Raw genomic sequence first — 72,089 nt, 5'->3', positions numbered from 1 at the left:
GGGGTACATGTCGTGTGGACATTTGCTCCGTCGCCTAAAGAAGTTGATGGAAGAAGTGATGCAGATTTTTCCCACTGCCAAGGTAGTTTTCTCAAGCATACCACCAAGAGGAGCAATGGATTATGCCGGTGTAATTTGTCCCCCAGCCAGAGGTCAGAAGGTGTTTCATTAACAGAAGCATGTGTCAATTTATGTCCACTGCTGGGATGTTCTCCACCAACTATGACATCATTAATGAGCGAAATTTGCATTGGTTCTATGCAAGTGGCATTTTTTTTACCAACATTGGCAATGCTGTTTTGTTTTACACTGTGCAAAAAGTGTTGAAGACAATCCTGTAACAATGTAAGGAGGCAAACAAAGGAGAAACTCAGATAAAGAGCAAAAACAAAAAAAGGTTCTTTGTAAGCAGGTATAAAAAACACACAAAAAGAAAAAAACATCTTTTCCAAGGTACCAATAAAGTCCCAAACCCTTAACCTGTTTCACACTTCTTCCCCCCACTCCCCTCCTTCCTAGCACGATAACTCTGCGAATTCCGCGGTAGTTTCAGGATTAAACGTGCCACATCCGTCCCTTTTCATGATGGTAGACATGGAAATGGAACTGTGGAGGCAAAGGGATTGCACAATAAGGTTTCTGGTTGTGGTGTGTACGGAAAAACTGTTGCAGAAGAAATGCAGAAGACCACGGTGGAAGTGGGCAAGCTAAGGGCCATACATCCTGTTTATATGCATGCACTGTATGTATTTGTGAAGTAGCTAAAATACACTTAGTGTTGCTTTTTAACAATCATTTTTAATAAGTTTGCAGTAAGTGGGGTGCTGTGGAATTTTTCTTGGTGAAGTACACAAGGTAAGTGGCAGGCATCTTGTGTTATGCATGCTATGTGTGTATAGTATCATATGATGTGATATTGCATGATATGCCATTTATACTGCGCATAAACACAGGTTTTTCAAGGCGCGCTGAAGCAAGGGAGGGGGAACAGAGGGGAGAAAGAGACAATGAACCTACTAGGCCAGGTGTCACTCAGATCGCCCAACTGCATAGGGAGGGGGAGGAGAAAGTGCAGTACATGGGAAGAAGAAACAATGACAGTAAGTAAAAATACGGCCCAATGGTGGCAAGTGCAACGATAAGTGCAGACAGCAGGTGGTGGTGGAACTGTTAGGGATACAGAAAACAGTCCACAATTTTAGGGTTTGCCAGAAAGGCTCTGCAGGGGTGCGACTGGTGGGGGGAGGTTGCCTGGGCCCGAGATTAGAGGGTGGCCAGGTAACCAGTGCAGAATCAGTTTCAGCCAGGAAGTCAGCAGGGGATAGGAGGAGAAAAAGCAGAGGCAAAGAAAAAGGTTTTGAGGTGCTTCTAGAACCGGCGATGGTTCTCCTCAAGTTTCAGGGAGACAGGGAGGCTGTTGCAGAGGGAGACCCGAGCCAAAGAAAGAGATCTACCACCAACTGGTTGTTTGCTGAAGCAAGTGACTCTGAGGGAGTTGGAGGTAGATGAGGGAAGAGCTCGAGCACAGAGATATTTAGGAAGTGAGAGTTGCAGGTATTGAGGCCCCAGGGCCCAGAGGGCCTTGTGCATAATGCAGAGGGTTTTGACCTTAATCTTCGCAGCAACTGGGACCCAATGCAGACATTTCAGTCCCGGAGAGATATGATTCCTGGGCTTGAGGCCAATCACAAGGGACGCAGTGTTCCTCTGCATGAGCTGCAGAGGGCAGAGAGTACAAGCAGGCATTTTTAGAACACGGCTGTTGCAATAGTCTAGCCTAGAGAGATCCACAGCTGTGAAGACAGTTAGCTTTTGGACATTGCTTTAGGTTGGTAACATACTGTTCTGTTTGGATGGTTCAGGTGTACCTTCCCGTGACCCCTCCTAACCTCTTTCTTAAGATGAATCTTTCAGAGTATCGGATGAGGAGTTGTGTTGTATTTTATGTGGCTCCTTGACCTTCTTGGTCTTTGTTTCTTGGCATGATGGTAAGGTCTAGCTCCCCTGGGGGCCACCTTGGTAGGATCTGAGGTTCTAGCCCAAAGGGAACCCCAGGGAGCCAACTCCAAATGCAGGGAAAAAGCTTGCTAGCACCAAAGCCCCTGCTGATTGTACAATCCTTAACTCTTGGGTTGAACTGCTCGTTGAGATTCCTCTCTGTGAAAAATAAGGATACTAGATAGGTAGTAATAGAACTGCTGATGGTTGTCTGTATTCTGGGAGAGACCACCGAAGGAAGACAGAACAAAGCAGAAAGATCACAGACGGAGCACAGTAAAAAAAACAGAAAGAATACCAGAATGGTTATAGGGTGTACAGGGTTATAGGGTTATAGAAGCAGAATGGAACAAAGATGAGGTGGCAAAGCCGGATACGACGGAAAAAGTACTGAAAACACAGCTGCAGCACCAGCCTTGATAATGATCAAGGAAAAAGGGAGCTGAGCGGAATGTCAGAAGAAAGTCGGAGGAGCAGGCTGAGGAGTATAGGGCAAGGAGAGAAGACATGGGATGTAGGAATAGATGCAAGAGCAGGAAGTCTGGAAATTGCGGTACACAGCAGCGGATACCCGGAAGGAAGACGGATAAAACGCACTACATGAACCACGTAGTATGTTGTTATAGTGACGTTGGACGACCATCTTGAATGAGGACTAGTCCGTCACTATGGCTTCTAGGGCTAAGTCCAGCACATCGAACTGTTCTGTACTGATTCTTCCACTGTTGCCAAAGACGCCACTGCGGGAGCATGACAGTATGCCCTCTTTCTCTATGCACCCCCCCCCCCGGCTTAGCTAGATACATGGGATGGTATCTTTGTAATAGTCAGGGGCATGGACATGATTCTTAGGTTCCCGGGTTTGGTCTGATGTCGAATATCCTTTCCAGTGGATTAGGTACTGTAAGACTCCTCTTCGGTACCTTGAGTCAACAATCTGGGAAACTTTGTATTCCTTAGGTTCTTCAGGGGCCCTGGTCTTAAAGGTCTTCCTCCTTCTTTGGTAAGGGTCAGATATATATTCCTTTAGAAGGGAAGTATGGAAGCCTGGGTGAACTTTCTGGAGACACTTGGGTAGTTTGAGTTTATAGGCCACCGGGTTGATTCTCGCAGTGAAGGGGTAAGGACCTAGGTATCTGGGAGAAAACTTTCCGGGAATGCACCCATCTGGGCAGATATTTGGTTGACAACCATACCAGTGTGCCTAGACCCAATCTGGATTGGCCCTTCTCCTTAGATCTGCAAGTTTCTTATATCCCTTTCTGCTCCCCTCCAAAGATCTTCTGGCATCCTTATGATCTTCTTGGATGCTGTGAAGCAGTTGATCTACCGATGGTGTGTTTCTGGTGGTAAATCCTTCCAATGGGAGCTGTTGAGGATTATAGCCAAAGGTGCGAAGGGCTGTGTGGTAGGCATTGTTGTATGACAATTCTGCTAATGGTAGCAAAGTTGACCAGTTGTCCTGTTCGCGATTGCAAAAACAGCGTAAATACTGCTCGACTGTAGCATTGAGACGTTCGGTCTGGCCGTTGCTTTGAGGATGGAATCTTGAGGATAGGGCACGTTTGATTCCCAATTGATTACACAAAGCAGACCAAACCTTTGAGGTGAATTGAGATCCTCTATCAGAGACCAGAGTTTTGGGGATACCATGTAAACAAACTACTTCTCTGAGGCAGACAGATGCCATTTCTGGTGCTGATGGTAAACCGGGTAAGGCAGAGAAATGAGCCAGTTTGCTGTACGAATCTACGGTTACCATAATAGCCCGATGTTCATCGGAGTAAGGAAGGTCCACAATGAAGTCAGTTGAAACATGTTCACAGGGGCGAGATGGTAAAAGGGGCTGTTGTAGCTGACCACTAGGACGACCTGTGGCTACCTTACTAGAGACACAGATAGGACATGAAGAGACATGTTGTGTAACATCCCTAGTTACAGTGGGCCACCAGAAAGTTCTCCTTACCAGATCTAATGTACCCTCTTTCCCCATGTGTCCTGCTGTCATGTCCGACATACCCAATGCTAGGGCTCCCGATGGTTCCCTGACCTCACCTTCCCCCTTGTCATTAAAGCAGTCCGCTATCCCCGTAAGTATTTCCCCATCAAGTACTAAAGGCAACTCACCTATGTTGCGAGGGTTGCGTGATCGGCTTCTGCAGCAGAACAAACGCTTTCTGCAGCCTTCATCTCACTTTCGGCGTTGGCTGCCGCCTTGGAGACTAAAGTCGGACAGACTCAGGCGGTTCCGCCACCTTCTGGGTCATATGACAACATCCCATTCACGTGGTCCCATCCTTGCTCCCTGATTGGGAGTCAAGCCGGCTAAAAGCAGCGACAGCACAAGCGGTCGTTGCTTCACAGCTGTTCCAGTGACACTGTTCGGCATCTCCATTCTGCGCAAAATCAACTTGTTTCCATGGCTTTACGGACCACGGCTTACGAACACGGACTTCTTTCTGGACACTCTTTGGCTTAAATTTACCTCGATCCTACGGCTCTATGAACCACGGCTTATGAACACGGACTTCTTTCTGGACATTCTCTGGCTTAAAACTTACCTTGATCCTACGGCTCTACGGACCACGGCTTACGCATATGGACTTCCCTTTTGGACACTCCCTATCTCATTCTCGTCTTCTTGGCCTCATCTGACTACGGCCTGTTTCAAGGACAGCCTCTGCTAATCTTCATTGACTGTGCCTGAGCCACATATGTTGCACTCAGGTGTGTTCTGTTGGCAATCCTTCGATCTGGCTGCAGTTGCTGTTCATGCTCCCTCCTTGCAAGTATCCCAGGGCTAAGTTACAGTATTAAATCATCCTCTTCTCGGTAAGACAATTTCCTTTTCCTTCTGCCTTTTGATATTAACTGTGCTTGCCTGTGCTAATACCTAGTTTTGTTACACCGGCCTTGGGGATATCGGTGCAGCGTGGTTCCAGCTCTTCATCCACAACTGTGGCCTCCAGGACCACACAGAGAGTATACTCATATATCTCTCTCTGTGGGGAACTTGGGGACGGAGGTCCCCATACTCTTCACGACGAGACCAAGTCTAACACCTGCTAAGGGAGACTCATGACACCAGGAGAGAACAGTCTCTTGTAACGGTTTGGTTGGGAGGTATAAGGCTGAATCATGAAACAGTAATCCATCTCTCTGGATTAGCTGGAGTGAGGAAGTGTCTGAGGTACGGATACCTTCTCTGACTGCTTGAAGAAAGGTTCCCACATGGGTTATGAAAATCTTATCTGTAAGAGCAGCTCTTCACCCTGAGTCTTCTCGATAGGCAGCCTCTGGCTTCTGGAAAGGGCATGTGCTACCTTGTTTTGGGACTTTGGAATGTAGGTGATCTGAAAGTCATATTGAGAAAAATAATAGGCCCACCTAGCATGTCTCGCATTGGTACACTCCATCTGTTGAAGCACCTTTAAATTGCGATGGTCGGTCCTGATTAAAAAAAAGGCTTGGTAGTGCCCTGCAATAAATGTCTCCACTCTTCACAGGCTTGCTTGATAGCAAGCAGCTCCTTCTCAAGTACAGAGTAATTCTTCTCACTGGCTGTGAGGGTTCTCGAGTAATAAGAGATGGGCTGTTCTTGCTCATCCGCTGTCTTCTGGAGTAGCACTGCTCCCAGAGCACCGTCGGAAGCATCTGTCTCCAGGATACACTGGCGGGACTGATTCACTTGGACTACAACTGGTGCAGTAGAAAACAGGTCTTTAGTTTTTGAAAAGCTTCTACGGAATTAGGATCCATGTGAAACACCACTCCCTTCTTGAGTAAGGCTGGAATAGGCAAGACAATCTCTGAAAAATGAGGAATGAACCATCTATAGAAGTTAGCTAGGCCTAGAAACCTTTGCACTACCTTAACATTCTGGGCTACCGGCCATCGGAGTATGGCATCAACCTTACATGGATCCATATGTACACCTTCCTTGGACAGGATATATCCCAGGTACGACACTGATGGTACATGAAAATTGACACTTCTCAGGTTTGGCATAGAGATTGTTGTGGAGAAGATGCTGTAAAACCTCTGTGACATGACCGTAGTGTTCCTTCTCAGAGGATGAGACGATCAGTATGTCGTCCAGATATACCACTTCCGATCTAAACAAGAGGTCTGAGAAGATTTTGTCTATAAATCTCTGAAATACTGCAGGGGCGTTTACGAGTCAAAAAGGCATTACTCTGTATTCAAAGAGGCCCAGGGGAGTGCGAAAGGCAGTCTTCCATTCGCCCCTTCCTTTATCCTTAGGAGATGGTAGGCTCCCTTGAGGTCCAGCTTGGTAAAGATTACGGAACCTTGTACTGCCTTTAATATGTCCCATATGAGTGGCATAGGGTAACAGTCCCGCTTGGTTATGCTGTTGAGACCCCTGTAGTCTATACAGGGTCGTAGTTCTGTAGTACCCCTCTTAGAAAGGAAAAAGAGAGATGCTCCTCCTGAAGACCTAGATTCAGTGATTAGACAATTCTGTAAATTGTCGTCTAGGTAATCACAGAGTGCCTTCTTCTCTGGAAGGGAAAGGGCGTACATATGCCCAAAAGGTACAGTTGAGTTTTCCTGTAGATCTATCGAGAAATCCTCTGGTCTGTGCGGGGGCAACAGTCTAGGCTTTTTATCCTCAAAGACCTCTGAAAACTGGAGGTAATGTGGAAGAAATGCTGATACCACAGGATGTGTCAAAGGAAGAGCTTGTCCTTGCTACGTATCTTCGTTCTCTGAGTGGGGTAGACAGTTATGAAAGCAATAAGTGGAGACAAAACTTAGGACGTTCTGCTTCTAGTCAATCCTGGGATTGTGCTTACGAAGCCATGGAATCCCCAAAATCAATTGAAAGTGTGCAGCACGGATGATGTCGTACTTTAGTTCCTCCTGATGTCTTCCCATCCACAGCTGGAGGGCTTTGGTCTCCATGACTATGGGACAGGCGGAAAGTGGAGTACCGTCAACACCTTCTACCGGAATCGGTCTTTGCTTAGCTGTCAGGGGTATACCCTGGTCCTTTACCCAGGTCACATCTATAAAGTTCCTGGCTGCTCCACAGTCCAGCATGGCTAACACCTCGATAGCTCTCCTGGGGGTGATCTGTAAGCGTACTGAAAAAACCATCTTGCGTCTTCCTCAGGTCTTAGTGCTTGGGTGTGGTTGCAGGGATTGCAGTGGTTCCCCCGATATCTCCCCTTCATAGGATCGATGGTTGTAGTTTACCTTCCTTCTGGGTGGTACTTCTGGGCAGTTTCTTAGTAGGTGTTTGGCAGATCCGCAATACATGCAGAGTCCCAAGTCTCTTCTCCGCTGATGTTCTTCAGGAGTCAAGGGACCCCGTGTGATTCTTATCTGCATGGGTTCTTTGGAAGGTCGATCTGGAGGGCTGATTGGAGGAGGAAGGGTGGTCATAGGAGAGTAGTTATGACCTCTTCTTTTTTCTTGTCGACGCTCAGTTAGGCGGTATTCAATCTGTAAAGTTAGAGTCACTAGGTCATGAAAAGTTTCTGGCCTAGCCACCCTGGCTAATTCATCCTTTAAATCCTCATGGAGACCCCTCCAGAACAATGTCTGTTGGGCAGAGTCCGGCCAACCAGCCTACGCTGCAAGCTTCTGGAAGCGTGAAACATAGGTGAGGACATCGGTCGTACCTTATCGGAGGTCGATCATTGCTTCATAAGAAGAAAATTTAACCGCTGGTCTCTCGAATCTGGCACGGAATAGTTGTAGAAACTGAGTGTAAACTTGTAGAGCTGGGTCATCTCCAGTAACCCCAGGGGTTGCCCAAACCAGGGCGTTTCCTGAGAGGTTTGAAACGATAAAACCTACTCGGGACCAGGCCGTCTCATAGGTCTTGGGTCAGAAAGTAAAATACACTTGACAGGCGTCTATGAACTCCTTCAGAGCCCGAGGGTTACCATCATACTTTCCGAATGGTAAAGGAATATGAGGCAAGTCTCCTCTGGCCTCATCCCAATTGGCAACCTGCTGTCTCAGGACCACGTTCTTGGCACGTACATTCTGGACTTCAGCAGTCAGTCCTTGGATAGCTGCTACCAATTCCTAGTACTGCTCCAGGAAAGCCATCCTTGTTGTTTGGCGTTGTATACTGTCCAGTTTGGATGGTTCAGGTGTACCCTCCCGTGACCCCTCCTCACCGCTTTCTTCAAATGAGTTGTTCAGAGTCGCGGATGAGGATTTGTGTGATATTTTTCATGGCTCCTGGACCTTCTTGGTCTTTTTTTCCTTCTTGGCGTAAAGGTACGGTCTGGCTCCCCCAGAGGCCACCTTGGGAGGATCTGAAGTCTGTTTGTGCCCTCCCCGTCTTACACATGCAAAAGAATAAAACAGACACACCCCGGATGGGGAATAAGGCAAAGAAAGGAGGCTGCAAGAGTTCAAGGCAAGGTTTATCTAATGAATGGCATTCAAAAGATCTCTGAGAGCGCGCTGACAAAATTAACGTTACAATGCATTTTTATAAGTGTAGTGACGCAACTAACATAGGATACTACGTTGGTCCCGGATTGGTCAGTTCGTCTGGTGCCTTAGGTGTGGGTGTTATCTCCTCCTCTGGGTTGGTTGCTTGGTTGGTGGGAGGATGGACATCAGACATCTGTGCTCCGAATGGGTGAAGGTCAGGTCTCTGTGAAGCAGGGTGGTCACTATCTAAGCTAACATAATATATTCTCAAAAATGCATGCACTAAATAACAATTGTTCAAAGCCTTTCAGTAGTTTATCATGTCTCTATAAAATTCACACATATATCTATACTATCAATAACATTGGATTATATAGGCCTAAGGTTAAGGGTCTTGACCACTATAATACACTGGTTGAAGTGTGGGTCTGTACTCGGAAGAATATCTGGTATGTGGCATTTGTTAGTGGTAGGCAACGATATACTGCAGCAGGGGTCTAATGTTAGTTGGGGATCTGCTGGGTGGGCATCATGGCGTGGTCAGTGGTCTGGCACATGAAAGGAATATCTTGCAGGGACACAGGGTCACAATGGCAGTTTCTACTGGTGAGGGTGCGGGGGCAAGGACATGTTTGTGGAGATGAACGACCTATGTGCTTAGTTCATGCTGGTTCACATGCAGGACAGTGATCTCAGAGGAAGAGTGATGTGTTACATTTATTATTTGTTGCAAGCACCTCCTGCTTCAGTGTGAGAATGGAATCGTGGAGTTTTCCAGTCAGAGTGAGAACGAGGGTGGGGGCCATGTGCCCTGCGCGCCTTGCCGCTGCGAGAAAGGGAGGAGAAGCGTTTTTGTACTATCGCAGTGAGGCCTAGTCACCAAGATGGAGTCAAAAGGGGGTACAAAAATGGATGCCCCGTGTCCTGCTCAGTGGTCCCATCTACGCAAAAGTCAACCAAAGTTAACATTGCATAAGGACAAGGGGCGAACCCACTACTGGAGGCACTTGCTCCGAGTTTTGTACTGAGAAGTAGAGAATGTGAGGGGCCTGAAGGCCCCCCGCTCCCACACATTCCCCCCTTTCGTTACATATAAAGTAACAAATTATGACACTTTATTCTTTTCATTCTCCCTTCGGTAGAACTCAGCTTCAGCAACTGCTTCTTCCCAGGCTGGGGTACCCTTTATTGGCATCCATGCTCTACATACACTTCTCAAGCTATTCCCTCTTCTTGCATATTCATCTGCAGTGCATGTTAAGTATATCCCACCATCCCCGTCCAGGTCTACCCATAACACGTTATACCATTGCAATTCTGTTGGTTCCTTGATTGTGGTGTGGTATAAATTATCAACCCTGTCCCCATATTGCCTGTAGATGGCAGTCATCCTGTACTTTGGAGTGTTATGTTCCCCTGTTTGTATTTGTGCATCTATCATAGTTGCTACCGTTGTCGGTCGGCCCATTGTTACCATCATCATAGTTGAAGTAGGCATGCTTTTTGCACAACACCGGAGTCCTAATTGGCACACGCAGGATAATAGTAACGCAAAGACGCTGATAGGGACGAGTATTTTCATCATCACATTTACCCATGATGGTATCCAGCTGAACACGTTGTCAAACCATGTGCTTTCTTCTGCTCCGCCCTCTATTCTCATCTTTTCCCCTAGATTGTGGACTGCTGCTATCACATGTGAGAGTGTCCGTATCTGCATCTTCGGATGGCATGAATGTGCAACAGGCCCCCCCAATTTTTCGGCAAACACCACCGTCCATCGCCGTGAGGAGATCTAGAACATATCCGTTTTGCATTGTCATTAGGCGCAAGGTGCGGAGCTCTATTTTTATAACGTTGAATCCTTCTTCAGTGTCGTTGGCCAGTTGGATGAGCTCCCAGCGTGCTATTTGTAACCATTTGGCATTTGCTCGTGCTTGGAGCCCCGGTGCTAGGAGCAATGCGAAAATGTCTCTGGAGATGAGAACAGCTTGTGTTTTTGTGGGATCTCAGGAAGGAGTTTTGACGATTCAGGCGAAATATAGTTTGCGCGGTATTTCTTTTTGTGTTTTTATAGGCTTTTCCAGTGCTGTAATCCATGTTAGCTTAGTGATGTGCTGTGACCAGATGGGGTTGCACACTCCCTTTATCCATTGGAATGTGTCCTCAGCTAGTCCCAGAGTGCTTCTGCTTTGCATACAATAGTTTCATCGTGCCATTTGTTTTCTGCATACCTCATCCCTCTTATGACAAGAAATGGCTCTCTGAGGCATATTACTCCTTGACGCCGGCTTGTGCATGTTCTCTCACTCTCCAGTCTTTCTAGGCTGACGGTGTGTGCCTGGAAGGTGCTTTTTATCCTACATAGAACTAAGTGAATCAAGCATTGAGACTCTGACAAGGGCACTTCCTGGAGTACCAACATTTTGGGTGTCCCTGATGCATGAGGAATGAGCGAACAGACATAGCAGCTTTCATGTGTTGCTTGCTTTGCCGTAGCACTCATGTACGAGTACCATTTGTTAGATTGATCAGAGTGGCGGGGGTCTTCTATTTCATCTAACCCCAGGTCATGATAAATGTTGTATCTTTTCCCTCTCGCCCCCCTTTTTATTCTCCTTCTCCTGCCCTCCTTGTAGCTTCTCACTTTTTGGTAATGTATTGGGAACATTCCAGCCCAGGCAGTGTCATTGCTGTTGAATATGGCATGTGTATACTCATTAGTAGCAGCAGCGTAATGTGAGGTAGGTTCTATAGCTGTCTGTGCATGCGTACTTGTGTTGGCTAGGTTGCTCGGCCAATAATAGTCGCCATCATATTCATTCGATTCATAATCATCACTCATATTTATGCCAGGATGTGACAAGGAGACAATTGTTGGACCTGCAGCGGCGTGTTCTGAAAGTTGTGTTACATTTGTACCGTTAATACCAATGTTATATGTTTCTCCCCACATTGTCTTTACTCCAGTACATATTAGGTTGGAAACTTCTTGTATCATATTAGCCCCGCTCCCCCCTTTGTGCATGTCATTAATCAGAGATAAGAGAGTATATTACCAGGCCATGAAAAACAAAATCACTGAAAACAAAACTGCAGCACATTTCAAAACGCAATCAACATTGCTAAACCTTTTAGCCCTAACGCGTCCCTATCACTATCTAACATTGATGTATTCTCTGTGATTGCGCTTCGTTGGGCCATTTCTCACCTGGAGGGGCGATACAAATTTGTTAAGTCACCAGAATATGTACATGTATATATATTTACATTTCATGTTTACTCATTACTTCCGTTTACTATTGCTTGTTTTTAAAAAAAAAATGTTTATACATTTGTTTCAATTATGTCCACTGTTTTAGGCATTTTATGGCAGGAGAGAGAGATATAGTGACAAAAAGAGAATGAAAGGAAGAAGGATACGGACATAGGGCAAAATCAGACGGCGCATCATTACTTTCGCGCTTACAGTTTTTTTCCTTTACATTAAATCACATTGTCATTGTTTCTCAGCCTCATTTGTAGTACCACTTGCACATTCTTGTTCGCTCTGAGGGAGTGCACTCCTCACATCTGAGAGGTGCACCCAATTTTTCAGTCCCTTAACTTTCACTGCAGTGGGCGTACTATAAATAACTTTGTAGGGGCCATGAAACCTCAGTGAATTCCATCTCCTCACGAAACTTCTCACGTATACCTGTGCCCCTGGCAACAGTGGCCCACTTGGGCTGTCTGCAGCCGGTGTGGTAGTGTCAGTTGCCACATTTTCAGTAAAAGGCAGTGCTATTTGTCTCGCTATGCTGCGTACTGCGCACGTCAGCTGAGTTAAGTATTCCTTAAATTCTTCCCCCAGCACTGTGGCAGCCCTGTGTGCGTCAGATGCTCTCCTAATTGGGGAGAGTGGCATGTGTATTCGCCTCCGAGTCACAATTTCATAGGGGCTCAGATGGTGGTCCTTGTGATGATGATTGTGTTCTGAGTTGGAACAGGGCTAGGGGCAGGCAATATACCCAGTTTTTCTTTAATGTATTATACAACGCCGTTGCTCTTTTCTACCATTCCATTAGCCATCGGATGATAAATGGAACACAGTTTGTGCTTTACTCCCAATAGTGATGTCACTTCCTTGAAGAGGTTGTTCACAAAGTGTGTGCCGTTGTCTGACGGTATCACATCACATATTCCCCACCAGGAGAACACTTCTCGCACTAGAAATTTAGCCGCACACTTTGCATCTGGGTGGGGACATGGGCCTACCTCCTCCCACCTTCAAAAGGGACAAACCACCACAACATGTTGTACATTCTATGACAAATTTTGACAAGTGTTCCTGTAGGTTGGGGACAAACCAATGTTCCTGAATGTCTGCGGCGATGTGTTGTTTCGCTACATGGGCTGGGAAGTGCAGCTGTTGGAATGCTACTTCTAGTAATTCTACCGGCATCACTACCTTTCCTGTTGTCTCCTGTCTCCAAATGAGGTCTGTGGCTGATTGTTTGCACCCCCGCTTGCTCCACAACTCTTGCTCCTCCGGTGGTGCTCTCCTCTGTAGCTCTATTAACTGTGCTATGGGTGTGTTACTATAAGCTACTCCTAGTGGCTCTGTAGTGGCTGCCTTTACAATGCATTTGGATGCTGGTGTTATATTGAAATACGAGGCCTGCTTCGCTTCCATGTCGGCTGCCGCGTTTCCCAATGAGATCGCATCTGTGTTGTTGGTATGGGCTTGGCATTTCACCACTGCCACTACCGATGGCTCCGCTAATGTATCTATCAATTCATTCAATAGCGCGGCGTGCTATACTGGGGAGCCATCTGCTCTTCTGAACCCCCTTCTATGCCAGCGGGATAGTCCTGAATGGACTGCGGTAGTTGCATATGCTGAATCTGAATATATAGTCACTGTGCATCCTTTGGCTGTGCGTAATGCTTCAATCAATGCAGTTAGTTCAGCCGCTTGTGCGGAGTAATGGGACGGGATGCGCTTTTGGACAATTGTTTCATAGCTATCTTCCTCCATACGTATTACTGCCATCCCTACATGCTTCTCCCCTGTTTCTGGGTTTATTGAAGCTGACCCATCTATGAAATATACTTTTCCTTCCTTCAGGGCGTTTTCACTTTCTTTGGGAATATCGTCGCCCTCCCCCTCATAGGTTGCACAGTCGTGTTCCTGCATGTCCTACATTGAACATGGCTCTATAATGAATGTTGCTGGGTTTACTGTTTTACATCTGACCACATGCACATTGGGGCTTGAAATTATTATCTCGTATGCGATTGCTCTCTGTGTTGTTAATATTGATTTTGACGGCTCAAGAATCACAAATAATGAATGCTCTGCATATAATGTTACTGAACATCCCATCACAATTGTGGCACTCTTTTCAATGGTGAAGGCCGCAGCTGTGAGGGCGTGTTCACACGCGAATTGACCTTGCATCACTGCATCTAGTGTTCCGCTGTAATATGCGAATGGTTTGTGGCCTAATGATGTTTTTTGTGTCAGCACTGCTGTCATCAGTGTTCTATTGCAGTGCGAGAACAAGAAAAATTCCCTCTCATAATCTGGGTTCGCGAGGACTGGGGCATCTGCAATAAGGTCCATTAGTCGGAAGTACTGAGTCATCATGTCATGTGTCCATTTTATCTGGGCTCTACTCCTCTGTGCTTCTTTTAATGCTTGCAGTAATGGACGTGTGTATGCTGCGTAATCAAGGATCCATGCTCAGCAATAATTACATATGCCAAGAAAATGTTGCATGTCCTTCACTGTTTTTGGTATGATTATGTTACGTATAGCAGCTGCCCTGTCTGGGAGTATTGGTTTTCCATCTTTTGATATTAACTGTCCGAGGTATACAACTTCGGCAAGGCAGTATTGTAGTTTCCCTTTATCCACCTTTTACCTCTTGGTAGCCAACACGTTTAATAGGGTTATGGAGTCTTCTCTGCACTTTTCTTCTGTTTTGCTGCAGACAAGTAAATCGTCTACGTATTGTATAATGGTGCTCTCTACATCCATGTTTCCAATATCTTCACGTAGTACTCGGTTAAGAATGCTGGAGCTTTCGCAATACCCCTGTGGGAGTCTGCGATGCTCATATCTGTTGTTTCCCAGTGTGAATGCTTTAAGGTACTGCAATACTGGGTCAAGTGGTATGGAGAGGAAAGCATTCTTCAAGTCAACCACAGTAAAACATGTAGATTCTTTGGGTATACTGCACAGTATTGATGCCGGGTTAGGCACTTAAGGGAACTCTTTTTGAATGACATCATTGAGTGGGTGGAGATCTTGGATCATCCTCCACGCCCCTCCTTTCGCTTTTTTGATCGGGAAGGTAGCTGTGTTACACGAGGAGTTTGATGGCACTATTATACCTTGGTTCAGGAGTGCATTTATGGTCTCCCTAATCCCTTTCTCTGCTTCTCCGGATATCGGGTATTGTTTCACTCTTGGTGGTATGGCACCTGGTTTGAGTTTTATCCTTATTGGTGTCACTTCATGTAGTAACCCTACATCATGGGGGCCTGTAGTCCAAATTTCTGGTGCCACTTTTGCCATGTCTTCCTCAAATATTGTCGGTGGGGCATTAACACTAGCCATAAGTGGGTTGTGGACCTCCCTGTACTGGATCATGATGTCACACGGTATGCTTATTTCCATTATTATCTCTCCATCGTCTTCGTTATCAGTGAATAATTCTTCGTCAGTTATGTCTCTTTGCATTATATTCGGATCTATGCATAACACAGTTCTCCACTCGCACCCATGCGTGTCCAAGCCTATGACCACAATACGTTTACTCGATACCTGAACTGTCTCGATGTCTATGGACATTATTGTGCCTGGCACGACATCTGTGTTTGCAATTGGGCGGAATATAAAGTCTGATGGTGTCCTCCATTCTTTTCTCATTATCTCAGGTACCACTCGGGCTAACACTGTGATGCCATAGATAAACATGTCTATGTCAATGGGTATCCCTCGCACTACAACTTCATTCATCATTGTACTAATCATCAACATTGCTCGTACTGGGCATACTCCGGGGTTGGAACACACTATTCCCCGCTCTGTAAATGAAATGGTCATGTTCAATTTACTTAGCAAATCTCTACCCAGCAAGTTGATTGGCGCGTCTTCGTGGTACAGTAAGGGTCCGCGCACTGTTTCCCCCCCCCACCGTTATATCAAGATCTTTGGTGTAAGGAACTTTTAAAATTGCCCCAGAGAACCCCTGCGTTTCCAAATTCCTGCCTGAGAGCGGAAACCGCCCTTCCATAAGACATGATTTTTCCGCTCCTGAGTCTACCATCAAGATAAACTGCTTGTTTCCTATCTCTGCCTGCACTAGTGCTTCCTCTTCTGCACGTAGGGTGAAGGATAGGATAGGACTGGACACGCAAGTGCTCCCTCTGGGCTGTCCTAATCTGCATACATTTCTTGTCCTGGCACTGAAAAGAGATTATCTCCAACTACTGTTACACCACGGAATGGTACAGGTGCACCGTTTGCAGCTGTTGCAAAACTGTTATTGCTGGCGTTGCCTACAGTGTTTTGTCTTGCCATGGGCTGTGATGTACTCTGATGTGGTTGTGGGGGTGGCTGTCTTTGTTGCATTTGGAGTTCGTTATAGCACTGGTCCTGTGGTCTTCCCCCTCCCATTGGTAATCCATAAGGGCTACCTCGGTGTGGGCATCCCCATACCTGTTCGTTGTCCATGGGTGGTTGCCCTTGAAAATACCCTGAAGGCCGCATTCTGCAATCTCTTGAATAATGTCCCCATCTCCCACAATTCCAACATGACCCTTGCTGTCCCCCTCTCATCCCTTGCCCACCAAATCCTCTATTCCCCATACCTCGGGGAAGCTCGGCTGCCTGTGCCGGCGTCTCCTCTACTCAGGCTGAATCTCTCCTGAAATAAAACAATCTCAAAAGCAATTCTGCTACCTACATTTGTCCGTTTCTACTGCCCTACTCCTGGGGTCCCTCCGGCTGCGACTTTGGCCGGAATCGGACCCGATTTCAGCTGCTACTGCTTCGGCTTCTAGAGAGGCCTGCTCCTGCTCTATCTTCTACCTGAGTCGGCGGTGATCCTTCCCGCCCCTCCTGCGTTGCGGTAGACCAGGACGGCGCTGTCCACAGTTCGCCTCCGGGTGCCACCGAGCGCCCGCAGCAGCACTGGACCTGCAACATCACCCATCCTGAGATTCCGGACTTCGGCCGACATCGGCCCCGCTTTCAGCTAATACTGCTTCGGCTACTGGAGAGGCCTGCTCCTGCTCTTTCTTCTGCCTGGCTCGGCGGTAAGTCTTCCGGCGCCTCCCGCGTTGCGGTCGACCAAGACAGCGCTGTCCGCAGTTCGCCTCCGGGTGCCACACAGCACCTGCAGCAGCCCTGGACCTGCAATATCACCCATTCTGAGACTCGGCTGGCTAACGGCTGGCTAGATCCCTCCTCGTCATCTCTGGCCATCTCCATTCCAGGTCCCATCTGGGCTGTGGCTGTCCGCCACTATCTTGGTTCCCCTACACCCTACGATCCACCTGATCCGCGCAGTGAACTGCTTACATCTGGGTGTCTCCAAGCGCCTGCGGCGGCCCTGGGACTGCAACATCACCCATCCTCCTGTCATCTCCAGGCTGTCTCCATCCCGGATCTTGGGGCCCCGACTGGGTTTTGGCAGTCCACCACCATCTTGATTCCCCAGCACCTCCGACGACCCCGCCCAGTTGGGTGCGGACTCCTCGGCTTGCACCCGCCGGTGTCTGCCTGACTCCTCCGGCACTCAGTGGGCCTGTGGCGAGTCTGTCCTAGCGCTCTAACTCTGACCTGGACCCTGCCTGAAACAGGGTTGCATATGCTTGGGGGTCCTCCATCTTGGCATTGGTCGTCTCCTACCACCATCAGCTGACATCACCCACCAGCGGCAACCTATCTCCTCCGGCACTCTGAGGCCCTGCAGACTGCCTATACACGAGACTACACCAGCTATGCTCTAACCATCGGCCTACACCAGCCACCTTCACCTGACATCACCCACCAGCGGCAGCCTGACTCCCCCAGTGCTCTGGGGACCCACAGTGAGCTATAACTGATGCCTGCATTCTACCCTGGTATCATCAGGTTACGTATGCTGTTGAGTCCACACTCTTAGCTTTGCAGTCATCAATCGTCTTTCGGCTGACATCTACCCAGCTCCTATGACCACCAGTTGCGCCCCCCAACGCCTGAGCTCAACCTTGCACCAACCTCAACTCTGAGTTGTGTCCATCCAGGGTGCCACCATCTCGACTCCACCCCACTGCCTGCAGTCTACATCCAATTTGGTGCGTCCTCAACCACTTATCCGTCTCTGTGTACCTATTCCACCCTTGGTACCCCTAGCTGTCCTCATCCGTCGGAAGCAAGCGTAACTATCCTGGGTCTGTGGAGTGGACTGTCAAGTCTCCCCCCGTTCTATCCCCGATCCATCCTTGGTACCCACTGGCGGTCCTCATCCGTCGGAAACAAACGTGACTGTTCCGGGTCTCCGTGGAGTGGACTGTCTAGACTCTCCCCACTCTAGTCCGTTCCTCCTACAGATAACTGCGGATTCCCCTTTGGCACCTCTCCGCCTTTGCTGCTGAATTCCTGCCAGTGTACCTGCACAAGATCCTAGCTGCAGCCCCTCCCCACAGACTGCAACCCTCTCCTTTGGCTCCGGTCCTGCCTCAGGACACTGTGGACTCAGCCAGCTACCTACGGTCGTCCCACGGTAAACTGCGGACTCAACTCATGCTTCTTGTCTGTCCTTGTTCCTCACCTTGTGCCCACATTTCTTGGTTAATTTACTTTATTGTCTCAATTCCTCTACTGTCACCTCCCCGCTGCATCTGTAATCACCTGCCCCTGCATCCCACAATCCTATGATCCCCTCCTCCCAACTAAGTAAGTAACTGTCCAAGATTACCGTTCCTGACCACTTTCCATAATCACCCTCATCCTTCCTCTTCAACCTCTACACTGCCCCTGATACCTCTGCCCAGCCCTCTATTTACTGTCCCATCTTATTACTACTTCACTGGTCTCTGTCCTCTCCATAACAAGTCTCCACAGCCACGCCCCCTCCTAACTTGTCCTACTTCTTAGTCCTGTTATGCAACCTACCAAACCTCCTTTTTTCGCTGCCCTTTCTCCCCCCTTTCACCACTCCCACCTTCTCCTTTCCCTCCTTCTCACCTTTTCCCTCCTAATGCCCAGTCCTCTCCCTTATGCCCCTCACCACTCCTCTTGCCGCATTCCTTCCCTCTCTCTGCGCCCTAATCTTCTTTACCCTCCTACCGCCCATCACTCCAGCCACATGAACATGGCACTCTGGAACGCCAGATCCATCTGCAACAAAACCGCAGCAGTTCTTGACCTATTCTTTCACCTCAACCTCCACTTTCTATGCTTAACTGAAACCTGGATCCCCCCTCACAACACTTCTGTCCCCGCCTCCTTAACTACCTCCTCCTCCTCCTTTTCTCATACCCCCCGCACTACTGGCCGTGGTGGAGGAGTCGGCCTCCTCCACCACCCCAAGTTCATCTCCTCCCCCTCCTCCCCATCTCTCCCTTCTTTCCTTTCCTTTGAATTCCTCTTCAAATCTTTCTCCTCTCCCTACCCTATCTCTCTCCTGATTATCTACCGTCCCCCTGGCCCTCTTTCCCCCTTCTACGATGACCTGGATCATCTCCTCTCGCTCATCTCTCCCTCCCCCTCTCCTCTGTCTGTGTTTGGTGATTTTAATCTATATCTTCCTTTTCCCCCTCAATCCTCTCCCCTCTTCTCTATCCTTGATTCCTACCTCCTTTCCCCTCTCCCTTCCTCTCCTACGCACTCCTCTGGCTCCACCCTTGACCTCATCTTCAACTCTTCCTACTCCCCTTCCTCTGTCTCTACCCTTCCTGTCTATCTCTCTGATCACGCATTACTCTCCTTTTCCCTTTCTCCTCTCCTGCACTCCTTCCCTCCTAACTCCTCCCCTCCAATCTACTCATGGCGTGACTTCCGCAACTACGACCCCCTCGTCTTTACTGACTCTTGATCTTCTCTCCTCCCATCTCTCTATGACTTTTCCTCATTATCGGCGAATGAGGCTCTTTCCTCCCTTTCCTCTGCTATTTCATCCTCCCTTGATCAACTCCACCCCCTTACTTTCTTCCACCCAACCCGGAAACTCTCTCAACCTTGGCTCACTCCTCAACTCCTCTCTATGAGGCGCCTACTCAGACGTATTGAGAGACTATGGCTCAAAACTCCCTCCCTTTCTAACAAAACCTCCTACTTCTCTTACCACTCCATCTACGACTCTTGTTTGACCTCTGCTAAATCCTCCTACTACTCCAATCTACTCCAATCTCAAGCCACTAATCCCCGCCGTATCTTCCAAACTCTCTCTCAACTCCTCTCTCCCCCTACTCCTAATCCCTCCTCCAATTCCTCTCTCTCTCCCTCTCACTTTGCTAACTTCTTATCTTCTAAGATTGTTTCCCTTCGGCAAAATATACACACCCCTCCCTCTGATTTCCCTTCTTCTCCTCCCCCCGACCCCCCTTCCTGCTTGACCATCTTCTCTCCCGTCTCCCCATCTGAAGTTTCCACCCTCTTATCTAAAGCCCACCCCACGTCTGCCCCTACTGACCCTCTCCCTTCCCTTCTCATCCCTAAGATTTATCCTCTCCTTATCCCCTACCTCACCTCCTTCTTCAACATCTGTCTCTCTTCAGCTACCTTTCCCACTGCCTTTAAACATGCCACTATCATCCCCATTTTAAAGAAACCTTCTGCTGACCCACGTCCACCTCCAATTTCAGACCTATCTCTCTTCTCCCATTCCTCTCCAAGCTTCTCGAACGCCTTGCCTACTCTCAACTTTCATCCTTTGTCACTAATTCCTCTCTCTTACCACCCTTCCAATCAGGCTTTCGTCCCAAACACTCAACTGAAACTGCTTTCACCTCTATTCTTAACTCCCTTCTTACTGCTTGCCATGCCAAACAATCCTCTATCCTCATTCTCCTTGATCTCTCTGCAGCCTTTGACACTGTTGATCACCCCCTTCTCCTTCATACTCTCTCCTCCTTTGGCTTCAAAGGCTCCGTTCTCAACTGGTTATCCTCCTCTCTTCCCGCTCCTTTACAATCTCCTGGGGTGGCCGGTCCTCTCCCAACTATCCTCTTGAATATGGCGTACCCCAACGCTCTGTACTAGGCCCTTTCCTCTTCTCTCTCTACACCTCCCTCATTGCTCCTGTTATCTCCTCGTTTGGCATCTCCCACCACTTCTACGCCGACGACACTCAACTCTTCCTCTCTTTATCCTCCTTCTCTACTGACCTCCACCTACAACTCTCTTCCTGCCTTACTGCCATTAAGAACTGGATGTCTTCCCGCTTTCTCTCTCTCAATACAGACAAGACAGAAGTGCTATTCTTTCCCTCTAACTCTCTTCCCCCTCCCTCTCCTCCTCCTTTCATTCACTTCCCTCCCTCCAACCTTTCTATCTCTCTTCAAGCTCGTAACTTAGGCGTCCTCTTTGACTCCTCCCTCTCCTTCTCCCAGCACATCTCCCTCACTTCTCGCACCTGTCACTTCCACCTCTTCAACATTCGCAAAATCCGTCCCTCTCTCACTTTCCACGCCACTAAACTCTTAATCTCCTACCTTATCTTCTCCCGCCTTTTCTACTGCTCTTCCTTACTCTTTGGACTTCCTACTTCTCACCGTGCCCCTCTTAAATCCATCTACCACTCTGCTGTTCGCACCCTCTGTCTCCTCACCCCCCATGACTCCATCTCTACCTCTCTTTCCTACCTTGGATGGCTTCCCTTTCACTCCCAACTTAAATTCCAATTTCTATGTCTAGTCTTCAAATCTCTCCATGGTCTTGCCCCCCCGTATCTCTCCTCCCTTCTCTCCTTCTACTCCCCCTCCCGTTCCCTTCGTTTCGCTGACCATTTCCTCCTCACTTCACCCCCACGCCCCTGTGCCTCCTCCCGTTTTCGCTCCTTCCAACTCTTAGCACCCCTACATTGGAATTCCCTTCCTCTTGATATCCGTTCTTCCCCCACCTTCACCTCATTCCGCACTTCCCTTAAATCTCTCCTTCTCTATTCCCCGCTTTGAAATCCCTCCCCCTTCCACCTCCCCCCTTCCCACTCTTATCCCCAGCTTTCCCCCCACCCTTCTCCCACCTCCCTTCTCCACCCTCCCCCTTCCTCCTCCTTCCCTCTTCTTCCACTCCCCCCTATCCTTTCCCTCTCCCCCCTCCCTATCCCACACAGTTAATTGCTCTTCACACTGTTTTATTGCTTGATCGATTCATATTGTAATTGCTTCACTGTTATATCGTTCATGTTTTATGTATTGTTGCTCCATGTACAGCGCTTTGGCTTAAGGCGCTTTATAAATAAACAAATACCTCCGAACCCCCCTCTCTGATCACGGTACCCACCTCTTCCTCTCGCAGGTCTTTCTTGCCACTGTGGTCCTCTGTGTGGCTCTTCTCCATTCCACGGTCCTTGTTCTCCTGCTGCCACAGCGCTGCTATCCCAACTGGTCTGTTTCCCGCACTTTCATCCCTCTCCTTCTCTCTATCAGCGGTTACGCTGGCGTTTATGGTGGCGACCTTCACCAATTTGTTTTGCACCAGTTTTGCTACGTCTACCAACCTTTTTTTGTGCTATTTCCTTTTCTCTCTCTTTGAGCCTCCTACAGTGGTGCACAATTATACTCTGAATTTCAGGCCAACCTTTGGCTTCTATCCCAGCTATTTTGTCCAATGCCTTCTGTACCTCCTTCCGGAGCTCTCTCTTGATGATAAAATAGAACAAGGCGGTGGATTGCTTCCACGCCGTACCAGTTTCGCTTCTCCACAAGTCTTGCACCCGCAGTCTGAATTGCGTAGGATCCTCGTTCTCCTCCATTGTACATTGCATTACTAAATGTAAATCTGGAATGTCTGGAAATGTGCGGTGCAATGCGTCCCATACTTGTGCTTGAACATTGTTGAAGGGCAATCCATCGTGGCGGTCACAGCTCATTGTCACTCCTGGGAACCCCGCCTTCTCCCACACTGGGTCTGCCTGATCACCAACAGCAGACACTAGCTAGATTTTCACATCACCTTTCGCTAGTGGTACTCCTGCCGTGTTCTTCTCGAACACATGTATCCATTTACCCACCCCTCCCGCTAGTGGGGGGAGGAGTTTCAACAGGTTGTTTTTGTCCATTTGGGCCCACGGAATATAGTGCAGCCTACCTGCTCCCTTATGTATCAACGGCATCTGCAACTTGTGTTTCTTTCCTGTTTTACTTACCGTCCCTTTCTTTATCTTACTCACCAACATATTCCCTACTCGTTCCCTTAATCTACCCTGCCATCGTGGGGGTGATCGTGGATCCATGTCATCGAAATGATGTGGCAGTGGGGATCCTACAGCTGCCACTCCTTCCTCGTATTCGTCTAGATCGCTCCACACCCCCTCTACTTCCTCTTCTTGCTCGCCATTCTCCTCTTGTCCTTCTCCGCGCTGGCTTTCTGCCGTGTCAGGGCCTGTACTCCTCCCCAGCACCCATAATATTTAAGATGTTGACTTATTAATTAGAAATTGATTCTTAAAATTGGAGTCCACCTATTGATCTCCCTATTTTCTGTGTTATTCTCTCCTTTGTGTGTGAAACTACTATAGGTAGCACCCACATTCTTTTATAGCATGTCATTCTCAAAAATGAACGAAATCACAGATAAACACGCCTCTACTTTGGCATTTACCAATGAGGAAGCTAAACAAATTTTACCTTCGATAGGCCAGACTGAGAAACTTATCGATACACAGGAGAATCCAGACCGTATTATCTCTAAACTTGAGACAATTATTAGACGTGAAATTTCTCAAAAGTTGCATGCTTCCACTTTAGTTGAGTATTACAAGTCCCAATGGATTCCAAGAGGCCTTAGAGTTTATTTAAGACCCACTCTGTGTAGGGAAAACAAAGATTTCATTGCTAAATGGGATCAGATAATTAATAAGTGCTCGTTGGGTCTTATTCTTTTGACAATCCAGGAATTAGCCAAGTCATTAGATGTTATAGATAAAGAAATTGTTGATCTCACGGCACAATTGAGTAAACTTAAATCTGCACAAGAACTTCAAGCAATTCTAGACGACATTAATTAGAAACTCTCATCTTATAAACAAGATATTGAACAACGTAAGTTGCGCAAATTCAGACGTGACACTTTTGATTACCATAACAACATTGTATACTCGTGGCAAGAGTTTTATGCTCAAAGAAATCGGAGTAGATTTCCAAAGCCTCGACCAACTTCTTCTGACTCAGAAAACACTAGTGAGGGTAGAATAGGTGACCCTATACCAGGAAAACAAGTTTCAACACATCAAGTACCTGTACCGCCTCAAAATTTGGAAATTGGTGGGTCAGCACCAAATACTTCAGGTATCACTACAGCCCTTCCTTTTTTAGAAAAAAAACCCGACGTGGGCACAAGATCAAAAAAGAAAAACAAATAATGGAATCGATTGTTGTGAACATTTCTAGTAAAGTTCTAACTGAGAGTCAATTGGATGTCCTGAATAAGGGGCTTTTGTTTGTTCCAACCTCTAACTCAACTCTATTTGATGAAAAAGTGAATCTTCAATTACTACTCCGTAAAATTAAATTGAAATTATTTTTTGCATCACAATCTGAGGAGTCAGAATGGGAAGATATAGATGATCAACTTGAGATGAAACCAAAAAGTACATTTGATCTGCCGATTGACAGTCCTGTACTAAACATGTTCAAATTGAAGGTTGAGGATGATTTGAAGAAGATTAATTTTCATTCCAGAGCCCCGGTTAATTTGAAAGATTGTCAATTGAAAGAGTTGGAATCTCTGGCTAGCGATTTAGACCTTACAATAAAACGAGCAGATAAGGGTGGGGCTGTTCTCAATGGATGTGTGTAGCCTGTACACCTCGATCCCCCACCAGGAGGGCATTGAGGATATAGAATGGTTACTATTACAAACTAATACCGTGAAATGTGATCCACAGTTAATTATCCAATTCATTACTATCATTCTACACACCAGTTTCTTTAGATATCAATGAGAGCATTATTCACAAATATCCGGCACAGCGATGGGGTCGGCAATGGCCCCAGCCTATGCCAATATATATATGTATTGGTTTGAGAAGCGGTTTGTGTTAGACAATATGGAATGGTCATCAAAGATTATAATGTGGAAACAGTACATTGATGATATTTTTGGTGTGTGGTGTGGCTCCAAAAAAGAATTGGAAGAATTCCTTAGTTATCTTAACTCAGTTCACACACGGATTAAGTTTACCTGGGAAATGGGAGAACCTACACTTTACTTCCTAGATGTGCAGTTAGAGATTGTTGATAATCAAATTAGAACATCCTTATACCACAAGGCTACAGATGTGAACAGTTTATTACATTATGCGAGTTTCCATCCTAAGTCAATGTTGGCTAGTTTACCTTATAGCAAAATGTTACGTTTGAAGAGGATTATTACAGATAGTGATGCTCTACAAAATGAGTGCAATATTTTGTCTAAAAGGTTCCCCTCGAGAGGGTATCCAATGAAAACAATTGAAGAAGCACATGCAAGGTCTCTTCCCATTACGAGAGAACAACTACTGACTCCTAAATCTAAAAAAGAGAATGCAGCCATTCTTCATATTTCAAAATTCTCCAGACAATCGTTTCACATTAAACAAACTATTCAAAAACATTGGTCCATCCTACACTATGACCCCACTTTACTTGAATTATTTCCTGATCCACCAATGATGGTGTATAGAAGAGGCACTAACATTCGAGATAAGGCAGTGAAGGCAGAACGAGCACCTAAGGAAACGCAACTAACGTTGGCTACTAAGAAAAAAGGTATGTTTCCATGTCTGACTTGTAGTCACTGCAACAATGTGTCCAAGGGGGATTACATCACACACCCCCACACAGGGAATAAAATCAAATTGAGAAACTTTGCAACGTGCCGATCAACTGGGGTCATTTACAGCATTAAGTGCCCGTGTGGTCTGATGTATAGCGGACAGACTGTAGGTCTGCCCGAGAAAGATGGCCTGAGCATAAATCAAACATTTGTTGCAATAATATTAAGTCTCCAGTCGCGAGGCATTTTGCAGCGGCACGCCATACCATAGCTCAGATCAGGTTCACTATTTTGGAGGTTGTCAGACGTCCAATTAGGGGAGGGGACTTTATGAGGAGCCTTGCTCAAAGGGAGATGTTTTGGATAGATACACTTGAGACCATTTCACTGAAAGGTCTGAATGAAGAATTTTCTCTTAAGTGCTTTGTTTGAATCCGATTTCATTTGGGAACTTGGTCAAACATTCTACTTGGACTATTTGTTTGTGAACTAGTCATTTTCACCGCATTCGTTTGACTCCTTGATTTAGTGACTTCTGTTGTATTTATTGTATTCAGTGTATTAGGTTCTTTATCTTATTCTTCTCTGTCATAGATTACCTGCTTGACATTTTGACTAGCCATGGGAAGAAGTATTCCATCACTTTGTTGAACTCATGTGGTTCACTATATTTTAGTTTAGTAATTTGTTTCTTTTGTATTGTTATTTTTTTATTTTGTGTCAGTTATTCCGCCTACGGGCAGTACTCTGTTTTAGTTAGATTTTCCATTCCAATTAATTCTATTGGCTTACTACATCACACCAATCATGTGGGTCTGATGGTTCTTGTTTAACATATAGGTCTAGTTACATTTCAGTACTTCCTCTCTACCTTATCATTAGTGTGCCTGTTGGCTTACTATTTTGTACCAATCACAAGTGTCCGATGCCACTGGTTTATCATATAGATTTAGTTCCATTTCAGTATAGGTCAGTATTATTAGTACGTCTCTGTGTACATGGACTAGTTTTATTTAGAACATTTTTCCCTCTTTCTTACTTCTTTTTTACTTTCTGAATAAGTGTCTCACAGTATCCCTTTAGGTGATTTGAATTAGGCTCAGCTACCATTCCTTCTCGGTCTCAAGCCTGGTCATTGGTTATTTTATTTTTAATTTTTTCATTTGTGTCTGTATATGGCACCCGCATTGAATTTTACGTGCGTGCATTTTCTGCTTTGCTCGTATATTCCACGGTTTCGTGTTTCACTTTTAACATTCCCAACTCATTCTAATTTGGGGTTGGCAGCCTCCTTTTTACACGTTGGATTTCCGACGTGCAATACCATGTGTATTCACTTCGTGACTACTACAGTATTATAAACGATGCCGGCATCATGGCAATGACATTTGCTTTCTCTTTAACACGTTACTTTTTCAACGTTCCAGATCACGTGCCTTTAGCACATGATCCTTATCTGGGTATAAACAGAGCGTCTGCTGCTGCAGTACGCCTAGCCAGTTCGAGTTTGCGTATACTCTGGTGAGTTGAATAGAAGGAAGTGTTCTTTCTGTGTAAATTTTACTTTTGTAATTCATTTTGGTTTACTTTTCTTGTATTTCTTTATGGTGTTAGTTTTTGCTAGACTAGTGATATTTACTGTTTGACCTCTATTTTAAGAGTCTATATTTCATGTAAAAAAAACAATTCTGCTTTTTTTTCTGTTTTTTTTCTTTTCTTTCTCCTTTTACCTTCGTTTGGCCATCTGTTTTGGCCACATGCAGTGGCTCCTCCCCAATTGGAGCTGTTTATCAGTTAGATTGTTTCCATACATGGTTTGACTTTTATTTTAAGTCTCTATGCTACATGAATAGATGCGCTTTGGTCACATGCAGTGGCGTGTTCCGATTTGGTGTTGTGTAAACTTAAAGTGTCTTTATACACTGTTTCGACTTTTACTTAAGTCTCTATACCAGATGAACAGATTGATTTTATGATTTTTTCTTTTCCCGTTTCTGGTTAGATACAGTGCTTTTCCCGTCCAGACCTATTTGGCCTTTGACATTCTTTGGGCACTACAGAAGTGAAAGTGGACCTCCTTGGGAATGTGTTTAGTATCTATTGGCTAATCCTTGTTGGACCCTAGAATTGTTCCTTAATAGTCTTATTGACTGAGGCCCCAATCATTGGTAAGCATGGTACTCAATCCATTTTAAGTGTTCTTTAATTCCGTTACCCTTAGGTTATTTACATAACATCATTTATTTCTTCATATTTACTCTCACTTTACAGGGTATTCACTATCCATTTGGAATTAGCCAACATGTATCCCAGCTGGAATTTGATCCTTATTACTATGAGATCTTCAGTACCTTTGTTGCTGTGAATTTATCAATTTTTTGTTCCTTATCAGCTTGTTTAACAGGTAACATTTTCTTTTGATTTATTTAAAAATCCTAGTGCCCGTTTGAGGCCTCATTATTTTCTTTCTTGGAGTCACACCTATGAGATGGCAGATGGTTATGTCAATAAATACTTTCTCTGATTGTAACTGAACTATTGTGACTACATATATGTGGACTGTCTCATTTTCTAAAAATTATATTTTATATATCTTCTTTTTCTGGATTTCTCTAATTTTGTGTAAATTGCAAATATGATATTGACACTGATGCTTTTTTAATGTATATAATTACAGATTATTCTGCTCCTGAAGAAGGGGTTGTTCCCCGAAACGCGTAGAGCTCCTCGGAACATCACAAGAATAACATCTTTGGTTATTGTTTGCTCAATTTTATAACAAATGTTCTATTTCTGTTGTTTTCAAGATCATTCTCCTTTATGATGGCCTTATTTGAATATTTGTATGTTTACGAATTCTGATGCCAACCAGAAGTGTTCTGGTCAACATATTGTGAAACCTGTTTGTTTTGCCTAAATATTAACTTACCTTTTTGAAGTAAAAATTCTAACTACATTTGACTGACTGTGTATCAGTTCCAAAGGTGTGCAGGGGACGGGAGTGTCTTTAGATTTAGACACTTTTTTATGTTTCGTGGCTGGGCGTATAATTCTCACTGGTTTATCATTCAGATGGAACAGGAACTCTCCTGATCGCCATTCTTTTTCTCGCCCTTCTGATGTAGGTGTTCACTGAGAAAGTACTGACTGTGCTGGCTCTGGCGTTGCTGGAGCTAATTCCCCTGTTGCACTTAGTGGGGGTGTGAGATCTGCTACAGACAACGGTGGTACTTCCCCTCCCCCCGGGAGCATTTGGCCTTGGTCGCACAGTGCCGTTAGCCGCGTTATTTCCATTTGTGCATGCGCTAGCTGGCGGTCTAAATCTCCGGTAATCACGCTAAATTCACAGGGAGTGCACTTGTCGGGCCATAAAGGTCTCCTTTGTCGTATGGTGGTGGCGCCATGGCTTCCGCTCCTTTTGAGGGAGTGGGTATGGGGCACGCTGGTATATACAGAGGCTTGCTGTATCCTACTGCTGGTCTTGTCATTAAGGGGTATATTTTGGTTGTGTCATTCTCAGCTGTGGTCGTTGTGCACTCACCCTTTGGCGTTCCGCTTACCTCTTCCTGCGTTTTCTGTTTTTCAATTGTTTTTTCTGTACTTAGCTCTGCTGTGGGGGCAATTTCCTCAAACATTCACCACAGGTCCAATACTTCCCTTCTGTTCTGCAACTGTTTCCCCTTATATCTCGCCAATAAGTGCGTGGACTCTAAATCTAACACCCTTTTGTCAAACAACCCTCCCTCTCGCCAAATTGGTGTCACGCTGTCCCCTTTTATCTCTGTCACCCACTGATCGTGGTATTTTTGTATCCTATCACTATATAGTGGGAGGTGCTGGCAAATATGAGCTAACAGTGTTATTCCCCCCCATGACGATGTTTCTCCCTTCACTTGTATGTGCGTTTGCACCTGAGCCTCCCTTCTAATCACACCCTCCAACCACCTGTCCCCTTGTATAGATCAACAATATGTCAAGCGTTTCTCAATTATTGGCAGTTATTGTGTATCAATATTCAATGTTACCCTTGTAATTATTGCATTTCCAATTTCAACAGTTCACTTTCGCATGTATACCCCTTACCAACAAATTACTTACAATATTTTGACATATGCCTCAAAAATGGACAAGAAGTGAAAAACATATAACACATAACATGCACATGCACTACCTGCGCGCCTTTATTTCCCCTTTGTTCCCGTTACCAAATCCTTTTACCCTTCCCCGTTTTACCTACTCTTCACATTCACTCCCCACCTCTTACACCCTCTTACTCTTTCCCAAGAATTCTTGCTTACATGGAAAAAGAATATTCTAAATAATCTACTCCGAGTCTACTCAATATACAAGACTCCTACTTTTTTCTCATTATCTTCACTTATTTATCTGCACTGGACGAGACAATGCTACGCGGCGCCGCTTTCTCCCCCGTTCGGGCTAGGATACCTCTTCTGTTCGTTTTCTCACTTTTCAGAAAACCTAACGGCCATATAAAGGACAGATCAGAAAAAGCCTCAGCATCACTCACACAGCCCCTACTCTTGGATATAACCCACTATCACCTGATCTCTCATTCCCTGATTTTCCCCCTTACCTTTCCTTGGAAACATTTGCAACCGGCACTCACGTGTTCAGTCAGGTAATCCAAGGGTCACCGTTCACGGTCTGACCCCAGTCAGGTCCGCACCCCAACCAAGCCGTGGCCCGCCTCAGCGAGCAGCTTTTCAGTCGGGTATTCATCAACCGGGAACCCTTGACACTTTCTTGTAGTGCGCACGGGCTGGTCGGCCGCGAAGGCAATGGTTTTGTTGGGGGGCGTCCCATATCTTGCCGCATAGTGCGGGCCTCGAGGCACCTCTCCAAATCACGTCGCAGGGGGTCACCAAATGTTTGTGCCCTCCCCATCTTACACGTGCAAAAGAATAAAACAGACACCCCCCGGACGGGGAATAAGGCTGCGAGAGTTCAAGGCAAGGTTTATCTAATGAATGGCATTCAAAAGATCTCTGAGAGCGCTCTGACAAAATTAACGTTACAATACATTTTTATAAATAAAGTGACGCAACTAACATAGGATACTACGTTGGTCCCAGATTGGTCAGTTCGTCTGGTGCCTTAGGTGTGGGTGGCATCTCTTTGGTTAGTTGCTTGGTTGGTGGGAGGATGGACGTCAGACATCTGTGCTCCGAATGGGTGAAGGTCAGGTCTCTGTGAAGCAGGGTGGTCACTATCTAAGCTAACATAATACATTCTCAAAAATGCATGCACTAAATAACAATTGTTCAAAGCCTTTCAGTAGTTTATCATATCTCTATAAAAGTCACACATATATCTATACTATCAATAACATTGGATTATATAGGCCTTAGGTTAAGGGTCTTGACCACTATAATACACTGGTTGAAGTGTGAGTCTGTACTCGCAAGAATCTCTGGTATGTGGCATTTGTTAGTGGTAGGCAACGATATACTGCAGCAGGGGTCTAATGTTAGTTGGGGATCCGCTGGGTGGGCATCATGGCGTGGACAGTGGGCTGGCACATGAAAGGAATATCTTGCAGGGACACAGGGTCACAATGGCAGTTTCCACTGGCAAAGGTGCGGGGGCAGGGACATGTTTGTGGAGATGAACGAGCTATGTGCTTAGTTCATGCTGGTTCACATGCAGGACAGTGATCTCAGAGGAAGAGTGATGTGTTACATTTATTATTTGTTGCAAGCACCTCCGGCTTCAGCGTGAGAATGGAATCGCAGAGTTTTCCAGTTAGAGTGAGAATGAGTGTGGGGGCCATGTGCCCTGCGCGTCTGGCCTCTGCGAGAAAGGGAGGAGAAGCATTTTTGTACTATCGCAGTGAGGCCTAGTCACCAAGATGGAGTCGAAAGGGAGTACAAAAATGGATGCCCTGTGTCCTGCTCAGTGGTACCATCTACCCGAAAGTCAACCAAAGTTAACATCGCATAAGGGCAAGGGGCGAACCCACTACTGGAGGCACTTGGTCTGAGTTTTGTACTGAGAAGTAGAGGATGGGAGGGGCCTGATGGCCCCTCGCTCCCACACAAGTCCTAGCCCAAAGGGAACTCCAGGGAGCCAACCGCAAATGCAGGGAAAAAGCTTGCTAGCACCAAAAAACCCTGCTGATTGTACAATCCTTAAGTCTTGCATTGAACTGCTTGTTGAGATTTCTCTCTGTGTCGGAAATAGTCCAAAACCGATGTAAAATAAGTATACTAGATGGATAGTAATAGAACTGCTGACAGCTGTCTTTATTGAGGGAGAGACCACCGAAGGAAGACAGAACAAAGCAGAACGATCACAGACGCAGCACAGTAAAAGAATACCAAAATGGTTATAGGGTGTACAGACGTATAGGGAAAAGTAACTACTTACTGTAGCGTAGAAGCAGAATTGAACGAAGATGAGGCAGCAACGCCGGAAAACAAGGTAGAAAGTACAGCAAACACAACTACCACACCAGCCGTGATAATGATCAAGAAAATATGGAACCGAGCGGAATGTCAGAAGAAAGTCGGAGGAGCAGGCTGAGGAGTATAGCGCACAGAGAGAAGCCATGGAACAGAGGAATAGATACAAAAGCAGGAAGCCTGGAAACTGCAGAACGCAGCAGCAGATACCCAGAAGGAAGACAAATACAACGCACTATGTGAATCGCGTAGTGTTTTGTTATAGTGACGTCAGACATCCATCTTGAATGATGACTAGTCTGTCACTCTGGCTTCTAGGGCTAGATCCAGCACATCGAACTGTTCTCTACTGATTCTTCCACTGTTGCCAAAGACGCCACTGTGGTGCATGACACATACATTCAATGCTGGTTTTGGTGCCATATTTTTATGATTTATGTAGGAGATGTGTGAGTGGGGAAACAAATTTGTAGTATTGCCGGAAGGAAAAAAGAGAGTTACTGTTTTGATTTTACAAAGGGTGATACGAGTAAATGGAAACGTTGCAAGCATATACAAGTGAATTGCCACTTGATGATAGTGGATGGGAGAAAAAAACAGTAATATTTTTAAGAACGTAATGGACGCTCACTGGCAGATACTTGTGCACAGGCCCTTATAACGGAGTTGTAAACATACTTCAAAAAAAGTTTTCATACCTCCACTTTGTGGTTGTGGGTGATCATGTGGATGAATGTTGATGCACACATCTTGCATTCTTTTACTGAAATTTCTACTGGACGTGCTTTCCAATGACACAACGCTTGGAGGCTTAAAGTGCAAAGATACATATGAAGTGTTGTACAGAGGTGACAGTGTTAGATGCTAACGTCTTAGATGCCATTGGTGGATTTGTGTGTGACTATTTAACAGTAGCAATGAGGTAGTGATGGACAAAAAAAGAATAGAAAGGGAAGAAGGACTGCTCATGCTTTACTGGGTGCGGCCCTCGTGGTACTTGCGGAAGTGCACATGCCACATTCTGCGCTTCTCACCATGCTGGCCAAAGGAAATGGGACTGTGGGGATTGTCTGGTGCTCAGGGTGTGAGTCACATGAAAGGGCGGCAGTATTTTTTGTCATTACTCTGTGTAGTGAGTGTGGCATGCAGAAATGGAGAGACGCATTTTTTTGATAGTTGGTGATACCTTTGTGAAAGATCTGTTCCAGTAGGCCGTTGAAAAAGGCTTTTATTGCAATTTCGATTTGGAGAGGGTGCAGCCTTTGTGGTGCTGTGGCGATGTGTGCAGTTTCAGCATTCTGCTTGCCGAATGTTGACGAGTGGCCACTTTCGAATCTGTACATGGTGTGGTTCTGCACTACGGTGTGTTACATTTGGGTTCCCTGGCTTGTTCCTGTGTGTACCGTCAACTGAAGAAGTTGATGAAAGCAGTGAAGTGCATTTTTCCCACTGCCAAGGTGCTTTTCTCTTGTATACCACCAAGAATAGTATGGGTCTTTTCCAATGATTGTTGTCACCAGCCAGAGGTCGGAAGGGGTCTTATGAACAGAAGCATGCGTGACTTCTTGATTGCAGCTCGGATGTTCTCCTGTGAGAATGACAACATTGGCTCTTGATATATACACCTTTTCAATGCAAATGCCATTTGTGGCAATGATATTTTATTTTCCAATCTACAGGCTGCACTGAAGACCCTATTGTAAGAATGTGAGCTGAACTACAAAACACAAAAATACTTATAAAAAATGCAAAAAAGTTGTTTCTATGGAATCACCTTTAAAAAAAATGCCCCTTTCAGAGCCACCACTACTAACGAAGTCCCCTACCCTGGTTGAAATGTATTCTCCCACTCTCGTGCACGCACAGCACAAAAAGTCAGCAGACATCACAATAGTTGCAGGATTGCAAGTGTCACATACACCCCTTTTGAAGATGGCGGCCATAGAAATGGGCATGTGGAGGCTACGGGATTGCTCAATAAGGTTTCTGGGTGTGCATTGTACGCATGGACTGTGGTACACAGTGTATTTTTCGACAGAAATGCAGATGGTGTGGTTATGGCTGTGTGTTTCACGAGCCACAGCGTACGGTTTTTGGGGGAGTTCTAAATACATTGATTGAAAGTGAATGGAAAACAGCAGTGGCTGCTCATTTTGGATTCTATCATGTGGATTTGTACTGCTATGGAGTATCCACAATGAAGTGACTGATTTTGGTTTGTCTTTGAGACTTTGGTGACGCTTGATCATGCTGATATTATTGTTCTTCATTGTCGAGGGAAAATTGCACAACATGTTACATGTTACATGAGTTTCAGTGCCATTTACGATGAAGGAGGCACTTGCCCAGGTCATGTATCTGTTTCTGATCTCCTGCATAATTTTTTATCGCATTACGCAGACACTGATGTGGTTGCATTATTTTTCATTTGGTCCGGAAATGGAGAAAGCGTGGTACATTGTGAAGAAGTATGTTTGTGCCTTTTTACGACATGTGCCAATGTCATACTTCAAAAACGGGAATATGACGTTTCACAGCACAAAGAGTTTTCCCCACAAATAGCGTTCATCTTACTATTCCTGCCATTCCAATTTCTGCACCCCCTATCCACATTGCCTTGTTGCCCTTCTCGAAGTACAGGAAGAATTTTTGTAGTAGGTGTTGCGTGCTTAAACTCCTCAAAACGCACTGCAACACTTAAAAAAACCTCTTTCTACAGCGAGCCCTTTCTACCCAATTCCACTACAGTGTTTTCCACAGTGCCATGCCTCCCTTTATTTAGCACACATTCTGTGGAGCGTATATGGTGCACAGTGCCCTGCATCCGTTCCATGGCAATACCACTGTTCAACTCTGAAAGGAGCTTTCTTTATTTAACTTTTTTTCTTTTCCAATTGATTTCTATTTATTTTGGTCTTGTAACACACGACACAGAAGGAACGGAAGGCAAGGGACGGTACAGAAGGGGCAGCACCTACAGGGATAACATAGGGGACGTTCAGAGAGAGGGAAATGTTGGCCCTCACTTAAATAGGCGGCAGTGATTGCCATGTTCCCGGACCGACCCTTCCCAAGCACTTCCAAGTAGCTTCCCTTTGTAGAGTATCACGTTGCAGTACATGCACAATACAATGCCCTTTGCCAGGTAAGGGTCTGTAGCGCAGCATATTGTCTGCAAAGATGTTTTTAAAAATCTGCTGCTCTACATGAGTGTCCCTGTTGTTGGCCGCAGCAGATGTGGACAATGCTGTACATGAAATTACCCTACCGCATTGTTGGAAGGGCAGTACCCTGCCCACTGGTCCCTTGTGCTTCGATTTCCATTCTCGTCACATGCAGTAAAGACACTTCATGGTACGGCATTAGCAGTAGAACTAGCATTCACAGAGATGAATACATTCTGAAATACAAGAATGCTTACAGCAACGAGAAAAGCAGCTTCATTATTCAGTGAGACCCATGCGGCTACAGTACTTTTCTAACCACCACTCCTATTCTTTGTGCTCCGAAGCATCTGCTGTTTGCTTACTTCTCTTTACATGCACTAGTATGTGAGTGACCAATCCGCACCAGCTTTGCCATTTTGTAGACTCACTACAAACTGTCACACCTGCAGTAAAACATGTTCTCCAACTGTATGACCGCAGGTAAACCCATGACACTTTCTGTCACAGTGCTCAATGCAGAGACAGTGTGTCTGTTTCATGGGTCATGGAAAGGCAAGCAGCACATGAATCAAATTAATGCGACATATAAAATGCCAACCATACGCTGGAGTTTGTTGTTCCTTGTTTTCCAGTGGGCCTTGATGTCATGGGTGTTAGTGTCAGCAGTGCACAATGGTGACGCGAGTTATGGTTGCTTAGCTTACTATAACTGTTGAATTCTGGGAGTTTTCAGTTTTACTTGAAACTATAGTATGGATAGGTTGTTGGTAGTGTAAACTAACTGTAACATCCCTGTAACAAAGGTTTTTGCACTGAATTTGCTAGATTGTTCTTAGTGCAAGAACCCCGCCCCCTTCTCTTCTCTTATACAGTGATTGATGTCCCTGGATGCAGTATTCCTCAGCGCATCCTTCCAATCCCAGTCTGCTAAAGGTGGTCCCGCTATCTGCGATCTTCCGGCCTGAAGGCATGCAACTCATAGAGAGTTCCAACTAGATATTTGTGGTGAGACATTTACTTATCAAGTCCACTCTAGGGTGTCAGAGGTATAAGTCCCACCCCCACCCCTCACCAGCCCTCTTCTTATGAAATTATTGTTCATTTTCTTTTTTTGCATTTAGTGCTCCCTTTTCCCTTACCAAACCTGCCCAGAAATGTCCAGAAAGGAAACACACTGCACCGACAGGATATGATATTTATTCTTCTCCTTTTTTGGTTTAAATTATGTTACAGGACTGTTCAATTGCCCTGAAGAGGGCGGCTACTATGATGAAAAAATAAGCAATCCCTCTTGCTCAGTCTCAAGACGGATGATACTGCCGCCGAAACGTCCAGCTTACACGAGGGGGAACTACTAACCCAAAGCCAGGGGCTTCTTTTTGACTTTTCAATGTGTTTCAGACACCATCAGGTGGTTTGACCATATTTAACCCCGACGACGTTGGCATATGATTATCGTAATTATTTCATGTAAATTTCTTTCTGTAAAATGGATTGGTTAGATTTATGAACATTAGAATTTTCTTGGCATTTGAATAATTCATGATGTACTATGTAATCTTATTATAATTTAACACACCAGATACTTGGACTCTGGATACACAATTTAATATTTCTAGGTGCAAAACCAAAAGGTTCATTCACTATATATGTTTTTCTTTCAGTTTATGTTGCAAATGTGTCTTTCTTCCTTAACCACACTAGTCCTCAGACTAGAATAAGATTGATGCTGTTTGTCTGTCCAAAGACACCAATCTATGTTTTCCTTTACAGTCCAGCAATGTTTTTCACATGCAGGTGGTTTTTAAGGAAATTTCATTTTTTGTCCTAAATACAATTAAGCCTATTTTATGAAACAGCCCCCTCTATTTGTGTGTGTGGTTTTTTCTTCCTTGACAATTGAATGGGCAATTAACCTTGGGATATATTCCTTGAGTTAAAGTAGGAAGGATCCCCGATATAACCAAAATGGCTTGCTACATTTGAGAAAGCACTTGGGTTGAGTCTATCAGTAGCAGTACTACCCCTTTTTGTATTTTTCTTAGTGCAACTGAAGCATAACGCCCCTTTACCATCGTGTTTTCATTGAATTTGATAGGTTTTTAGTAGGGCACTGTAACCAGAACCTTCCTTTAGCATAGTTTTGACAGTAAAGGGGATAGGTTTTTAGTAGCGTAACATAACCATAACCTCCATTTAACAATGTTTTTTGTTAGTGATATATATATATATATATATATTACATGGCCACGGTAGGGGCCTTGTAGTTATGGTTAAGTTGCTGTTTCCATAGGAAGAGCACTTTTTGGGTGGCTTATAACTTCGCTCTCCCTGGACGGATCCTCACCAAACTTTGCAAAAAAAGTATTTGGGTCACTCTAAATTTTTTTTGCAAAGTTTGGTGAGGATTCGTCTAGGGGGGGCAAAGTTATAGGGGGGTCCCAAAACTTTTTTTTTTCCCATAGACTGAATGGGAAAAAATGTTTGCTCGCGCCTACAGCCCAAACCGCTGGACGGATTTCCACCAAATTTGGACCAGGTGCAGCGGCTTGGTCCCGAAAGCGTGCTTTTGCAAATTTGGTGAAAATCCGTCCAGTAGTTTTTTTTAAAATGACCAAAAAGTAGGTAAAAAAAAAATTAATGATATCTGTGTTCGGTTCGCGGACACACTTCCCTGTTCGCTCCATGGACAGTGTCCTGATTGGCCAATCGTCTTGCGTGATGTTCGCGGACATGCAACGTGTTCGCTGATTGGACGGCGTAGAGCGTGAAGCGCGTCAGATTTTTCGGTAGCGCCCGCCATCTTGGATTCGCGGACGTCCGCGGACAGCGCGGTGAAACTTTGTTCAAAATGTGTATTTTGTAGAGTGTGTTGGTGTGTAGGAGTGTTTGGGGAGGGTGGGAGTGTATGAGATAGGATGAAAGTTGTGTTTTTTATGTGTTAGACGTTCTTTTTGTGTTCGATTTGTTTGCGGACATCACAGGTGTTCTGAAATGTTCTAAATAAACTGACTGAGGGGTGTTCTAAGGACTCAATATGTGTCAGTTTTGTTCGCAAGCAAAGTGAAACTGCTCTAAGAACACTCGCGGTGTCCACGGAGTGTTCATAGGGGTGTCCTGAGGACGTTGTCCGTATTGTTCTCTTTCAAGTTGAATGTGTTCTAAGAACACCCGCGGTGTCCTGAAATGTTCGCAAATAAACACAATGGGGGTGTTCTGAAGACGTTTTTGAGAACATTCCCGGTGTCCTGAAATGTTCGTAGGGGGTGTCCTGAGGACGCTGTCCGTATTGTTCTCTGTCAAGTTGAATGTGTTCTAAAAACACTGGCGGTGTCCTGAAATGTTCGCAAATAAACAAAATGGGGGTGGTCTGAAGACGCTTCTAAGAACACTCGCGGTGTTCGGGGAGTGTTCGTAGGGGGTGTCCTGAGGACGCTGTCCGTATTGTTCTCTGTCAAGTTGAATGTGTCCTAAGAACACTCGAGGTGTCCTGAAATGTTCGAAAATAAACAAGATGGTGGTGTTCTGAAGACGCTTCTAAGAACACTCCCAGTGTCCTGGAATGTTCGTAGCGGGTGTCCTGAGGACGCTGTCCGTATTGTTCTCTGTCAAGTTGAATGTGTCCTAAGAACACTCGCGGTGTCCTGAAATGTTCGCAAATAAACAAGATGGTGGTGTTCTGAAGAAGCTTCTAAGAACACTCCCGCTGTCCTGGAATGTTCGTAGGGGGTGTCCTGAGGACGCTGTCCGTATTGTTCTCTGTCAAGTTGAATGTGTCCTAAGAACACTCGCGGTGTCCTGAAATGTTCGCAAATAAACAAAATGGGGGTGTTCTGAAGACGTTTTTGAGAACACTCCCGGTGTCCTGGAATGTTCGTAGGGGGTGTCCTTAGGACGCTGTCCGTATTGTTCGTTGTTAAGTTGAAAGTGTTATAAGAACTATCGCATTGTCCTGAAATGTTCGTAGGGGGTGTCCTGAAAACGGTGTCCGTATTGTTCGCTGGCAAGTTCAAAGTGTGCTAAGAACACTCACATTGTTCGCGGACATTAAAAGTTTCCCATAGATCTAAAATCATTGGGTCTGTGGGTGAAAAAAAAATCCATGTTGGATTAAAAAAAAAACCTTTTTCTGTTATGCTACAGTTTATTTGTTTGTTTGTTTTCAGTGTTCACTTGTTGTTTCTGGCTAATGCTTTATACTTTGCTTTGTTGTATTTTTTTTGGAGCAGTAACAGATTCTTCATTTGTTTTGATATTATAAAATTTTGGAGCAGTTAGATACCAATTGGTGTATTCTAACTGTCTATTTTTTAATATATTTTAGTGGTCTTGATTTATCTATTTGGATATTGTTATATTTTGGGACAGTTAGATACCAATTGGCGTATTCTAACTGTGTATTTTTTGGCCTAATTTAGTGGTATTCGTTTATCTGATTAGTTCTTGTAGAATCTTTGAGCTGTTAGATAGCTTTTGGAGTATTCTAACAGTTTATATTATTTTAACACAAATTTATAATTTTTGGACAGTTAGATACCAATTGGCGTATTCTAACTGTGTATTTTTTGGTCTAATTTAGTGGTATTCATTTATCTGATTAGTTGTTGTAGAATCTTTGAGCAGTTAGATAGCTTTTGGAGTATTCTAACAGTTTATATTTTTTTAACACAAATTTACTTAAAGGTTTAAATACAAATACAGTTTATTTATCAAATTTTGGTTTTAAGAACATCAAATAAGCGTTTGTAAGATTTGCTGGTAATCTCTGCTTTAGAGTAATGGTACTATCATTACATTCAAAACATCCACATTTCTTTTTTATATATGCAGTATAGTGCCCTGAATTGGTTGTGGCTCCTGCGTGGTAGATTATACCTATTGTTGTGAAGGTTTTCTTACCAAGTGATATTTGACCATGTGTGAATCCAGTCAGCTTGCAGTTGTTTTTGGTACCATCTGCATTGTAACGTAGAAGCATTAGTATTACGTATTTAATATGTGTTTGTATTACTAACGTGGAGCGATTATCTGAATTGCAGGTAGAGCATAATCTACCATGGTTTGCATTTTGTACAAGTTGCTGAAATGGAATGGATTCACAATTTGGTATTGATATATATATGAAGCGTTCATTGGGGATTTCTTCTTGTGTCACATTGTTGCAGAGAGTGCATGTATGTTTCCACGTGTATGAAATCTGAAAGATTTCATTTATAGGTATGTTTTCCAGTACTTGTAGTAAGTACATTAGACATTCTTGTGGATCTTCCTGTGAGTTTATAGTGAATTTCACCATTCCAGCACAGTAGTCCAATTGTCGTCTTATTCCAAAAACACTATATGTGTTGTCAGGATTGTTTGCTGAATTTCTGTGAAGTACTAACATTTGCAAACACAATAGGTCTGTACTGTGTAAGTAAATGTTGTTTAACAATTGGTGGTAATTGAAATAGAATATTCATTGCTACATTTGCATAGCAACTTACACCAACTATATTTGAGAATTTAAATGGTCCAGGTAGTTCTGTATCTAACTGATTTTTTTGGAGTTTGTCTTCATTCTTTAAAGAAGTACCTGGTTTACTTTCTCTAATTGATTCTTTTTTGTTTGTGGTACTTGATGAAGTATTAGTTTCTTTTACTCTCTTTGGAGGATTTGCAGTGATGTCCTGTTGCATTTCTGTTTGATTTAGTTTTCTTTTACAATGTTTTAGTTTTTGTGGAACAGAATATGTGTTTAGATGGGGAGTGTATAGTGAGCGAAGTCTATTATATTCTAAAATGCAAGGAATATCAGCGTTTACTTTACTTGCATCAAAGTTGATTAGAAATAGACCGTCAAGTGTAAGTAAGCGTGATAGTGCTACGTAGCTCATGCCTTCTTTAAAGACTGTTACCAATATCTATCATTGCTTTGTCTAGGGTAAGACCTTGTGATTTATGAATCGTGACTGCGTATGCAAGAGTTAGAGAACATTTTTCTCTGCGTACATACATATCTTTGAAGAGAAGGAATCTAGCTGTTGAGCGTCCTATCCGTTTTACTTCTGAAAGTTTGTCAAAGAATATATTGACAAACTGAATTTTGTTGTCACGTGGGTATGTTCGAAAGCCAACAACTGTACCCAGTGCTCCATTAACTAGTCCTTGGTCCACGTCAAGGTTACGTTTAAGCATTACTCTGCAATTTAAGGATAATTTTAACATCTTTTCTAAGCCTGCTGTGTTTGAGATTGATTTTTCTAAATTATTTAGTCTTGTTGTGGCTTGGTCACACATGGGTAGTGTCATACCATGTACATCTAGTTTGTCTGTGGCGCTAATTTCCATTATTGGTTTTATTTCTTTACTTAACATTATTTCATTGAATTTGAGACAGCTTGCAAGAGTTGGCATTAAGGCCATACAATTGACATTTTTGTGGGCTAATTGTTCCATAACATCTGTAGCATATGCATTATCGTCATAAAGTGCATTAATGTGCCGGGTTTTCAATGTTGCTTCTGCTTCTTTAGAAAGTATACCAACTCTCAAACTTTTTAAAATGTTGGCATAAGTTAGATCTGCAGATTGGCGCATGTTTTCTGTTAATTCTCTGTATTGGAAATGTTCCCAAAGGTTGACATTTCCAATGCTGCCAACAGTTTTACGGCAGAGTTTGTGCCCTAATGTTTTAAAAATAGGTTCACCTTTTACTGGTGTTAATTGAAGCAGATCTCCAAAAACAATAATGTGTTTTCCTGCAAAGAGCTCTTCATAGTCTGTTTTGAGTACTTCTTGTAATCTGAGGTGAATCAAAGCTAACATCAGGTTGGAGACCATGCTCACTTCATCTATTAGTAGCATTTTCATTTGTTTCAATACTCTGCGTAATTCCATTGCAGCTTCTGCAGAAAGTTTGTAATAGTCTAATTTGTTCTGGTGTTCTACTGGTAATAGTAGTAATCGGTGTAATGTAACACCACCTATGTTGTAGGCAGCTAAACCTGTGGGGGCAGTGACAACAGCTGACAGTTTGTTGTTTGTCAATTGTTGAAGGAACTTACTAATGATTTTGATTAGGAATGTTTTGCCAGAACCAGCTTCACCACTGACGTACAGTAGTATAGGTTTATAATTATGGCAGGAACATTCTTTATTTTCATGTTTTACACCATGTGCAATTTGTTTTGTTACTTCTTGGAAAAATGCTACTTTGCTCATTGTTTAGTTTTGATTGTAGTATAGTTAAGTCTTCCTTATCTTCATACTGACACATGGTGTTTTCTACTTCTATCATAGCTAATTCTGCCTCATTTGTTATTAGTGATTCTCCCAGTGGTTCCTGGCTTCCTGTTACAGAAGGTTGACTACTGTCAGGAGTATCCTTATCTAGTTGGGCTTGGAGTTCTTCTTCATGTTGCTGTTCATTGTGCAACATTGTTTTGTACTGTGTAAAGTTTACATCAGTTATAGTGCTTTCATTTGCTTTGAAAGCATCCTCATATGAGTCATAGTTATCTAGTAATTGTTCTTCTTTTCTCCATGGTTTGAAGAGTTGTAGCAGGGACATGTAATATACTTCTTTATGTTGAGGAGTCTTCAATGACAATTTGATATGATTAATTAAATTTGGTTTAGTAAGTTTAACTAAGCTGCCTTCACAGTCTGTCACTCTATATTTACCTTTTTTTTCGTCAGGTTTCATATTATTTTTGTATGTGTAGTTTTGGGCTATTTGGTATAGACACATGTTTTCCAAAGTATTACTTCCGTTTGGGTAGTATGTGTCCAATAAATTGTTTTTTAAAATGTCTTGGCTGTTTGGATCATGTTTGGCTATTGTTTCTATATCTTAATATGATTTTAGAACTCTTTTTCTAGATTTAGCTGGACCAAGACTTACTATATTTTCAGATTTACCATACAATGAAGTAACAGTGAAACGATCAGCTGCTTCATAAGATCCACATTCTCTATGGGTGAGCATTTTTATGCCCAAGCTGTATAATTTCTGAGATACTGTTTTATCTGATGACAGGTCATTCCAGAGGTCTTGGAGCTCTGTCTTTTCTGCTTTAGTTAAGTATGCTGTGACATATCGTGCAACTGCAGTAGAATTGTCTGCAATGTACTGCACATCTATGTTTGCATTCCACAAGTGGGCAATGATTGCATTATAATCATTGATATATTTTTCTTCTTCTTTTCTTTTCATGTAATATGTATTTTTAGGTGACTTACCTTTAACACTATGTCTAACTGAAGACATGAGGTTGTTTACTTGACCTGTATTTGTAACTGGTCTAGGGAAACCAGATCTGCATTTGGTGTAGTATTTGCCTTTGTTTTTGTATTTGCGACGACAATATTTTCCACATTTGTGTCTTTGAAATTGTAAAATTTGAGCATGAAGATCACTATTTGTGGCTTCTGATGGAATTTCACAAGTGACATATTTTTCAATAAACTGTAAAACAGTGGCATCACTGTCTTGACCAAATTTAGGAGTATCTTTAATCCATAAAAGCACATGGATATGTGGTGCTCCTCTGGCTTGGTATTCTTTTCTCCAAAAGAAGTGTTGCACTTCTCCAAGGGGAGGAACAGTTTTATTACAAATAAAATGTAGCATAGCAATGAAGCGATGGTGAAAATATCTTGAAACATTAACAGGATCCAAAGAACAAAGTTCTCCAGGTGTTAGAATATCTATGTTTGTTTTGTTTTTATTTGATATGCGTAGGAAATCATGCAAATCTTCCCATGCATATTCTGCACAACTTAATGTAACAAACCAAGTGGGTGGGCCAAGGTTTCTGATCATACAACATACATCTCCATGAAGTCGAAACCAGTACTCTTTAGTACCACGCTAATAGATTTGTAATATTTGATTGTAAAACCTCATCCTTTTGTTGCACTTTCTCTAATAATTGTGTAGCTGTCATATTTTGAAAGTGTGATCCTGATTTTAATATGTGTGCAACTCCGTAACATAAAGTTGCTAGTTCACTTTCAAAGAGTAGGTGGAATATGTATTCCACATTTTGTCTAAATCTGGGATCTTCAGAATACATCCGTAATGAGCGGTATTCTGAAGCTGATATTTGAATAGATCTATCATCATACCTTCCTCCTTTCCCAGTAGGAAAGAGTAGAGGAAAAGCACGTGCTTCTATAGTTTTTTCCCATATACTGATTGGCGATCCTTTTGTTTGACGCAATTGGTAAGTTTCCAGTACATCTTGTACGGTGTCATTACAGTGCAAAGGATGAATTGTATAATGGTCTAAAGTATTTGATATTGTAGCAGGATCTAGTAGCTCAAATTGACCAGCTTCTTGTGTTTCTTGAATTATTTCAGTTGTATCTTTCAAGTTTTCTTCAATATTAATTTCTTTGTAATATTCATTATTCTCTTTAAGATATTGGAAGGCTTGTCTAACTTTATATAAATCTACCAGCTGTTGCCATATTTTTTTGTCTTTTGTAGGTACTCCATTTACTAATATAATTAAAGATTGCTGCATTGGACGTTGCACTCCTAGAGTATGCACATTTTCTTTTAGATTTAATGGTAAATAAACTACTTTTCCACGAATGCCTTTTACCAATTCAGAGGGAGGTAATTTTGCAGTTTTTAGTTGAAGGCGTATAATTGCTTGAAATGGGTGTACTGTTTGAATTATGATGCTCTCATATAAATTAAGTTGTTGTAGAGGTTTTGGTACTGGGTATAATTCCAAATTATTTGTGATAGAACGTGAAGGAGTTTGGTTTTTGTCAAGTTTTGTAGTGCAATAACTGCAAAGTATTAAGGGCTCAGTTATTTCATATTTGTTTTCTGCTACAAGGTAGAGAGCTAATTCAAACCATTTAGAATCTTCATTGTCTTCTATTTTGTATGATAGGTCCACAGTTTTTGTGTTACTTTTATAAAAAATTCTACGGCAGCATACACATACATGGTTTGGTACTTCAGCTGATGTACTTTTAAATTTTAGTATTTCTTTTTTGTATGTGTTTAGCAAAGGGTTGCCATGTGTAGAATTGTTGCTTAATTGGTTTAAAGCTATTTCATTCTGTAAATGGCTTTCACTTTCAAAATATTTTTTCTGGATATAGTGAATTTCTTCAGGTAGGTCTTTTGCTGTACCATGTAGAAGGATGTTATTTAACTTTGCTAGTGCTAAAGCAGGACTTTTAGCATAGTACAGTTTATAGACTAGATTTCTTATAGTTGAATGATGTGTTGATATCCTTTTGATATCATGGAAAGTGGTTTTACAAGTAGGTCCTGTAATGCATGCCAATGAATGTCCTTGTAGTCCTGTGTACTTGCGCACTGGACAGGTATCTATATTTTGCAGTAATTTAATTTTGATTTTGTCTTTGCTTTTTACATATTTATTGAGGAATTGGCGTAAAGATTTGAAACATTGTTTGGGAATGTTACACTTTGACGTGCATGGCCATTTGTACACTAGACGTTCTGATTCAGTTGAATGGAGGGGTAATTCTAAGTTTTCAGGGCATATTTTGTAAGAAGTACTTCTTGTTCCATTATGGTATTATTCACTTTTTCATAACCTCCAACACTGCTATGTATGGCAATTGTATTTGTTTGCTTTTGTTTGTACGCTTCTTCATTGAAATATGGTTCTGTGCTTGTAGTGTGATTCCATTCACCTCCGCTGATACTTAAGAAGTTCTTTCTGTTGATATTTCGCTTATTGAGAAGTCTTTTTTGTAATGTAGTTATTCATTTTGTTAGTGGTTTCATTTTGTTTAACAGTAAAATAAATAAATTTCTTTTGAGAAGAATTGCACTGTCCATCAATGCTTCTAAGATTAATTTCCTACAATAGGTTTTAAGCTTTGAACCTGATTTCTCTCCTGTTTTTATAAGATTTTGAAGGACTTTGTGACTGTATATTTTGGCTAAAATACTTTTCTTGGTATGCTTACTTTGCATTATATTAAAATTTGAAGAAGTAGTTTTATCTGTACTGATAGCTGATTTTCTGTTAATTGTTTTTTGGTTTGTTTTACATTTTGATAGAGGAAGCGAAGTTGTTGTACTTGAAACTTCTTGTGTTTCACTAGATGATTGTATTAGCTGTTTTGTTTCAACTTTTTTTTACAAATTCTGCTAGAGATGGATGCTTATGTTGGACACCTTTATTTTAATTTGCTCTACTTTTGCATTGCTTTCTACGGACTTGACTTTTGGTAGGCATTCTTTAGGGTCTGTTGAAAAAAATAAAGAAGATATGGGTTGGGGTGTTCTGGAATGTATGTGTGCTGTGTGCATGAGTGTTTGAGTAAGATGATAAAGATGTATGTAATGGTGTGTGATTGTGCATTGGGAACTAAAACTAGTAGGGATAGGTTTTCTTGAATTTATGTGTTACTAAACTGGGGTTCAGATGACAAAAAAAAGTAAGCTAGTGGTGTGGAAAAGTACAAATAGTAAATCTAATGTATACAATTAAAACAGTTGTTTGTTCTATAATATGAAAATTGTAGTGGTTCAGTTGGGTAATTTGTGTGTCCAAAAATAGAAATTTGTGGGCCATTCTGGCTGTAAATCGCTGTTTAAGACATGGAAATTTTTGGACAAAATGGTACAAAATCTCTATTTTTAGAAACTGAAATAGCTCGTATTAATGTTATAGTCTATTTGATTAATAATACAAATATTATGGTGATATTTTACTTACTTTTTTTTAAATTAACAGGTAACTTCTTAGTTTTTCTTTCTTCTTCGAATTCGGCTGCTTCTTTTCAGGTAAATGGTCTTCACTGCAATTGTAAAAGCTTCAAATTAGTAACTTTTTTTGTATATAGCACTGTTTTTAATTTAGATATTGATTTTTTTAATTGAAATCCTCAGTGCCTTCTGTAAAACCATTAAACTAATTTATTTACATAAGATACATTGCATCAGTTCAGTACATATGATATGTTCTCAATGAACAAATTGTATTGAATGACTAACTGTAGCAAAAAAAAAATATCTTTACTATGTCAGCGAGAGCTGACCGCCAAGGGAGCGATGTTGCAACTCGTATGCTACCAGCCGACGCCAAGGTCACATCTGTAAGCAAAACCAGGCACGCAGAGGCAAATACACTTTAAATGTGCAGAATTCTGCCCCAGCCACGGTCTCTCCACACGTGACCAAGCCAACCTGACAGGGTGCCAGACCCACGAGGGAGAAGTCGCCTGGGTCCCACGTCTGGGACACAGGCTGCAACAATGAAATGACCCAATGGACACCTACAGCGATGGGAATGGTCTGCTCTCAGGCCTATGAGCAAATCCACGCATTGTCTGCACAAACACATAGTTACATATTGTTGCAAATGACAGGTACACCGCGAGCTGGGAACAACGATGGTCCCAGGCTGGGGGGTTCGCGAGTGGACCAATCAGAACATGGGAGCACTCATCACTGACGCCACTAACATTAGCCAATCATTAGGGGTCTTCGTGTAACAATATTCAAGTATCTAATAGAAGGGACAACCCAAGTATACCACCTGACTGACCTCAACCACTAACAACGTTCTCTATATGTATGCTATACTAACCCTACCACTCGAGGAACCAATCCAGAGTGGCGATAGGTTTTTCGCTAACTTTCCCAGGTGACGCAAGTAGCACGTCATACTGAGGCAAAAAGGGGCCTGCGAGCCCCACGAATTTCGAGAGTCTGGACGGACGCGTACGATCCTAGACCCATCCCTGCTGTTGTTCAATAAACAGCAAAACCACCTTGCTTCTTGTGTGTGTCTCATACTCATTTTTGGGAAACACGGGAGGAGTTGGGGCCTCCCAGCCCGGAGGTCCGCGGAAGGCCCAGCCGACCCTGGCAGAAACTCCCCGACAAGTTGGAGGCACTGCTGAGATCTGGTTACGATCTACCTTTTTATTTTTCCTAGTGCTCTCGTTGCGAGGAGGCCCGGCGGCGCGGCCCTCTCTGCCGCTGCCCCCTTTTTGAGGACTACAGGACCATCGTGGAACTGCGAGAAGACCGGACAGCGCAATCCGGATATTGGCCCTCGGGAGCCGGTTGAGAAGTATCCCGCCCGCGGTTGGTGAGTGTCCAGACGTGGTCCAGACGAGGGGAGGTGGCGAGCCGCTTGGAGGGGTGCACGCAGTCGAGCAGCCCTGCATCGAGAGAACTTGGTGAGTATGCCACACCCAACAAGAAATGTGAAATTGTGAGGGAGGGGGGAGGAATGGAATAAGGGAGGTGGGAGGTGTTACCAAGGTGTGCGGCAAAGATTTGATAAATTAGTGTTGGTGGTGAAGTGATTAGTAGCTGGACAAGTGCGAGAGCAGTCCGCTACGCTACGAAGAAGAGTGGGCGGAGCACGAAAACATCACGTGCGACCGCTCGTAGATACTGATTGGCCTAGGTCGCGACCACCTGTAAGGGTGTGTGTGTGCGGTTTCCTATGAATTGGCGATTATTGATCAATGAGTAGATGAGGATCCCTATTGATCGAGCAGCGAAACTCGATAGATAGTTGACGTTTTTCTGTAAGCGGTAGCTAACTGGTTGCCTAAATACGGAAGATAATTGGCTGGTTAAGCCCTCCTGTTGAGGACATATCACACGCGAGGCGACGCAGTGTACACAGTCTGATTATATTATTGGTTACCTTGTTCCAGGCGTGACAAGAGGACAGCTGTGGGGTTAACGGGGATAAATAGCAAAACTTATTTCGAGCATTCTGAAGTGTGAAAAGAACTTACCGGTAGTTTTGGAAGAGGTCGGTGACGTCACCCATAGGGCTTTCATAGGATACCTTGACCACACAGCATTGTTGAAGAGTGGTGGGGAAGTGAATAGTGGTAAGGGGGAGGGCACGGAGGTCAATGGCAACAATTAGATCGGGGCCAGGTGGAGAGGGGGACATGACCGCGCACGGATAACGCCGGCCACGACGAGTGAGGAAGGAGGAGGAGGGGTGAAGAAAAGTGGGACGGCTGTATAAGCACGTCACACAGGGCACGCAGCCGCAGGGGGCTACGTGCACCTTGGCCGTAGGGGGCCGTAACGGTATTAAGTGAGAGAAACAAAGACAGAGAAAAGACTACATACTTGCAAGAGTTATATTTGACTGTTTTCTTTTTAGCGGACGATCGCAAGTCCCCAAACTACGGGGCCAGGTAAAACATCTGCAATTGTCAAATTTGATAGAGTTTATTTTTAGCCAGGTAACGACTACTATATTGAGGAGAGCTAACAACACAGTGCTACCATGTCATACGGGATAGGATCGGGAGGGTGGGGGAACACCCTCACTACCCCGCTACAGCATATATGTAAAACACTGTCACCCCATAGGGAGAAACTGATTAAATACATCATAGAATGGACACAGGGGACGGACAACAAAATGACGACACCCTGGCCGCCTAACGTCTGTTTCGACCCATATGTCCAACACTCGCTACTGACACATCTACATAACACATACAAGGGGAAGAAGTTGACGCACCATGTGGAGGTGTTTAACTTATGGAGGATGTTCCAGGGGTCCCGACCAGGACCGACCGGAATGTTCACTGTGGGGGAAATAAAGGAGGAGAAGAAGATTAAGGAGGAAGAAGAGAATGGGGAAAAGGAGGTTGAAAGCACACAGTGCGCGGTAAGAGGACAAGAGGGAGGGGAGAAATTAGCAATGTCAATGAAGCAGAAATAAAAATGGAACGGACCGACGACATGCCCTTAGCGAAAGTAGTGAAAAAGAAGGAAGGGGGCTTATATCCTGTAACGGAACTACGAGAAGTGGTAAGGCAACAACTAAGGGCGGCTGAGGGGTATTCGAACCCAGCATACAGCCCACCACCATATACAGCTACAGGTGGCTACAGGGGGGGGAGGTGACAAGTGCAGTAGGGCCAATTTATACGAAGATGCCCGCAAGGGAAGGGAAGACTTGTGAAGAACAAATTGCAGCCATAGGACACGACGAGTGGGTAGCTGCGCAGGTGTTATTAAAATTGCGAGGGACATTAACGGGAGAAGAGAAGGAGGTAGTAAGAAAAATGAACGAGGACGATGAGAGTAAGAGTGAGATAAAAGGGGAAGGGGGAAAAAGGAAGGAAGGGGAGCTGTTACGAGAGGAGGAGGAGATTTTGGAGGAACGATTGGCGGAGTTAAGGAATGAGCAAAACGCCCTGATCAAACAGCTTGAGAGGGAGGAAAGAGAGAGAAGGAGAGAAAGGAAACAAAGTAAGAATGAGTTAGAAAAAATGAGGGAACGAACTGAAGAATGGAAGAGGGAAGCTGAAAGGATGAAGGCGGTAGTAGAAAGGGTATCTCGAGCAGCGCAACAGGAAAAGGGAGGAAGAAGAGAAAGAAAAGGAAATGGAAATATGGAAGAGGAAAATACTATCAGAAACCACAAAGAAATACGAGGAAGGGAGGGTAATAGAAAGCATATTAGAACGGGAAAGAGAGAGATGGGAATGGAGGAGAGAGGAAGAAAGGATATTAGAAAAGATGAGTAGTGAGGTAATGGAGGAATTAAAAAAGAAAAGAGAGGAAATAGGCGGAGAAATAGTAGAGAAAAGAGAAGGGGAAAAAGGAGATAGGAGAGGGGATAGTGGGATAAGGAAATATGTACGCAGGGACACAGAAGTAGCAACAACATCAGCACAAGGGGGAGCAATTGGTAAAGAAGAAGTGGGAGGAATGGATTTAACAGATTTAAAAACAGTGACGATTCGGGGGAAAAAGACAGATTGGGGGTTGTCGCTCCTGGATGATTTTTGCAGTGAGGAAGAAGGAGGAATGGGGGGAGAAGGAAGAAACGGGCAAAGGGAAAGCTTAGATAAATTGTACATCACCCGAACCAACATGGAATCACCATGGGCTTGCAGAAGGAAGGAAGAGCTGGGGGGAAGTGAGGAAGGAGAGCAAGGAATGGCGGGAAGGCAAACACGTGCAGCTGCACCCTCATCATCCCGTCCAACATGTCCACCCACACACGCTCCCGAACACACACCCTACGCCGGCAGGCTTAGAGATCTCCCCGGACGCAGGCAGGAAGAACGAACACACACGCCCACATCAAATAAAGGGAATAATAAATGAAGGGGAAGAGATGAAGGGGAAGCAGCTATGAGCGGGGGAAATATGGACATAACTGATGATGTAGACGATACAGAAGAAGAGGAGGGGTATACGGACTCAACACCGCGACACCCGGGGGGGCAGATAGGACACAACCTAATGCCACTTTTGGAGAGAGGAGGGGTTAGACCACAATACGTCCCTTGGAAGCATGCAGACAAGGAAAATATAAAGTGTAGGCTCCCATCACTAAGTGGAGGAGCGGGGAAAAGGATATATGAGATGGAAAAACACACTGCAGGACAGAAACTAGCAGTAGGAGACGTGAAGGGCCTACTAATATCCATATTAGGGGATGCAGCAGATGACATCTGGAAGAGAGCGGGCTTCCCCGGGGTCACAATAACGAACACATCACATGATGGGGCGCCATTTGCGAATTGCAGACATGCATTATGGCAAGCACTGAGGGTACAATACCCAGACACCTCAGACATAGGAGCAATTACGTCACGCAAGATGCGTGAGAACGAAGATCCTGTTGATTATATCCAGGAGATTCAGGAGAAGTGGCGCATGGAAACTAGAGAGCAATGGGACAAGACAACGGCAATATTTCATCACATACTAATACAAGGGCTCCCAGAGGCAGTACAGAAACAATTGAAGAAAGTAGTGGGGATGGAAGCAAAGGCTTGGCCGGAAATACAACTGACAATAGTGCACCATTGTAGGACGTGGCAAGAAAAGCTGAAACAAAAGGAAGAAGATAGAAAAGCAGAAGAGGCTAAATTAGTGCAGAAAAAACTGACTAAGTACACGATGGAAGGTGCACTAATAACTACACCTACATCAATGACACCAAACCCCACGCAAGTAGTGGCCGCACAAGATCCCTCCCAAATACAATCACCACAAATTATAACACAACAGCTGCCACCAACCCACCATACACGGCTAACATGGGAGGAGGATACATGACATCAGGAACTGGATATTATAATAACAACAGGGGAAGGGGAGGTATGATGAGGGGGAGGGGGTATGGCTATCCTGCACAACAGCAAGGGGGAGGATTCAGAAGCTTCTACCCCACTGGGCAACCAGTATACCAGGATAATTCAGGAAGTTTTCCATGGCAGACAAGGGAACCACCTGTATGTTGGATTTGTGGAATGTTAGGACACATGTCACGTACATGTAGAATGAGACCCTCCACACCAGCATGGGGGGAACAAGGACAACAAGGGCCTACAAGGGAGCAGCAAGGTTACCAACAACTGCAGGGGCTGCCACAGGGCAGCACGCAGCAACAGTTAGTAACACAACAACAGCCACAGACATATTCACTACCACAACAACAGGTAGCAATAACACAACAACACCAAGTGCCGTCAGTGCAGCAGCCCACTCAAATACAGGACCATAAGGTAACCTCCACCGATACACAGGTACAACAAACCCAATTGTGAAGGGTGACTGTCCTGGGACACAACCCTTACACAGGAAGTGGTCAATTATTATACCCACAATAGTGCGGAGGAACCACGCAATGAGGTAACGATAGGTGACAAAAAATGATCATTCCTTGTTGATACTGGGGCAACCCGGTGTTGCATAAGGGAAGGTAAATTTAAGATGTCAGGTGAGGCCATGAACACCCAAGGATTCTCGGGGGCTAGGGGGTTGGTTCCCTTTACTGATAACATCTCCTTATCTATTGGAGATTATGACATGTCTGTCCCGCTCCTGTATTCAAGGGAGTCACCAGTGAACATACTCGGGAGGGACATAATGAGCAGGCTAAATATGACAATCTCCTTCACGGAGGATGGCATAATTTGTTCCACTCCAGGAATAAACATGCTCACTGCACGACAAATACTGCAAGCATACTGTGGACAGACAGTAACTAGGGCTGAGCCAGTGGACGGCGAACTGTTCCAGTACGGAACGGACATGGCATTCGCCTGGATGCCAGGAATAGAAGGAAAGATCTGGAGGAGGCCAGCAGCATATTTGTTCAGGCCTGAGACACCAGCCAATGAACCAGAAGGGAAGGTGATTTCGGTGAGCATCGAGAGTATTATAGCGACTGCTGATTATATCGCAGTACATGCCCAAGACCGGGAAGGGAGAGCATGGAGGGCAGTGATAGCGCTGGCTGAGGGGTGCAGGCTCACCCAGGTGTCCGATGAGGAGCTCTTTTCAGAAGACAAGGAATATTGTGAAATGGTATTTATGATGAGTGTGGATATATGGCTAAGAGTGACATATAAGCAAGTGGCACAGAAAATTGCCATTGCACTTGAAACACCCGCATCTACCCCAGTTCCCTTTTACGAGGAAGATATGGCAAAAGTTCCAACATCTCTGTGGACCACCAGTCCCTATGACGTGGGCTGCATAAAGAGTATCGGGGGAGTAAGAATAAAGCTGAAAAAGGGTGCAATACCCACTATCAAAAGAGGCAGATGAGGGCATATACAAAACAATAACAGCCCTAATAAATAATGGCATACTGGTACCATCAGAATCACCATGTTACACGGCCATGTACCCAGTGCGCAAAGCTAAAGGAGGGTCTTGGCGTTTTATCCAGGACCTCAGACCCTTGAACAACATTGTGGAAGCAGAATATCCCATAGCAGCAAACCCGGCCACAATATTATGTGGAATTCCAGCAGAGGCCTCACGGTTCACAGTGATTGACCTCAAAAATGCCTTTTTCTCAATACCCCTGCATCCAGATTCACAAGACTTGACAAGCTTCACGTACAGAAACACAAAATGGAAACACACCAGGTTACCACAAGGGTACTGCGAGTCACCCTCAATTTTCAACAGAGTAATACAGATGGACTTGGGAAACGTTGAATTGGAAAGTACGGTGCTGCAATATGTTGATGACATAATAATTTGCAGCACAAGCGAGAAAAGGTGCATGGAGGACTCATTGAAAATGTTGACCGTATTGGCTGAAAAAGGTTACAAGGTAGACAAAGAAAAGTTACAGTACTGTCAGGAACAGGTATTATACATTGGTCAACTAATATCCCAACACGGAAGAAAGATTGCACCACAAAGAGCACAGGCTATATCAAACACGCCACTTCCACAAACAGTGAGGGAGCTGCAGCAGTTCCTGGGATTGTGCAACTACTGTAGGGCATGGGTTTTTGATTACAGCTCATACATAGGACCCCTACTTGAAGCATTGAGAGAAGCAAACAAAGGGGACAAAACATTGGGGTGGACAAGGGAAATGAAGGAAGCATTTGACGAGTTGAAGAACACAATATCAACTGCTCCGGTACTGGCCACCCCAGATTATGAACGGCAGTTCTTTATCTTTTCACATTGCGACTCAGCAGTAATGAAAGCAGTATTGGCTCAGAAAACAAGCATGGGACACAAGCCAATAACGTTCTACAGCTGTCACTTGGACCCTGTTATGTTAGGTCATTTCCCTTGTGAACAGAGTCTCGGCGCAGCTGCATTCGCGGTAGAGAAATCATCATCTATCACAATGGGGTGCCCAACCACACTATTTGTGGAGCATGCACTATTTGCAATATTGAACAAGCCTAAGTCCACACTAAACACATAGAGGGCGTCAGGTTATGAGATCATCTTGTCTAGACCAGAACTATCAATTGTTAGATGCAGTACAGTTAACCCCGCAAGGTTTATAGCGGAAGTTATTGAGGAAGGTGACTATGCTCACGACTGTACGCAGACTACTGAAATGTACTCATGTAGTAGAAAAGTTGAAGAGGATGCGCTCAATGGTGGAGAGCTCTTGTTCATTGATGGGTCATCAGCAATAGACCAGAGTGATGGGATAAGGAGAACTGGGGCAGCAGTTGTAAAAATGACAGAAGATTTGGTGTGTGTCCCGGTGAAATGTGTACAGTTACCACAGCATTATTCGGCTCAAGCAGCAGAATTGGTTGCACTGATCTTGGCGTTGAAGGAAAGCGTTGACAAAAGAGTTACTATATATTCTGATAGCGCATATGTCACGTCAACTGTCCACTCAGGGTTGATAAAATGGCAGAGAAGGGGGTTTAGGAGAGCTGATGCCACCCCAGTGCAACATGCTCTCTTGTTAGCTGAATTAATTGAAGTAATCAATGATCCCCAAGAAATAGCTTTGGGCAAATGTCCCGCACACACTAATGGAGAAGATCATATCTCAAAAGGGAATGAAACAGCCGACGCACATGCCAAACATGCGGCATATTTTGGTGAAATATGGAATCCCCCAGAGTCAGAAAGAGGGAGAGGGAGGGGGATGGCTAAACAGATGTTGATGAAAGAAGGGTACACCCATCTCCCAGCCACACAGATAATGGAATTACAGGCGGCCGCACCAATTGCAGAAAAGGAACTATGGGTAAAAAGAGGATGTACAATGTCCCCAACTGACGCACTGTGGCATCAAAATAACACTGGAAAGGTGGTCATGCCATTGGCACTGTTGAACACCGCCCTGGCCCAGCTCCATCACCCAGTTCATAAAGGAAAGGAAGTGATTGCAGCACGAATTAGGGAAGACTGGTTCTGCCCTGAGTTAAATTCTTATGTAACAAATTTTATCAGCAATTGCCTTACATGTCAACAGTTTACGCCCGGTCACACGGTGCAAGTGATAAAAGGTACTATACTCCGGCCAGAAGGACCCTTCCTGCACATTCACATTGACTACGTTGATATGATCAATGTATGTCAAGGAAATAGGTATATGATTGTAGTGGTATGCCCGTTCTCCAGGTGGATCGAAGCCGGACCCTGCTCACATGCAGATGCGTTCAGAGCAGCTAAATTTCTAGTGAGAGAGGTTTTCCCCAGGTGGGGTGTGTGTGAAGTGTTGCAGTCAGAAAACGGCCCACACTTTGCTAATGAAATGTTTCAGCACATCACGTCTTTGCTGGGCATTAAGCATAATTTTGCGTGTGCATATCACCCGCAGGACAACGGTATATGTGAACGCCTGAACGGCCTATTGAAAGAAGAAATAGCAAAGATACAGCAAACAACAAAGAAGAGCTGGTTGTATTGTCTTTCGCTAGCTCTATTTGAGCTAAGGAATAGGCCAGGGTCTGACCACCACCTCACTCCTCACGAGGTGGTGACAGGACATCAAATGCGCCTTCCTCTAACGCCTACATCAAGTGCATTCACTGATTATGAAAACACTGCAAATGTTCTTGGTGATGAAATGCATCAATATGTGTCTTCTTTGATTACTAGTGTAGCGTTTGTATCTCAACAGCTCGAGCGCACACGGGGCGGGTCGAAGAGTCCTCAACAAGAAGACACCAACAAAGAACTGGAAAAGGAAGGACTAAGCAAAATTGCTAAAGGTGACCATGTGCTACTCCGCAACTTCAATAGAAATTGGAACGGCCCACGCTTTACAGGTCCTCATTTGGTAGAGGAGGTAGCTACGAGAGCGGTGAAGTTGCAGGATAAGCGTGCTTGGAATCACCTACACGACGTGAAGATCTACAAACTCCAGACCCGCCCTAGCATTACCGACAGGGCCATTGGAAGAACAACGACAGCATCGGCTACAGAGAAGGAGACGTCGACCACAGCTGATGACATTGGTGTCACTACACCCGAACACCCCCAGCCTCCCCACAGACAAGTATTGAAATAGACACTGGACACTTGCCAACAGCCCATCCCATGATCACGAGATCGAAAAGTAAACAGACTTCCGCCAATTGAGCCCCAAACCCCCCCCCCTGCCCACTAAGGTCACCCCCAATTGAAGGACATTGTTTTGTGCACACACACATGTAAACACGTGTATGTTTTCTTTTTTCTCTCGCACATGCAGGTGCCGTGTGTAATTGTATTGTCGAGAAAATAAGTAACTAACAGCGTACATTGCCCAGGAGTAGATGCTACCCACGGATGATAACTACCCTGAAGCCCTATCACACCAATTTGTATATCATATGAGAAGGATTAGTACCTAAAAAGAAGGAGGGTACGCGTATATTACACCGCATTTGTTTTGGCCATAGAACAATCATTTCCCCATCTTCACCAGCACTTACCTGCTCTAAGAGATAGATCACTAAGGTTGGCGTGGGAACAGCTCTTCGCCTGGGCACTGAACGACTACTTGATAGGGAGAGCTTGATAACAACAACTAACCATAATAACAAGCATATTGAGAATTTTCAGGCGGGCAACTTTAACGTCGCAAGAATAAGCTGCCGGACTGCAGCAAGGTAAGAGCAAATGCCGGTGAGACTAGCTTTTGTAATAAAAATGATAGGAGTGTTGGTCATCACTGGTCTATTGGCTGCCTCTGTATGGCAGAAAAGTTACGCTATCAATATTTTGGCTGCACCCAAACCTAACGTACCCATTCCCATGGCCGCAACAGGTGGTACTAGCAACCCTCCACATAAGGGAAGTAGAGTTAAACGCAGCACATACTCAGATAATAAGGGTATTGATAATTACATAACAGATTCAGTACACGTCTCGAACAACATGTGGTACCAGCACATGACCCAAATAGGTAAGCAGACAACAGAAAACAGCTGTTATGTTTGCTCATTGATCCCATACGCCATGAGCGCTTCTCGAACATTCCTCGCCACAGAAATAGAAGAAAAGACGGCACGATGTATAGTATATCCGGCACTATTCCAAACGAGAGGGCGATTCAAGGAACGGTGATGAGAATGGAGTGGAAAACATGAGACACATACCCGTACGAAAACAATTTCCTCAAGTCATATTTGAGTTACCACAAGAGCAGTTTGCATGCTGAAGCGGTCAGATACATGACAAGTGGCCCTGAAAAAGGAGAAACGAAGAAAGTAACACTTCAATACCTACCATGTGATTGGTACACCACTGAAGTTCCTGGTACACAAGGCTGTTGGGAAAGGCCACTGGTAACAATAACAGGGAAGGTAAACATGAACAATGAATGGGACATAGGAGTGGTGGGTAGCAACATGGTAACACAAGAAAATATTACCACCATAAAGGAACACAATGACAGATGATGGACGACATGGGGCAAGTACGTACCCATGCTGACATGGATGGAGAAGGATGAAGACCCAATGAGCATACTACCGCTGACAGCGCCCAAGTTATGCTACCAACACAAAGGAGATGTGGAGGTGGGATACAACACCAACTGTGGAAGCGTGTTAGAATTACCAGAGGGGGGTGCTGTAACGGCAGTGATAATGGATCACTATTGGGCCTGCGGAAATAAGGCATATCACACCCTGCCCCCGTTGTGGAATGGTATATGCACAATGGTACACATCAATGTACCATCGGTAGTGGTGCCCCAAAAACATGTGAATATGGCCAACTTCCCCAAGATGGATGAAGGGAACAAGAGGAAGAAGAGATCTGTACAATCACAGGAGAGAGAGAACAACAACAACAACAATGTCCTAACAAGGAAAAAGAGACAAGGAGAACCCCTAACAGGAAACTACCTGTGGGGAAGGTCGGAAACAGCACTCACTTCTATCCCACCAGAACACAGATTATTTAGCAGACCTGCTATGTTCTTCTCGTCAATAATACACACTGGACTACAAGCTTATGCAAACGCTAAATGGCTCCAGATAACCCGATGGGAACTAATGATGACCATTAATTCAACAGTAAACGGATTCAATGCAATAAAAGAGGAACTACGAGCGGTGAGAATGGTAGCACTACAGAACAGATATGTATTGGATCTCCTCACAGCGATGGAGAGAGGAGTTTGCGCAAAGATAGGACAATCATGCTGCACATTTATTCCTGCTAACGATGCCGATAATGGAACACTTACCGAAGCAGTATCACAACTGGCCCAGATGCACTCCAAGATGATGGAAGAAAGTAAAGGAGTGAAGAAGGATGATAGCTGGTTTTCATTGTTATGGTCATGGATGCCATCATGACTGTCGGACGGGCTGAAGATTATAGTTGGATGCATAATACTGGCTGGAGCTGCATTGATTATAATAAGGTTTTGGAAGGCCAGGAAGGCACGCACTACAGACGAAATGATCGAAATGGTTGGTATGCACCCCTTGATGCCAACTGATGATGACCAGCACACATTGGTAAGGAATGAACCATGCCTGTTCATTGACGACTTAGAGTACAAAACCGCTTTTTCAGGTATAGGTACCAAATGCAGTAGGGATTGGATATTACTAACCATTAACACTGCCCTTAAAAAAAGTATTGCAGTTGGCAATGAAATAGACGAGGCGGAAACAGTTTTCGCACTTGACACTACCATCTTGAACATAAAAGAGAAACTGGACCTTATTGACAAACATACAAAGGAATTTATTAAAATAACAACTACTAAAAAAATGGAAAAGCTTAAAAAGGACATCTCCAATTCAAAGGAAAATGCGTATCCATATTTAAGTCCAGACTATATTGGTCCTGGGCAATGGCATGATCCAACTATGGCCAACCAAGGTCAGCAGAACTACAGAAAAAGGGTTACCTTTTCTGACAGTTCTTCAGATGGTAGTGGCTCCTACCCCAACCAAAATTCACGTGGTCAGAGAAGCCGGCCCTGGAACAGGGGCCAATACAGGGGGCGACGTGGACGCCAAAATTGGCAATTTCAACAGTATCCTTCGATGCCCATGTATGCCCCAAAAGCCCCATACCCTGGGTTTCCTCCACCTAATCTCCATTTTCCTCCCACCGATCTAGTGCCCCCACCCATAGAAAATGTATTCCAAACCAGGAGGAAGGCGTATCGACGTTGAACAGTGTTGGCACTAATCCTTCAGCCGTCTATAACATTTCCAAACGCATACTTTCTACCCAGGAAACTGAGATCCTAGAAAAGGATTTTTCATTCATTCCTATGACAAATCCCACTCAGATGGACTTAGAAATAGAACTCAGGAATTTTTTCCGAAAAGTTCATCTTAAAGATTATTTCGGTTCGAGTAATCCTGAGCCAACAGATGAGGAGAATACTCCATTCCATTTGAAGTCCACATTTACACCGACTTCGCAAATGGTTTCCCCTGAAACTGTTATTTTTGAACGGTCAGTACTCCGAGATTTCCATTCTATCTTCGCTTCTCCTAGTGCTGCCAAACACAATAGGTCATACAATATTTCTAAGTGTGAATGGGAGTGCCTTCAAAATCTCAAAGGAGATCACTCCATTATCATTAAGCAGGCTGATAAAGGGGGAGGGGTTGTGGTTTGTGATTCTACGTACTATGACTCCGAGGTGATGAGACAACTTAACAACACCTCCTTTTATTTGAAACTTAGAGGAGACCCGACAGATAGTATACGGGACGAGATCCTTGCCCTGGCTACACGGGCGCGTGATATCAACATTTTGAGCCCCAAAGAATTTCAATATCTTACCATTAAAGGCACGAGAGCTCCGCTCTTTTATATCCTTCCGAAAATCCATAAGGATAGATTGAATCCACCAGGAAGACCTATAGTTTCTGTATGTGGCTCTATCTTAGAGCCTTTGGGCAAGTATCTCGATTTCTTTCTCAAACCTCTGGCTGCTGAAACTCCGACCTACCTGGCAGACACAACGGATGCCATTGTTCATTTAGAGGGCTTACCTTTCGATACTGCTATCAATTTATTCATCACTCTAGATGTGGAGTCTTTATATTCTAATATTCCACAGTTGGAATCGCTCCCCATAATAAAATTCTTTTTGGACATGAGAAGCGACCCTCAGCAGGTGCCTAGCGAATTCCTCATTGACCTTCTTGAAATTGCACTTACAAAGAACTATTTTCGGTTCAAGGAGGACTTCTTTTTACAAGTGAAAGGTACCGCCATGGGAGCCTCATTTGCTCCAAACTATGCTACACTTTTTATGTGGGCTTTTGAGAAGGTCTCCATCTTTGATGAATCTAATCCTTACCTTCAATCTATTATCTTCTATCGTAGATACATAGACGATATTATAATAATCTGGGACAGAACTTCGGGTAACCATGAAACCTTTCTCACATGGATGAATTCGCTGAATGACCATCTTCGCTTCACCATGACTTCTGACAATATGTCAATACCCTTCCTGGACCTTTTATTGAAGGCTAAAGATGGGGCCATTGCAGTGGATTTATACCGCAAGCCCACGGATAGAATTACCATCCTTCACTTTGAAAGTTTCCACCCCCAATCCCTTAGAGTCAGCATTCCCTATGGCCAAATTTTACGGGCTAGGCGCAATTGTACTGACAAAAAAGATTTTGCCAAACAGGCCGACATCATTGAAGATCGACTCATGAAACGCGGTTATCCAGATCATGTATTGCGTCAATCTCGTAAGAGGGCACGAGATCAGCATCGAGAGATTCTTTTGACCAAGAACCCTCGCGAGAAATCTAACCAGTCGAGAATGGTTTGTGCAATGACCTATAACACTCACCATTCGGCCATTAAGAAAGCAATTAGCAAGCATTGGCATCTTTTACAGTTGAACCATTCCGATCTGGCGCTTCCCATGTTTGCGTTCAGAAAAGGTAAAAACCTTAAGAGTTGGCTTTCTAAGGCCGATAGGTCCTTGCCTCTGTCAGGTCCTAAAACTATTACTGAGATGTGGGGGATGAACAAAGTCCATGGCCACTTTCCATGTGGCTATTGTTGCCATTGTGGGTCAACCACAGCCACTACAACTGTGAACATCAACAACAGGATATGGAACCTCAGGGACCATACAACATGTAATTCGAAGAACGTCATATATGCGATTACATGCCCCTGCTACAAGACCTACATAGGCAAGACATCGAGACCTGTGAAAAGATTCGTACGGGCAACCTCCCATCTCCCCTTGCACTCCATTTCGTAGAACACCAGCATGATTGCAATGATCTACGTTGGTGGGCGCTAGAACAAGTAAGAGGTTTTGACTCTAATACCTCTGCTAATAGACTATCCACTCGAGAAAACTGGTGGATTTACAACACCCAAAGTCATATAGTGGGCCTGAATTCACAGGAAGAGTGGGCTGCCATCACCCACATATATGTATAAACTTAGAAGACTCACTTTGGCAGCCTAGATTATTTGACTTTTGTTCAGAAGAATTGCTGTTCCTGCCTATAGCACTGAGCTTCTAATTTTGGTTGCATTATAAACCTACTGTGCTATGTTTTCATATACATTTCATAGTCCCTTCTTGAACTCACAGGAAAAGTGGACTGCCACCACCCATATATTTGTACAAACCTAGAAGAAATGTTTTGGCAGTTCAGATTATTTGCGTTTATTTATTTAGAAGATTTGCCGTTTCAGCCTAAAGCATTAAGCTTTTAACTTTGTTTGCATTATAAATGTATTGTGTTACGTTTCCGTACACATTTCATAGCTTTTTCTTTCAGCCTGTGGGTGCTTTTTAGTTCTTTCTTCTTATTTTTAGAATTCTAATGCCTTCTCTTATTATTTGGCGCTTTCATTATTTGAGATTACTGTCTTATTGCCTATTGGGTTCACACTTTATTTCATTGCATTCATTCATTTTATTTAACTTTTGCAACCTAGTTTGTGAGCTTCGAGCGAGCAGCGCAGTTGCCTCGGTCCATTTTGTTTATTTTGCAACTTGGGCTGTGGAGCCAGCTGGAAACTGTTTGAGCTCGGCACTGGTGTGCCTTGTGCTGGCAATTAAGCATTATTTTTTTTTTGCTTCAATGCGTGAAGTAGCACGCCCAGATCTGCCCTTCCTCCCCCTCCCCTCCCCTCATTTGGCTATTTAAAGCAGTTCCATCCATGTTCTCTGGGAGAGCTATTGAGGATTCAACGAAGGCGGGATGGTTAGCGCACAGACTGACGGTGAGTTGGGATGCTGGGCCAGTTATTTGAACATCTAGAAATCGTCTTTGTGCAGTCATCTGTTGCGAACCAGGACACAATTGGGGGGCCTTTTTGGAGTGCTAATTTAGGCGCCCAATTAACACATTAGGCTTCCAGTGCGGCTGCAGCAGCTAGTAGCACTGATGTTCTGCTGGCAGCTATGTCTGCCATTAATCAGCAGGGTACACACCGATCTCGGCTATATGCTGAGAATGATGCTAAGTTCCTGCATTTTCCCTCTAGCTGCCAAATATGCATTATATTGGTCGCAACTCTTTAGCATTTACTACTGCAGCGGCTACATTGTCTTTATTATTCATTTTAGCACTGCTTTTATTAGTTTCCTTAGCATTGAAGTAATCTGTTTAACATCATGGGGCGAGCTATGTATTCCATGTTGGAGGACTATTTGTCTCGTAACCCTCTATATTGACAGCCTGTTTATTTATCTAATTATTTACGTTACCACAGCCATCTGCGCACGTACCATAATGCAGTGAACAACACTAGACTCCAGTAGGACAGATCTTTTCAGATGCCTTATTGTGACTGGTCGACCGTGACACAATTGTGCGATTGAACTCCTATGCTTGTGGTCCGTTCCCAATTTAGGTGAGCTCTAATGTTTGGTTTTGCGTTTACCTTTTTTTATTGTCACATTAGGAAGGACTGCCGTATGGCGTGCACCCTTGGTTGTTGGTTTTTTGGAGTGGATATCAGCTACTGATGATCCCTCCTGTATTACAACATGTTCCTGTCTCTCCTTTTTGTTTTTTTGCAGTTCTACTTGACTGAGAACTTGCCCTACAGGTCCATACACATTTCCCAGGATGTACATTCGGGAACAAGTGGCCAGTTTCAAGGTTGAGATATTGGTAAATTTGATAATTTAATTATTTAACCATGTTTTCTCCCATTATTTAGTAAGGAGGTGTTTTTCCGGACAGTGTTCTATGGGGGCGGGCAGGGGGTTATCCTGTTCGTCAATCACAGATCAGTATGTTTTAATCATTATGCCCTCTGTTTTCTTGATTTGATTTAGCTTTGCAGGTTGATACACAATGTATCCTTGGTGTTGTTTTGATTATGTATTTACTGTTTATTATTTGTTTTTCCCTCTTTTTTGTTTGGTTCTTTTAGGTAAAATTATGGATTCAGTTTGCATAATTCTATATTCCTGTATGTATTATTGCCTTATTGCTACATTAAAACCTTCAAGTGGCAAATATTCCAATGGGAGTGCGCCGTCCTGAAGAAGATGGGCATCAACCGTGAAACAGCTTAGATGCTCTACACCATCGAAACTACTTCCTGTGTATATGTCAGACCTAGTGTATATAGTAGGTCATGACAGTACAGTAGTCGACGTATGCCACCCCTTTTTCTAATTAGGAACTACTATTGCCTTGTCCATATATTTTTGTGGTTTTCTCTACATTGTTAAATGCAGCCATAGCCTCTGACCACCAGCCGGGTGACCCTCTTCAGCTGACTTGAGGTTCAGACAGCTTGGCAACATGAAGTTAATACTGACTGAATTTTCAGTCTGGTTTTATATTGGCACTTTGTTTTCCCATCCCCCCTCAAGCACTCCCTTGTGCACCCCCTCCTCAAGACAAGTCCGATCTATGAAAGCCTTGTCTAAACAGGTTCACCCCTGTTCCTCCAAAACCATCAAGGACCACATCGACTCCCTGGCTCCTGCCCTGGCTGACTTTTGCAACCACTCATTCGCCTCTGGAGTCTTCCCATCCCCCCTCAAGCACTCCCTTGTGCACCCCCTCCTCAAGAAACCCTCTTCCGACCCCTCCTGCCCGGCCAACTATCGCCCAATCTCCATTACTCCCTTCCTGGGCAAGCTCCTGGAGAAACTGGCCATCTCCCAGCTTAACCTCCATGCTGAATCTGTTGGTAATCTTCATGACCATCAATCCGGCTTCAGAGCGGCCAGAAGCACGGAAACTGCTCTCCTGAACATCCGTGAGGACCTGCTCCTGAACCTCGATTCCAACACTCCCTGTGTTCTCATTCTGCTCGATCTCTCCTCTGCCTTTGACACTGTCAACCATGCCATCCTGCTCAACCGTCTCCGTGATAACCTGGGTATCACTGGTCAGGCTCTGGCATGGCTGACCTCTTTCCTTTCCGGTCGACCCTCCCAGGTCCAAATGGGCTCCTTCCTCTCTGACATCTTTTTCTCCACCTGTGGTGTCCCCCAGGGATCCAACCTCTCTCCCTGGCTTTTCAACCAGTATCTGGCACTCCTTGCCCACCGCATCGCCGCTCTCTGCCCCTACTTCCAGTGCTATGCGGACGATACCCAGCTCATTTTCAGGCTACCCTCGGCCTCCTCCTCTCCTTCCCTCATCTCCGACTGTCTGTCTGCCATCCAGGAATGGTGTGCCACCAATGACCTCTGCCTTAACGCCAGTAAGACTGAGATTCTACTTATCGGCACACCCACTCCCTCCTTCCCTGCAGCTCTCTGGCCGGCCTCCCTTGGCCCCCTTCCTGCCCCTACCTGCAAGGCTAAAAACCTCGGGGTCATCTTCGACTCCACACTCTCCTTCTCTCCTCATATATCTGACGTCTCTAAGAAGTCACACTACCAGCTGCACCTCCTCAGAGGTATTCTTCCCTTCCTCTCCTTCCCCCAGAAGCTCACTGTCTCCCGAGCCCTGGTTCTCTCAAGGCTGGACTACTGTAACAGCCTCTATCTTAATCTGCCTGCCTCCACTCTCCGCCCTCTGCAACTTATCCAGAACAGAACTGCGAGACTTGTCCTTGGCCTCAAGCCCAGGGACCGTATCTCTCCAGGACTGAAATCTCTTCATTGGCTCCCAGTGGCTGCGAGGATTAAGTTCAAAACCCTCTGCATTGTCCACAAGGCCTTCTGGGGCCTGGGGCCTAAATACCTTCAACTCTCTCTTCCTAAATATCTTCCTTCACGAGCCCTTCGCTCATCCGTCTCCAACTCCCTCATGGTCAGCCGCTTCTCGAAGCAACGAGCTGGGGGTAGATCTCTCTCCGCAGCAGGGGCCTCCCTCTGGAACAGCCTTCCTGCCTCCCTGAAACTTGAGGAGAACCATCTCCGGTTCCGGAAGCACCTCAAAACCTTCCTCTTCGCTTCTGCCTTCTCTCTCCCTCTCCCCTGCTAAACCTGCTTAACTCCCCACTGAATTCTGCACTAAACCTGCATCTGGGCCACTCTCAGCGACCTCGGTCCAGGGCCCAGCCACTCTCCACCTGCACTGCCTCCCTGGCTCCCCCTGCACTGTGGGACTGTCACTGTATCCCTACAGCCCCCTTCCCAGCACTTGCTCTGCAATTACCTCGCACTTGCCACCAGCTGGCCCTTTTTATTTATTATTATTATTATTTTTTTTTACGCTACTTACCTTGTACTGCACTTTCCCCCCCACCTCCTCCCCCTGCACTTTCTCCTTTTCCCCTTACCTCTGCACTTGCGCGATCTGAATGACACCTGGCCTAGTAGGATCGTTTGTCTGTCTTCCCCTTGTTTCCCTCCCTCCCTGCCTCGTCGCGCCTTGAAACACTTGTGTATAGGCGCGTTACAAATACCATATCATATCATATCATATGCACTTTATTCTACAACAATATGCTGCTATTTAGAGATGAGCTCGTAACAAAATTTAAAATTTAATATGTATGTTTTAAACAAATGAAATTTAAATAAAATATTCATGTTTTTCAATTATTGTTTGGTTTATATGGCCTGAACTGTGATTCCGAATTTCGGGGGCCCCCTCTCTCCCCAACCCATTGCCAGTCACCACTTTAACTTGAATTTTGTTTCCGCTGACACACTCTCTGTTCACTAGACCAGCACACAGACACCATAATAAAGGAAAGAGAAAAACTGCGCAGACAGATCATCGCCAACCACCTAGACCCACCATCCGTAAAGCTCGAAAACCCAAGAAACCCGAGGAGCTATATCGGAAGATGGGTATACTGCAAACCGGGAGGAAGTTGTGTATATATGTATTGGTCATTTGAGGACCATGTCAACCACTATGGACACCTGGGAGGAGTGACTAAAATATGGAGAGTGAGAGGAGATAAAGAAAAGGATATGTTTGTGGTCAACAAGTCGACCAGAGGGGGGACTGAAGTGGGAGAATGGGAGAAAAGACTCCCCCCAATCTCCTCACGACCCTGGCCCAGAGGATCGCGGCCCAGACCTCCGCCATGAGATGAATTTGTCTATCTACCAGATGACCAAATACCCTGGTTCAAGAACATACGGATGTGCCCACCAGCCTGCCCGCCAGCCTGCCCTTCTCAAGCCGACACCTGCGGCATGGATGAACTCGACTAAGCCCTCAACAACAAGCACCCACATCGTTAGAGATGCCATGACGACCTAGCCAACTGTCAAGAACACACGTGCAACCATGCACACTGGACACTCCCACACGAAGAATATACTCAGTGCTATGACGTAGGTGACGGATACACCCACTGACGCGCATCTTTATTATTGTTCACATAGGTTTTCCGAAATGCAGAAACGCAAGACGCACAAAGCACTCGTTTACATGCTTGCTGACGCTTCTCCCGACCCTTGTATCGTGATGAAAATACAACGAAGACATGATACTGCCTATGAAGCCATGTGACACCGCAACATAAGTGCCGTGTATTACACATTCCCACCTATGAACCAGGCCCAAGTAGGCCGCAAGCAAGAGCCGCCATGGACACTGAACGAGCAAGAGTACAAGTGCTGATGATGCAGAATGAGCCCAGCGAGAGCTGACAGCCAAGGGAGCGATGTTGCAACTCGTATGCTACCAGCCGACGCCAAGGTCACACCTGTAAGCAAAACCAGGCACGCAGAGGCAAATACAACTTTAAATGTGCAGAATTCTTCCTCAGCCACGATCTCTCCTCGCGTGACCAAGCCAAACCTGACAAGGTGCCAGACCCACGAGGGAGAAGTCGCCTGGGTCCCACGTCTGGGACACAGGCTGCAACAATGAAATGACCCAATGGACACCTACAGCGATGGGAATGGTCTGCTCTCAGGCCTATGAGCAAATCCACGCATTGTCTGCACGAACACATAGTTACATATTGTTGCAAATGACAGGTACAGCGCGAGCTGGGAACAACGATGGTCCCAGGCTGGGGGCTCGCGAGTGGACCAATCAGAACATGGGAGCACTCATCACTGATGCCACTAACATTAGCCAATCATTAGGGGTCTTTTTGTAACAATTTTCAAGTATCTAATAGAAGGGACAACCCAAGTATACCACCTGACTGACTCTCAACCACTAACAACGTTCTCTATATGTATGGTATACTAACCCTACCACTCGAGGAACCAATCCAGAGTGGCGATAGATTTTTCGCTAACTTTCCCAGGTGACGCAAATAGCGCGTCATACTGAGGCAAAAAGGGGCCTGCGAGCCCCACGAATTTCGAGAGTCAGGACGGACATGTACGATCCTAGACCCATCCCTGCCGTTGTTCAATAAACAGCAGAACCACCTTGCTTCTTGTGTGTGTGTCATACTCATTTTTGGGAAACACGGGAGGAGTTGGGGCCTCCCAGCCCAGAGGTCCGCGGAAGGCCCAGCCGACCCCGGGGGAAACTCCCCGACACTCTCTTGGCCCTCTTCCTGCTCCTACCTGCAAGGCAAAAAACCTCGGGGTCATCTTCGACTCCACACTCTCCTTCTCTCCTCACATTTCTGACGTTTCTAAGAAGTCACACTACCAGCTGCACCTCCTCAGAGGTATCTCCAGAGCCCTGGTTCTCTCGAAGCTGGACTACTGTAACAGCCTCTATCTAAATCTTCCTGCCTCTACTCTCCGCCCTCTACAACTCATCCAGAACAGGACTGCGAGACTTGTCCTTGGCCTCAAGCCCAGGGACCGTATCTCTCTAGGACTGAAATCGCTACACTTGCTCCCTGTGGCTGCGAGGATTAAGTTCAAAACCCTCTGCATTGCCTGCAATACAGGAGGGCTATGTTCAAGACTGACCAACTGGGGTAATTTGCCTCCCACCACCCCGTATGCCTTCAGCCGCTCTGGGGCCTCTCCTCACCTTATTGTTGATTCAGGGGTGCTCTCCGTCCTGCCTTCTTGGCAGGGGCGCGTTGTCCTTGTGGGTGGATGCGATCTAGTTACTTCACTGATGCCGGCCCGTTTGATGTCTTTCAGGTAGGTCTTATTGCTGTTGTATTGCGCTGTTATTCCAGCATGCCTTTCTTGGTTTAATAATGTCTCTTTCTCTTCCTTAGATTTGCGGAAGTTCAGTGTGGTGCATTAGCTGAATTGGGTCTTGCTGGTAAATTATGGCGCGTAATGAGCCCTATGATGCGGTAAGTAGGTGCTATGCGCAGCGCAGTGATTTGCATTTGCTAACCTGTTTTCTTTTCTTTTCCCATAGATCGCGGTGTTCACCCGGGTGTGGAATTCCGAGGCGATGCTGGTCGAGGGGCGATCTGCCAGGTAAGCCTGTCAGCACAGTTCGTAATGTTGTAATGTCACTAATACTTTGTTTCTTTCCTTTTTTTAGATCCGTCGGTCCGGGAGACGCACTGATCCTAGGAAGCTGTTTGCAGGAGCTGTGGGCAGCTAAAGATGAAAATTGCAGGTAAGATGCTGCTGCTAACAATGTTCCTTTTGTCTCCTTACAGGTGCTGCTTCTCCGAGGTTCGCGGGTCTAGCTGGACACGGTGAACGTCACGTTGCAAGATTGCAAAGTAACGCGAAGTGTGTTATCCAAGTCGGGTGTTGTTTAAATAGTTTCAAGAAAGTAGTCCAGGTAAAGTAGTCCCTAGGCTACCACACCGAAAACACTAGACCACATAGCTAGGTTCCTAGGAGCCAAGCTATGTGGATCCCTCCATGTTGGCTGGCAGCTTCAAAATAAAGTAGTTCCCCAAGCACCTGTCTTCACTGTGTATGAGCCTGTCTCCAAGAGGGCCTAGGAAGTGAATGCCAAGGCTTATTGGAGACCTGAGCCAAGACCTCTCCTGGCCCATGGGCTTGCCAAGGGGTTTTCGGATGTGGGTCGTGACAGTAAAGGTAATATTTACTAATCACCAATGGGGTGAAAAGAACAATATGAATGCAAGCAACGCACTTAGTTTAACCTTCTATTGACACAACTACAAAACACCAGGGAATAGGAGCACTTTTTGATAAAGGGTAAGATAGCACTCGAGTTAGCATTTCCCCCTGCAATTTTCCCTCAACCCACAAATAATCAATTCTAAGTGGATAAACAGAATCAGCAGGTCATCAGGAATGACAAACAAGAAACAGAATTTAAATCCGACCTTCCCGCCCAAACAAGAGAGAAAAATTGATTTCAAACCCTGCCAATGTTAAAATGACAGTCGGAAATGGATGAATAAATGAATGAATGTGTGAACAATCTTGAAATAAGTGCAATTCTTTACTGGAGCAACACTGGAAAGATATTAGCAATTACAAGCAATGGATTGAGCAAAAACATACAATTCGAAATTATATGGAAGATTTAAAACGGTTTATAATCAAAATGACACGTTGGAAATTAACACACTTTTTCAAATCCCGACAGAATTTACCACAACAGTATTTAATAGAAACGGGTGAAATATTGTAAATCGGGATGTGTCTTTTTTGGGTTGGTGGTAGGTATGGATTCTAGGTACAATATGAAAGTGAAATGAGGTCTCTAGCTGTTAAATTGAGTGAGTTATGCAAGATCTAGTGAGGTGTGTTTTTAAGAAAATGAAGGCATGAAAAAAGAACAGAATTCAATTTTGACAACGACCATTTTAATCTAATGTGAGCATTCAGGCTAGGCTACCAGAATGAGACACAGTAAGCTCTGAGGCTGACTCGTGAGTTTAACCCTAGCACTTACATGCCTGCCCTGGCGGACCCAGTCCGATCACTGCAAACAGGATTAATAGCTCAGGATTTTACAAGACAAAATCATTACAGATGTTGGCGCTTGCACAAGGAATCAAAGTCAGGGTTTCAAGAATGATTTTGACAATATTACAATGATCAGGATAAGGTTAGGAGGACTTAAAGAGTGGAACTAAGGACAAGGCAAGGCAAGTTAGGCTATGGTTCTATGGTTACTATTGCTACTCACAGTCCACTTTAGTTTGGATTTTGGACAGTCAGCGGTTCTAGTCGCCACAAAATTCTGGTCTAACACAGGACAACCGGACAAAATCAGTGGGACAGGAACAGCTGTGCATAGACTGTTTACCGGGTAGCACTTCTGGTTACTGGATAAGATAGGGCATCAGGATAGCAGGATGGCAGCAGCATGCAGTGAGTTTCAGCAAGCCTGGTTCATTCAGGATGCTTCCCAAAACACCACAGCGTTTCCCTTGGTTATTGGGATTATTTTAGAATGGAAGCCTAGCTGAAGCAGAATCAGCAATGCTTGGCCTTGTGGTTTGCATCTGGAGTTTAGATGGATAAATGCAAGATGAAGACAGGAACAGACAGGATGGTGGGCAGGAAATCAGGAATCGGTCAGGAATCAGTGTCCCTGTGTGTTGTAAGTGGTCTTATTTATAATGCCAGGTGACATCATCACAGTATATGACAGGGGCAGGCTTTAATACACACACCCCTAACAATAGGATTGGACAAGGGTAGTAATCTCTGCCTTGCTCTCTGCTGGTTGGATTTCTAAGGGAATGATGTCAGGTTTATGAGGTGAGGTTTACAATGTCCAGAAACTCCCACATAAACTTTACTGTAAATCTGATGTTGCCAAAAGCATACATTTATAGACTTGCAATCTCTTGGAAAATTATACCCACAGGTGACATGTGATTTGCAGCACAGATTAGTCCAAACCTCCAGTCTGTGCAACCTTGTTTCGCCTTTCTGACTCATTTTGGTAATTTTACACATTAAAGATTTGGCCTAAAATTCCACAATTTTATACACAAATGTGAATTGTCCCCAGGGATGTATGTACACAATCTTATACATATTAATACTTTTCTGGGAAGCTGTCATATTTCGTAACTTCTGTTCCCCATGTGGCAATGAGTTCTACCAAGTTTTAAAAGATGGCCCACAGAATTAGATTCAGCACTGCAAATGTTTTAATTTCTGCTAATTCTTGCTACAGAAATAAGATTCTTGAAAGCTTCTTTAGAACATAGTCTCTGGCACC

This window comes from Ambystoma mexicanum, chromosome 2p, assembly GCF_040938575.1.
Source record: "Ambystoma mexicanum isolate Mex_15411 chromosome 2p, UKY_AmexF1_1, whole genome shotgun sequence".
In the NCBI taxonomy this organism is placed as follows: domain Eukaryota; kingdom Metazoa; phylum Chordata; class Amphibia; order Caudata; family Ambystomatidae; genus Ambystoma; species Ambystoma mexicanum.
This window is presented reverse-complemented; position numbering follows the sequence as displayed.